Below are 72,089 nucleotides of genomic sequence, written 5' to 3' on the forward strand. Positions count from 1 at the left end.
TAAAACAAAGTCAAATGACCAGAATACACATTCCCAATTTTAAGTTTGAAGTCAACCAAAAAATATTCCCTAAATAATTTACAGCTGAAAATTTAAAGAACATTTCCAGTGGTGGAGAGTTAAATATTTTTGCGATAATTCCTCTAGATAGGAAGTTTATATTCCTTCTAAAATCAAACAGGACCCTGTGGAGCTCCTGGCCATGGAGGACTTTCAGTCCCATGTTTCATGACTCCAGCCTCCATCACGTTCCCTTAGCCCCAAAGGGCAGATTTGAAACAATCTGGGAAGGGAAGAGGGCTTGCTCGATAGCTCAGTTGGTAAAGAATCCGCCCGCAATGCCGGAGACCTGGGTTCGATCGCTGGGTTGGGAAGATCTCCTGGAGAAGGGAAAGGCGACCCACGCAGGGATGCCAAGAATAGGGCGGAGCAGACGGGAAGCAGTTGCGCAGGCTCGGGCGGGGCCTGGTCCAGCCCGAGGGATACACATGGACCTTAGCGTTCTTCATACCAGTGAGAGGCCGCTTGAGGCTACGGTAAAGGAAGCAGAGCGGGTCTTCAGGAAGACCACCAGAGGCCACCTTGGGAGCGGAGGCCCTGCTCACGCCCTGAGCTGATCGGCAGCCGCACCCTTGAGCCACTGCTACCGAGTGTCAGTCCCACCCTCCCTGACCCCCTAGACTGCACCCCCAGCCTCCTCTGTCCATGGGATTCTCCAGGCAAGAATCCCGGAGTGGGTTGCCATGCCCTCCTCCAGGGGATCCTCCCGATCAGGATGGAACCCAGGTCTCCCACACTGCAGGCAGACTCTTACTGTTTGCGCTTCCCGGGAAGCTCCCCAGGAACATAACCCCCATCGGATCCTCTCGGTGGCAACACAGAGCTTTGAGGACAGGAGCCAGCTATGCCTCCCTTTGTCTGGCAATGGAGTAAAGCTCCTCTTTTCTACTTCACCTGAAACTCTGTCTTAGAAATTCGATTCAGTGCTGGTGCAAATGGCACCCCACTCCAGAACTCTCGCCGGGGAACCCCAGGGACGGAAGGCGGGGAACCCCAGGGACAGAAGGGCCTGGTGGGCTGCAGCCCATGGGTCGCAAACAGTCGGATACGACTGAGCGACGTCACTTTCACTTTGGCTTTACTGGTGCACACGGGCTGAGCTCTCAGCATCATTCCTGACCAAGATCACAGTTTTCAGTAAGTATGGCTCAACACGTTGACCCTTTTTATCAGCTATAATTTAAAATGTCCATGCATGCTGGGCAGGCTATACAGAGACAAATGCCTCCATGATATTTCTTTTTATTTAGACGCTAGTCCGTAAAAAAGGGCAAACGCCTAGCTCTGGTTTCATCATGATAACCAAAGGCTGGATTCAAGATCTGAGTGCATTTCTACACAGTGAATAAATTAATTTACCATTAAATAAATACATTCTTACTGCTAGCAAAGCTGAATAAAACTTGCAAGTGTACATATGTGTGATTCATGTAAAAAGTAGTGTAAGCAGATAAGTTAGGGGTTTCCCGGAGAAAGAGAACCAGGAATGACTCTCAGTAATTAAAGGTCTTAAGGGAGGGAGTAAAGAAGTAAGGAAGTGGCAGGCAAGAAACTGGAGCGCGGCTTTGGGGCACAGCCCTCAGTCCTTAAGAAAGAGATCTGACAGTGCAGCTTAGAGCTCTGCAGGAGCAAGGGTCCCCGCCCAGGTGGAAGGTGGAATGACGATTCTGACCATCCTGGCTTTGATCAACAAAAATTTGGACTCTGTTGAACTTTTGCCCCAACTCTATAGCAGAGAAGGCCTATATTAGAAAAGAAAAAAAAATTTAATTTGAAAATCTAATCTTCCATTAAAATGAAATTAGATTAGAAATTCTACATTAAATATTACTAAATTAATAATCTACAATTTCTAATTCTAAGAATTAATAAACTAAGTTAGATTATCTAATTAATAATATATAAATAAATTTAGACTAATTTAATTTAGCTTATTTATATTAGATTAATTAATATAAATTGATTATATTATTAGTTAATAATTAGATTATTAATTTTCCCAAGAAAAAGAAAGCTGAGCACTAAAGAACTGATGCTTTTGAACTGTGGTGTTGGAAAAGACTCTTGAGAGTCCCTTGGACTGCAAGGAGATCAAACCAGTCAATCCTAAAGGAAATCAGGCCTGAATATCCATTGGAAGAACTGACGCTAAAGCTGAAATTGCAATAATTTGCCCACCTGATGGGAAGAACTGCTGCTGCTGCTAAGTCGCTTCAGTCGTGTCCGACTCTGTGTGACCCCATAGACGGCAGCCCACCAGGCGCCCCCATCCCTGGGATTCTCTAGGCAAGAACACTGGAGTGGGGTGCCATTTCCTTCTCCAATGCATGAAAGTGCAAAATCAAAGTGAAGTCGCTCAGTCGTGTCCGACTCTTCGTGACCCCATGGACTGCAGCCCACCAGGATCCTCCGTCTATGGGATTTTCCAGGCAAGAGTACTGGAGTGGGGTGCCATTGCCTTCTCCAGCGAAGAACTGATTCAAGGGAAAAGACCCTGATGCTGAGAAAGACTGAAGGTAGAGGATGAGACGGCTGGATGGCATCATCAACTCGATGGACGTGAGTCTGAGTGAGCTCTGGGAGTTGGTGATGGACAGGGAAGCCTGCTGTGCTGCGTCCATGGGGCTGCAAAGAGCCAGACACAACTGAGCGACTGAATCTTCCGCTTTAGAAAACTAGAAAGCAAGGCAATGCAACCCAAAAGCAAACAGAAAAAAGAAATAATAAAAGTTAGAAATTATTGGCATTGAAAACAGGACATCAAGAGAATAAAATCAACAAACCTGAAACTTGGTTCTTTGAAAACATCATCAAAATTGGTTAATCTCTAGCCAGGCTAGCCAGGAAAAAATGGAAGACACAAATTACTATTAGCAGAAATATTATCTCCTACAGGGGTAAAAATGAAAATAAAAGGAATATGATGAACAATTCTATGCCCACAAATTTGATAATTTAGATGAAATGTACCACTTTACTGAAACACATACATGACCAAAACTCTAACAAAGAAAAATGCAGAGCTAACCAAGCCTATAATGATTAAAGAAATTGAATAAATCATTAACCTTCTAAAAGAAAGCACCATGCTTGATGGGTTCACTGGTGAAGTATACCAAACATTTATGAAAAAAATTATTCCACTTCTCTATAATTTCTTCTGGAGAACAGAAACAAGAAAACCTGTAACTCATTGCTTGTGATATACATCTCCCTAATGCTAAAACTGGACAAAGACATTATAAGAAAGAAAAACTATAGATGAATATCTTATAAAGTTAGCTGCAAAAATTCTCAAAAACTTATCAAATTTTATCCAACAGCATATAAAAAAGAATTATACATCATGAGCAAACGAGATTTGGTTCAGGTATACAAGGTTGAATGAAGTCGCTCAGTCGTGTCTGACTCTTTGTGATCCCATGGGCCATAGCCTACCAGATTCCTCCATCCATGGGATTTTCCAGGCAAGAATACTGGAGTGGGTTGTCATTTCCTTCTGCAGGAGATCTTCCTGACCCAGGGATTGAACCTAGGTCTCCCGCATTGTAGGCAGACGCTTTACCGTTTGAGCCAACAGGGAAGTTCTATACAAGGTTAGACATTCAAAATCAATGTATATAATCTATTGCACCAACAGGCCATAGAAGAAAAAAAATCCATCGATCATATCAAAAAATGCAGAAAAGCATTTGAAAATATACAACATCCATCAACAAAAACTGTAAGAAAACCAAAAATAGAGAACAACTTCCTCAAATTGATAAAATCTACAAAAACAAACAAACAAACAAACAACCTGATAGTTAACATCAGACTTAATGGTGAGAAAAGATAGTGAGCTTAAGGGGTGGCCTTTCCACTAGGGTCAGGAGCAAGACAAGTTCTTTTTTTCCCAGTTCTATTCAGTTAGTAAATACTGGGAGGCCTGCCTAATGCAATGAGACAAGAAAAGGAAATAAAACGTATACAGATTGGGAGGGAAGAGACAAAGCTGTCACTGTGTTAGGATGCTGTGACTGTATATGCAGAAAGTCCCAAGGAATTCACTGGCATGAAACAAAATATAGAAGATATAAGCTCTTAGGAGTAAATTAACTACTACAATAAGACTACAAAGTACGAGGGCAATATACAAAAGTTATACACCAGTCAGAAGCAGTTGGAATTTTAAATTAAAACACAGCACCTTCTATGTCAATAGCAAGGATGACAGAAATGTGCCTAAGGGCAAAGCTAACACCGTGCGCAGGATCTGCCTGCGGAGACCACCCTCTCTGATGAAGGAAAAGGGGACTAACTGCGTGAAAGGAGCAAAATGGACAGGAGACTCAATATTGCATTTCTTTCCAACCTGAGCTAGAATTATGACACAGTCGCAATTAAAATCCCAGCAACTTGTTTGTTCGACACTGTCAAACTGATTGGAAAATGTATATGGAGAGAAAAAGACCCACAGGGGTCAGTAGGACACTGAAGAAGAAAGTTGAAGGGCTGACATGCTTCAAGATACACCAATTCATGTATGTATATGTGCACACACATCATGTATGATATGTGTACTAAATTCAAGATACATAATATGCAATCAAGTAATCAAAGTCTATATAGTCAAGGCAGCATGGGATGGGTGAAGAAATAGACACATAGGTAAACGGCATATAATAAACAGACCCCAGAAATACACTCACACACACGCAATTAACCTCTGATGGGGGCGAAGGCACTTCAGCTGAGAACAGACCGCCCCGTGACAAAGGCGGCTGACACAACGGGGAAGCAGCATGCAAAACAGGAAGTCCAGATGCCAACCGCACAGCTCCCACGCAAGCTGTTTCAGAACGGATCACAGACGTAAAGGCCAAATGCAAAGCTGTAGAACCAGAAGACCACCTAAGAGATAATGTGGGTGACTGTCGGTCTGAAGGTTGGACTTTAGGCAGCAAAAGTGTGCCATGAAAGAAAGAATAAGTTGGATTTAGTTAAGATTTAAAATGTCTGCTGTTTCAAATACACTGTTCAAAGAATTGAAAGACAAGCCACAAACTGGAGAAGATATTTGCAGAACACCCAGCTGTTAAAGGATTTGTATCCAAATACACAAAAAATTCTAAAATTCAACAATAAGAAAACAAACAACCTCATTACAAACGGACAAAGGAGCTGAACAGACATCTCAATAGAGAAGGGATCTGGATGTTTAATAAGTGTATGCAAAGCACTGAGTATCAAGTCATTAGGAAACTGCACAGTAAAGCCACAGTGAGCTACAACTACACACCTATGACCACGGCTAAAATCCCCGAATCTGACAACACCGACCGCTGGTGAGAACGTAGAGCAGCAAGAGTTCACCGCTGGCGGGACTGTGAAATGGACCAGTCACATTTTCATAAAGTGTGGCAGGTTCTTACAAAGTTAAATGTGATGTTGTTCTTCAGTCACTAAGTCGTGTCCAACTCATTGTGACCCCACGGACTGCAGCACGTCAGGCCCCTCAGTCCTTCACTAACTTCCAGAGTTTGCTCAAATTCATGTCCATTGAGTCAGTGGTGTTACCTAACCATCTCATCCTCTGCCACCCCCTGCTCCTTTGCCTTCAATCCCTCCCAGCATCAGGGTCTTATTGGAATGAGTCATCTCTTCGCATCAGGTGGCCAACTTATTAGAGCTTCAGCTTCAGCATCAGTCCTTCCAACGAATATTCAGGGTTGATTTCCTTTGGAATTTACTGGTTTGATTTCCTTGCTGTCCAAGGGACTCTCAAGAGTTAAGTATAGCCTTTATCATACAATCCAGTGATCACATTCCTATATGTTACTCAGTTCACTGAAAACTTATGTCCATACAAAATCCTGCACAGAGCTTTATTAATAACAAGAAAAATCTGTAAGTAACCAAGATGCCCTTCTAGAACTGAATTAATAAACAAACTGTGGCATATCCATACAATGGAATATTACTCAGTGAATAAGAGAGATGAGCTACTAAGGCATCAGAAACAGAGGGGAAACTCACATGCATGTCGCTAAGTGGAAGAAGCCAAACAGCATGCAACGTTTTGTGTGACACTAACTTTACGGCAGTCTTTAAAATAAAGGCACAAACAATAGAGAAAGTAAAAAGAAAAATGGTTACTGGGAGTTCTCAGGAAAGTGAAAACAGGTGAATAAGTGAGGCACAGGGAATTTTTAACGCGATAAAACCTTATGTATGTTACTGTAATGATGAATACATGTCATGCATTGCTCAACACTCTGTGGGTCACAGAGTGAAACTTAGCGTACAGTGTGGACTTTAGCAATGTATCATCTTTGGTTCACTAACTGCAACAAAGTATTAGGTTGATGCAGCAGGTTGATAATAGGGAAAATCTGGGAATTTGCTACACTATCTGCTTAATGGACTTCCCTGTAGCTCAGTGGTAGAGAACCTGCCTTCCAATTCAGGAGACACGGGTTTGATCCCTGGGTCAGGAAGCTCTCCTGGAGAAGGAAATGGCAACCCACCCCAGTATGCTTGCCTGGAGAATTCCACGGACAGAAGAGCCTGGTGACTGCAGTCCACGGGGTCGCAAAAGAGTTGGACATGATTTAGTGACTAAACAGTAACAACAACAAATCTGCTCAATGGCTCTTCAAACCTGAAACTTCTGGACAGTGAAGTTTAGTAATTAAAAAAATATATATTTACTACTGTCAACTTAAAATTAAAAATGGCTATCAATGATCCAAATGAAAAATCTTTTAGCTTTACACATACACACACATGTACTGTTATACAATTGACCTTCGACAGCACAGGAATTTAATTTACCCTCCAAACTGTCCAAAATCCCCATTATAACTGGACAGTTGGCCCTCCATATCTGTGGTCCCACATCCACGGGGTCAGCCAACTATGGAACATGTAGTAGCGTGCGTGCAGGCAGTCATGTCTGCCTCTGTGTGCCCCCACGGACTGCAGCCCACCAGGCTCCTCTGTCCCAGGGATTCTCCAGGCAAGAACACTGGAGTGGGCTGCCATGCCCCCTTCCAGGGGATCTTCTCTCCCCAGAGAGCGAATCCCCTTCTCTTACATCTCCTGCGTTGGCAGGCAGGTTCTTTACCTGCCTGGGGTGCCCAGCGCCACCTGGAGAGCCCTGTAGTAGCATAGTACGTATTCATTGAAAAAAATCCCATGTAAGTGGACTCTTGCAAGTCAAACCTGTGTTCTTCAAGGGTCGTTTGTATATACACACACAGCTGCATACGCATGACTATACATGTATACGATTCTGTATGATTGCACCTACGTATCACGAGCGTATATGCCGGCTTTTCCTCCGTGAGGTGCATGTTAGCATCTGCTGGCGCACTTTCTTAGAGTAACCCTCAGGTCTCCTCTCTCTTTCCTATCCGTGATGGCGATGACATTGCTGCATTTACTCACATAATTTTAAACAATGTAGTAGGCACTCAATCAATACTTGGTAAACCGAGCAGTGTGTGAAGACATGAATAGGCATCATGATTGCCAGTCTGGTAAATGGTTAGATCTTCTATTAGAACTATGCATCTTTGTGGGAGATTTAAGTAAAGTAGCAATTGCAGCCACGAGTTTCTTTTAACTAAACTGAGAAACAGATTTTTAAATTATGCTGTTATTTTGATTAATGGTTATTTTTTATAAAATATTTTTCTTATACAATGTAAATAAAGTGCACATATTACAGTGTTTTTAAGACATCCTATTGGAGAAGGAAATGGCAACCCACTCCAGTGTTCTTGCCTGGAGAATCCCAGAGATGGGGGAGCCTGGTGGGCTGCCGTCTATGAGGTCGCACAGAGTCGGACATGACTGAAGTGACTTATCAGCAGCAGCAGCATTCCATGTATGCATTTGAAGATATTTATATACATTGTTATCAGAGTAAATTATTCATGGTATAAATGCATAAATATGTATAACATGATAAAAACAATATAGAAATTTACTGGTATTGATGCATGATTAAATATATTTGGAGATAGCTGCTTTTCGCAATACAGATGTAATAAGGTTTATTTTTATTTAAGGGTGCTTGACACTGCATTTTCCCATAGTGCTTTCTATACTAGACTGTAAACTCTTTGAGGGCAAGAATTATCTTTCATTATATGCATATTCCTAGCGCACTGCACCACTAGAACTTATATGTGTATATATATAACCAGACTCTGAGGTTATGAAGAAGCGGTTGCTTTCGCTGGGTAGTAAAGTGGCCCGAGAGAAAGTCTGCAGAGTGCGCAAACCTAGCGAAGGAGGGGCAGGAGCGTCACAAAGATGCCAGCGGGTCTTCAGCAAGTTCCGCAGCCATGAGCCTCCTGCCCTGATAACATGGTTCCTCTCAAGATGCACCTGGACCCGCGTAACTCAGAGTATTGAGCGTACACTTTGATAACGTCAGTATTACTAACAGGATGCCCACAGAACAGTTGTAACTTTTATTTACAGTCAAGTGACTGTCCTGCAGCCAACACAGGACGCCAAAACTGTGACCCTATTTCCTACCAGCGGATCTGTGTGAACAGAAAGCAGAGGTCCAGGTCAAACCAAGGTCACTGCACCACACAACTTAGTCTCACTCCATCTTTTAAAGTCGACCTGTCTTCATATCTAATGGATCTTGATAACTTTAGATACATTTTGAAATGGAAAGTGCATACATTTCTGTAGACAGCTAGCTGACGGAAAGAGAATGCTGGGGTTTATGAACGCAGGCGTGTGCGTAAGCACTTCGCCTATGTTAGGCATGTTGCATATGTCGTCACTTTCAGAGCCACGGTGAGCCCAGGAGCTACATGTGTGTGTGTTATTATTATTTCCTTGTGGCCATGCTTGGCCTCTGCTGCTGTGCAGGGCTCTCTCTAGCTGCTGCGAGCGAGGGCTGCCCTCCAGGTGCGGGGCTTGGCTTCTCCTGGGGGTGCCTCCTCTTCCTGCGGAGGGCGGGCCTCAGCAGCTGCTGTGCAGGGGCCTGGGCTTGCGGAATCTCCCCAGGGGTCAAGCCCGTGTCCCCTGCACTGGCAGCAGATTCTTAATCTGGACCACCGGAGGAGCCCAAGGTATATTTGTTAAAGGAATTTTATGGATGAACTAATCTCCTAAAGTTGAAGATCCAAAGCCACACAGCTAGAAAGAGGCAGAGACAGGACATACTACTCTCAACTCTTTGCTTTTTCGCACATATATTGATACTATCCTGTTCTGTGTATTTCTTTGTTGTTGTTCAGTTGCTCAGTCACATCCAATTCTTTGTGACCTCATGGACTGCAGCACGCCAGGCCTCCGTGTCCTTCACCATCTCCCAGAGTTCACTCAAACTCATGTCCGTTGAGTCGGTGATGCCATCCAAACATCTCATCTTCTGTCATCCCATTCTCTTCCTGCCTTCAATCTTTCCCAGCATCGGAGTCTTTTCCAATGAGTTGGCTCTTTGAATCAGGTGGCCAAGGCATTAGAGCTTCAGCATCAGTCTTTCCAATGAATCTTCATTCAGAGTTGATTTCCTTTAGGATGGACTGGTTGGATCTCCTTGTAGTCCAAGGGACTCTCAAGAGTCTTCTCCAACACCATAGCTCAAAAGCATCAATTCTTTTGTGCTCAGCCTTCTTTATGGTCTAACTCTCACATTCATACATGACTACTGGAAAAACCATAGCTTTGACTACATGGACCTTTCTTGACAAAGGGATGTCTCTGCTTTTTAATATGCTGTGTAGGTTGGTCATAGGTTTTCTTCTAAGGAGCAAGCGTCCTTTAATTCCATGGCTGCAGTCACCATCCTCAGTGATGTTGAGGTCTGTCACTATTTGCATTGTTTCCCCATCTACTTCCCATGAAGGGTGGGACCCGATGCCGTGATCTTTGTTTTTTGAATGTTGGCTTTTAAGCCAGTTTTTTCACGCTCCTCTTTCACCTTCATCAAGAGGGTCTTTAATTCCTCTTCACTCTCTGCCATTAGGGCATTGTCATCTGCATATCTGAGGTTATTGATATTGGGTTGTTGATATTTCTCCCAGGAACCTTGATTCCAGCTTATGATTTATCCAGCCTAGCATTTCACACAATGTATTTGGCATATATCTTAAATAAGAAAGGTAACAATATACAGCTTTGATGAACTCCTCTCCAAATTTTGAACCAGCCTGTTGTTCCATGTCCAGTTCTAACTTGTTGCTTCTTGACAGGTCTCTCAGAAACAGGTAAAGTGCTTTGATATCCGCATCTCATGAAGAAATTTCCACAGTTTGTTACAACCCACACAGAGTTCTGTACATTTCTGCTTATGAAATACACCATGGTAATCACTTCCTTCTACGTGTGAACTAAGCCGCGTTTCCGTGGTCGCAGGCCCTCCGCTCATTTGCTGTCCTCATCCTCCCACCAGACCACGGCTTTCTTCGGCGCACCCTTCACTGCGTTTCTCACACCCGCTCACTCCTTTCGGGTCCCACCCTGGTCACTCTGGTTTAGACCCTTTTCGCTTCACGGGTTGAACATTAAACTGAACTCCACCTTGAGCATGTCGCTTCCGGAGTCGCCAAGTGTGGCGTCTCTCAATACCACCCCATCTACTGCTCACCCGTGAGGTCAACGCGCCTTTCAGGGTCTCACTCTGCGGTCTTGGTTTCTGCAGGCGCTGACGGGCTCCACTGTGAGCTGCCTTCACGGTGCCTGCGGGTCTCAGCTCAGCTGCGCTCAGACTTCCTCACGCAGCAAAGCCTCCTCCCTTCGCCCTCAACCAGCGCAAACCCGTCCAGCCTTTGATCACCAACTGCGGGTCCGCTCTGAGGCAAAGCGGCAGCGTGGTTCTCTCTGCTGTATCGTCTCGTCATCACCGCCATCCCCGTTCCACTCCTACAGACGATCACAGCACCGCTGCTCAGAGCAGCTGCCCTGGCGGCTCAGCGGTAAAGCATCCCCCTGCCAAGGCAGGAGGCACAGGTTCAATGCCTGGGCCAGAAAGGTCCCCTGGAGGAAGAAACGGCAACCCACTCCAGTGTTCTTGCCTGGGAAATCTCATGGGCGGAGGAGCCTGGCGGGCTGCAGTCCACGGGGCTGCGAAAGAGACAGACAGGACTTAGCGACTCAACAGAACAACAACTGCAAGAGTAAACTGTGGGAGACCCTGGATGGTTAGTTAACCATTTCCTACTGCTCTGCATTAAGATAAGGTAGAAACTGAAAGAAAGTATTTAAACCTTTGACATCAACTTAACATTAGTGTTACATGAACATGCAGAGATTTAAAAGTATCCATTTTCAATGGATTGGAAGGTAAAAACCAAGAAATATAAAGCAGATCCTTCATCGTACATGGTTTGAGAAGTCTTGCTTTATAGTAGTTCAAAAAATATTCACACATAAAGTATTCAATTTATGCTGAGATATCATGAATACGTATTGTTTTCATTTTATAAACATAAAAATAAAAGCAAAAAAAATGAGGGACAGAAAATGTATATGATTTACCAAAACATGTATTTTGATAGTGGTAAAAGTTTCTGTTTCGAATCTGGGGACCCCTCCTCTCTGTTCTGTTACTTGTTTCTAGGGGAGCTGCCCAGTGATTGCCTCCTGCCTGGATGGAATGGGATAGACAGAGTAGTTCACCGTGGACCACTGAACAGCTCCTGGCCACTTCAATGTCTCACTCAGCTATTAATACAAATTAATGAAGCATTTGTCTTCAAGACAATGAATGAATACAATATATATTCTCTCTAGTGAGAGTTACTCTTTCCATCCATTTATCCTTTCAAGTAACTAACACTTATTCCATTTATTGAACACCTACTGTATCCCAGGCATTGCACCCAGCTGGGTATACACGAAGAAGGAAACAGTTACGATGAGTCACAGGTGGAAAGTAACCCAGGAGTTTTGAAAAGTTTTCTCATGTTTCATGTGATTTTAGGTGTCATTTGAAATCATTGGAAACTCAATTTTCCTATTTCATAGTTTAAAAAAAAAAAAAGCTTTGAAAGGATTCCATCTAATGTGGAAATAAAATTCTGCACAGCTACAGCATGCTGCAAGCTACTAAGCATTAGCTTCTGCCTAAATGGTCTTTCTTCCTCTAATTGCTTTCTTCAGGATTGCTAATCTTCCAAAGAATCATTGTTTACATTATGCCTTTGCCCATTAACCAGAGGAGCATTTTTTTCCCACCCTTTCCCCACTCTAAGGAAAATTCAGAGGAACTGTTAACACAATTAAAGCTCAGTTTAATTTCTACGTTCCATTTGCATTTGCAATAAAACGCCACGACTGTGGGTCCTGGAGGGTTTTACGTGTCACGGGATCCGGTTTGTTCTGTCCTGTGTGACCTATGCAGAAAGAAGGTGAGGCTTCCCCTGGAGGACATCAAAGCACTCAGATCCTATAAACAAGGTCATTTTGGATGTTCTGTTTGCATAGGAATACACCTTATAATAGCCATCCTGTTTCCTCTCTCTGTGAAGCTGAGAATCAACCCAGCAACCTTATGCCCAGATACCTATTACAGCCTGCAGTCAGGTCTCAAAAGCACAGTGGCTCAGAGTTTTGATCCACTGAGGAAATCAATTCAAGAGCAGACGCCCTCAGTCTACGACCCATTCCCTGAGCCAGTGATTCTAGGGAGCACGCACGTTCCCAGAAACGTGTTAGATTAGAAGGACGGTGGTGGCGTCGTACAGACTTTGGTAGTTATTGAAAGTTAATTAATTTAACTTGACCTTTCCCTGGAACTGTAAGGCACAATAGACTACTGGTGATAATTGATTCTGGAGAGCCTCCGAAATGGTTCAAGGAAAACACAGCTGGGCTGTGTAACAGTTCTTGTTTGCTCTGGATTATAAACTATTTTTAGTACTTAGTTAATAAACCTGGTTTCCTTAAGGGTCCTGCAGTAGAATGCATGACCTGGTGCAGATGCTGTTAGAATTGGGATTTGCAATGGATGAACCTAAGAAAATTAACTCCGCTAATGCTGCTTGATGTTTAGAGCTGAGGCATTGGTTTTGCCTGCTTGTGGAGATAATTCACGGAGGTGGTTGTAACCCGTTTTATGGCTTCCCAAAATAAACCTACTTTTGTAGCCATAGATGGATTATTACAGTCTATCTCAGTTTATGCATAATATTTCATCAATTGAAATTATAACAGCAATAAATGACAATTTCAAAACACAATGATAAGCAACATGTATAAATTACTCCTTACAGATGCTTTACATATATTTTTCCATTTTAAGGCGATCATCTTTCCCCGTTTTGGCATCTTTGAAGTTTATGATGCATCCCGATCACATATCTTAGAACTGATGACCTCTTGTGTGCGTGCGTGCTAAGGCACTTCAGTCATGTCTGACTCTTTGCAGCCTTGTGGGCCATAGCCAGGGTCCTCTGTCCATGGGATTTTCCAGGCAAGAATACTGGAGGGGGCTGCCATGGTCTCCTCCAGGGAGTCTTCTCAGTTCAAGGACTGAAGCCACAGCTCTTCTGCCTCCTGCAATGGCAGCGAGGTTCTTTACCACTAGCGCCACCAGGGAAACCCAGTGACCTCTTAGGTTCAATAAAACAGGACAACTGATGTCCTCTTCTAAGAAACTCTCTAAAGGAAGTACTTTTAGCCCCATCTCATATTTGAGGAAACTGAAGTGCAAGGATCTCTTAAGTAACTTTTCAATGTGATATATTTAGTAAATAGCAGAGCTCTGATTTAAATGTAAGCAATCTGGCTCCTGGAGAAGGCAATGGCAACCCACTCCAGTACTTTTGCCTGGAAAATCCCATGGAAGGAGGAACCTGGTGGGCTACAGTCTATGGGGTCGTGAAGAGTTGGACACAACTGAGTGACTTCACTTTCACTTTTCACTTTCATGCATTGGAGAAGGAAATGGCAACCCACTCCAGTGTTCTTGCCTGGACAATCCCAGAGACGGGGGAGCCTGGTGGGCTGCCGTCTATGGGGTTGCACAGAGTTGGACACGACTGAAGCCACTTAGCAGCAGCAGCAGCGGCAATCTGGCTCCAGATTGAACTTCTTCATTCCCATGAGGTGTCGTCCCGGGGACTCATGTAGATATGATTTAAGTGCCACTTTCACAAGACCGTGTCATAAGAAACCACCGCTGTCAGTTTGCTTTGACCCCATCAGTATGAGGATGGCATTTATGTGTGTAAAATAGAAAATACAGGGGATTCTGTGTGCTTTTGCAGAAGAATGTCATCACGCTGTGCAATGTTTCTGTTTTCCTTTCATCATTCAACAATAATTTTTGCATGGGATTCTTTTAACTTGGTAACTTCTTTCTTAACTGCTGAATAGGATTTCATTACATGAATGGACATATGAGCGATCTCCATGTTTACACTTTTATAAAGAGCCGTGTAATGAAACATTTCAATGTTGTCATTTAAACAAATTACTGTTTAGATATATACCAAGAATTGTAATTACTGGGTCATGGATACCCTTCTATTTGCTTTTAAGAGGATTTAAATACTTTAGCTGTGATGTACCAAATCTGTTATATAGCATTTTGTTCCTAAGATTAACTCTTTATTAATCTCATTATTTCTTAAACCCCTTTGAACTGCTTCTCTGCGCAGAGAGTCCTTTACAGCAGTCCCTAACCCTTTTGTCATGAAAGGTCAGTTTTTTGGAAAACAGCTTCCCGCAGGTGGGGGTGATGGTGGTTTTGGTATGATCCAAGTGCATTGTTTTATTGTGTATTTTATGTATATTATTATTGCATTAGCTGTACGCCAGATAGTCAGGCATTAGATTCTGGAGGCTGGGGAATCCCTGCTTCAGACTACCATATTTATTTAGGTTCATACGTACCCTAAAGATATTTTGTAATAAGAACTGTTGACTTGGAGAGCAGAGGGCTGGAACAAGACTTACTGCCAAGAGCAGTTCTCTTGTGACATACCACCAGAATCAAAGCAGGTACCCCTGTTATTTTTCGTCATTCAAAGTCCTCTCAAATTTGTAAAACCTGGCAAGACAGCAACACTTTTCTTGTTACAAATGACGCTAACAAGAAATCAAATGACATGATCATTTATCTCTTATGGAATCAACAAGATCATAAATGGGGAGAAATCTTGGTTTTCATATTCTTTCAGCACAGAGAGGTTAGTCCTTCTGACTCCAAAGTGTTTGTTTTCAGGAATGATCCCTGCCAAACTGCAGTGTGATCTGAAGGACAGAACGTCTGCTCGGGAAAGGGCGCGCAGTATCCCGTTTATTGCCATTGCTAGGTTCAGAACGCTCGCTCTGCTTTGTAGCTGCTTCCAGTCTCTGTTTTTAATACAGTTGTTTAGCTCCTCATATGAGGAGCAGGGCTGTAATCCTGAAATGGTGTAGGCTTGTGTGTATTAGGTGACCGGCTCCAAACCAAACTTTCTTCAAAGGCAGGAAGCTATTAAGATGAATTTATTAACTGAAGTATCAAGTCCTTCACACGCTGTCTAACTCCAACACTCGGCTCACAGCTGCTGTGACACACAGAAGCACTTCGATGAAACAACAGTCACGTGATTCAGGAAGCACTAAACTTAACACAAATAGTTGTCTCTGAGCCACTGGGTGCCACACTCAAAAGGGCCCCAGAGGGCCCGCATTTGGGAAGCTGCTTACAAACGTCAGCATCAGAGAACGCAGGAGCACACGGGCTGTTAGCTGGCGTCACATTTTCCCCGGGCTATCACCCTGGTAGAGGGGGTGCGAGCTGACCATCTTTCTTCCCCGTTAATGTCTGCACCCTTCAGGGGAAACAAAGCAGCAGTAAGCAAGCAAGTCCTTTCCCTGTGCTCCGCTGAACCCTTAAGTCAGTCCACTTTGGTTTGGCCAAACCGGTGGGAACAGAAGTAATAAACGGAATTCCCTGCTTGTCCTCCGGTCGGGACTCCCCGCACTCACTGCCAGGGCCCGCGTTTAATACCTAGTCGGGGGACTAAGATCCTGCAAGGCGAGTACACAGTCAAAAATGATAACTAAATTAATGCATGAAAATATAACAATATGAAGGGCATGTGAATGACATGTAAATAAGGCCTTGGAAAGTGTTTCCAATGTGCGTGTGGCTCTCCACCCCAGCCCTCACTCAAGGCTCCAGAAATATAAAAATGACTCGCACGGCAGGAGTTTGCTCCTGAATCTGATCTGAATCAGCACAGCCTCACCTGTGAGCTTGTTAGAACACCAGAAGCTCGGGCCCCGTTCCAGAATTCATAAATCAGGATTTGCACTTTAACAAGATCCCTGATTCTCATATATTATTTGAGAAGCAGTGCTCTGTATCATAGAGTCAGTACTAATTTTGTTTTTAATTTTTATTAGACCAAGTACATGAGCAGTTGCCACACGGTGTTTTGTTTAGCTAATTATGTGGACTTTTTGGTACAAAGCGCAGCCTTTTTGGAAACTTCTCCAGTTTCTCTACTTTGTCCTCAAAAAAGTGTGCAGGAACTTTGAGATAAAAGTAAACAGTGATTAAGGGAAATTGTGCTTATAGTGCTTACATTTAGAATATTTACTCCGGAGCATGGAGTACAACTGAACAGTTCTTGCCATTTAATAAAATCCTCATTTAAAGATTCTTCTGAAAAAAAATGTTATTTATGGTTATTTGAAGGTGACAGATTTATGCTTTGTCTCCTACCACATTAACAAAAAAGTGTCACGAGAAAACACCATTCATCATTGGTGGGTTAGTGTGTATGTATAAAAGATCATTATCTCACCCTTTTGTCCAGATTTATGACAAAGTCTTGGCAGTCTATCTCCCCATCAAGAACTCTATTTTTTATTTTACAACTATTTGTTTTACAAGAATTAATCCATGAGGGAAAAGTCAAACTTAAAGTTAGAAACATGTATTACTATCATTTAAAATAACCTTTTTATGCTTAAAAATATACTAGCAAACTCCTTTTTCCTTCATAAAAAGGAAAAGCATCTTTCTAATGAGACAGTATCTAGCCAAACTGATCATGCCACTTACACATTCTAAGTCTTTGTTTTTACATCTATAAAATGAGAAGGTTTTACCTGAGGTGGGGTTTTATAATATTCATTCATATGAAAAACTACGATGACACAATTGTACCATTTGTCTTCACTCATGCTATTTCATGGCATGAAGGAACACCTACAGTTAGCAGACTTGGCCAAGATTCCTAAAATCTGAAATGATGCAGGCTGTAAATAAATTTACTGGAAATGATGAGAAATGTCTTTCAGTGAAACAAGATGCTTTCAGCAGAGCAAAATAAAGCGTATTGACTACAAACTGAAGGTCATTTCATCCCTATGGTGTTGCATCCAATTGTTGCCCCTGTAAGAGTGGGGTTTGTGCATGTGGGAAACGTGGCTGTTTGTTGAAGCATGGCGTTTCTAGCACCACTGCTGAGGTGTTCTCAGCAGCTAACGTAGGCTGAACCCAGGTAAGAACAGCTGGTCTCAGACAGAGACATGTTATCCCATCGCATCCATTTTCCTGTCCTCAGCAGGAAATCATAGCTACAAAGTCACATTTCTTGTCTTTCAAAGGGAATCAATTCATGCAGCGCTTCATGGCATCCCAAGGGCAGGTTAATGAAGGAACACTCAGACTCGAGCGCGGGTCTGTAGCACGAGATTCGGTCAGGATGCAGTGAGTCCACACCAGGCTAGGAAGACCGAGGTTGCTTACCTGATTGCTCGTTACCATTTTGCAAGAAAAAAAAAATTACTCAGACTGCTAAACTAAACACGCAGCACAACTATTACTATGAATTCTATTTGCTACTATTTGAGCAGAGTACACTTTACCCATGCAGAGCTGACCCTGCCGTTTGTAAGCTCGCAGGCAGTCTATAAGTGATGAACACAGTGTTCTAAAACCGTCCTTTTCAAGCTGGTTGTTTGGATCCTGAGATATATTTTCCCATAGAAATAGTGTTTTACATGATAATTATATTCTCTGGTCAAATCTGAAAATCCTTTTCAACTCAGCATGTTGCTAAACTGAAATTATCAAGCATTTGGTACAGAGTGTGCCTCGAAAATCAGAAGACAACTCTGAAAGTAGCTTTGCCAAAGCAAAAAAAAAGCATGAAAGTGTTAGTCACTCAGTTATGTCTGACTCTCTGCAACCCCATGGACTATAGCCCACCAGGCTCCTCTGTCCATGGGATTCTCCAGGAGAGAATACTGGAGTGGGTCCCTTCCTGACCCAGGGATCAAATCTGAGTCTCCTGCATTGCAGGCAGATTCTTTACCATCTGAGCCACCAGACAAGCCCTATTGCCAAAGTAAAGTATTCCTTTATTGCTCTTACTGAGTTTCCCTTCTAAAGTCTACATTTTTCATCTTTGCTTCTAACCCTTAGCTATCCTTTGGAATAGTTTCATGGCCTTGATCCAGATATTAAGCTGGCTCCTGACCCTGGTTTGTGATGCATTGGAGCCAGTTTGTACCAGTTCATAAGAGCAAATTTTTAAATATTCAGGAATTTTTGCATTCCAGTTGCTTTACATAGCCAACATTAAATATTAATTATCTACGCTTAGAGTTCAGTTCAGTTCAGTCACTCAGCCGTGTCCGACTCTTTTCGACCCCATGGACTGCAGCATATCAGGCCTCCCTGTCCATCACCAACTCCCAGAGTTCACCCAAACTAATGTCCATTGAGTCGGTGATGCCATCCAACCATCTCATCCTTTGCCGTCTCCTTCTCCTCCTGCCTTCAATGTTTCCCAGCCTCAGGGTCTTCTCAAATGAGTCAAAGTATTGGCGTTTCAGCTCCAGCATCAGTCCTTCCAATTAAGTGATATTAAATAAAAAGTGCTTATGATTAAGTGATATTAAAAATAAAGGTAATAAATGTTTGGAACTCACTAGCTCTTCATTCTTTTGCTATTATACTAGTACCTCTTCTCTCGAGGTTGTTGATGTCCTGTTGACCGCACGGTGGAAACACTATACAGCAGTGTGGTCCTCCACAAATCTCTGCAACTCTAGGGACAGTCACACGTGTTCAGAGCTTGAAATCAGCGCTGATGGGGAAATGTACACCAGGATCATCAGCAAACACTACAAATCAAGGGTTGGTTTCTTTGACTGTTGATTGGCAGGTGAGTGAGAGAGACTTTGAGAGAAAGGTTGATTTTGTCTTGCATATTTTTTTTTTTTTACATATTACTTTATTTCCGGCTATGCTGGACCTTCGTTGCTGAGCTTGCTCTTTCCTTACTTGCGGCGAGCAGAGCTACTCTACAGTCAGGGAACACGCGCTTCTCACTGTGGCGGCTTCTCTTGTTGGGGAGCGCGGCAGGTTCCATGGCGCACTGGCTTCAGTAGTGACGATGCTTGGGCTCGGTTGCTCTGCAGCGTGTGGGACCTTCCAGCCCTCAGATCGGACCCCTATCACCTGCACTGGCAGAGGGGACTGTGTACCACTGAGCCACCCCAGGAGCCTGAGACAGGTTGATTCTAAAGACTCAGTTGACACACTTGTAGAGGCTTGGTAAGACCAAAATCTACACAGTAGGTGGGCAGTCTGGAGACCCGAGGACAGGTCCAAAAGACACAGCCTGGCTGAATTCCTCCTTGCTCGAGAAGGTCCATCTTTGTTTCTATTAAGGACTTTAACTAATAAGATGAGACCCAGGCACAGTAAAGAGGGTAATCTTCTTACTCACAGTCCACTGACTTAAATGATAATCTCATCCCCAAAAATATCTTCATACTAATATCCAGAATAAAGACTTCCCCGGTGGTACAGTGGACAAGAACTCACCAGCTGATGCTGAGGACATGGGTTCAATCCATGGTCTGGGAAGTTTTCAAAGGCTGTGGGGTAAGGAAACCCACGTGCCACAACTACTGAGCCCGCGTGCCACAAGGACTGAAGCTCGGGCATCGAGAGCCAGGCTCTGGCGAGAGAGGCCACCACAGGGAGGGGATGCGCACAGCAGGCAGGGCGCATGCATGGCGGGGGAAGGAGGGCAGCTCCTCTTGCCACAACCAGAGAAAGCCTGGGTACAGTGACCGAGACCCAGCCAACCAAAAACGAAGAAAGAAACACTTAGATAAGTGAGTAATGAAAAAGAAATATCCAGAATAAAGTTGATCAACTATCTGACTGTCATGGCCCACACAAGTTGACGTATAAAGTTATCTACATGTATCACACATGCACACGTCAACATCACCAGAGCACATGACTGGGGCCCATACCCCCAGCTGAGTGTCTGTTTCATCAAGCTGCTCAGCTTCCTGCTGCTACTTCAGAGGTGCAGCTGGAGGGTGGGTGAAGTGCCCCCCTGCTAGGAGGCATGGTATGTGTCTTGCGTGTGTGCTAAGACATTCAGTCTTGTCTGACTCCACAGCCCCATGGACTGCAGCCCACCTGGCTCCTCTGTCCATGGGATTCTCCAGACAAGAATACCAGAGTGGGTTGCCATGCCCTCCTCCAGGGGATCTTCCCCACCCAACCCACCTCTCTTAGGCCTCCTGCACTGGCTGGCGAGTTCTTTCCTACCAGCTCTGCTTGTCCCAGGGCACTTAATTCACAGCACTGTGACTGTGGGTGCAGTAGCTGGGCCTGGGAGGAACTGATACACGGGCCAAAGAGAGAGGGGAGGAGCTGTACACAGAACTGAGTGACCTTCCAAGGTGAGCTGCCTGCCTCTGACCTCCCTCCAACCTCCTCCCTGACCATCGCCCTCTCTCACAACCTCCCTGGGGCTAGCTCTATCCTGTATCCCTTCTGAAGAGATAGGGCCTCGGCTAGAAGTATGATCCAAGGCTCAGAACCCCCAGCAATGTGTACACTTTTGAGCTTAGTGTTGTTAAGCTGTAGAACGCTTCCTTGTCTGTGCTGAACTGGAGTGACTCTACACAAAGAAGTGGGAGCATGGGCAGGTGACACATACCTATTGACGGAACTCCCTCTGGTTTACCTTTGGCGAGAACCATCAGCCGATGAGGCCTGAGTTCAAATGCATGATTAGCATTGGCTCTGAATAAGCAAACCTAACAATGGGTTGTGTCTGTGTTTCTAACAGTTCTTCCTACATAATGGCATTAACTTAATCTTGAGCAGTGGTCATGGTTGGATCCAGTGTCCCTACAGGCCTCTTCCAGCATATTCTTTCATTTGTATGTGTGGGCCACCTGGCTAGAACGTCTGTCACCCCATTTGATGCCAGACTTTTTCAAAAGACTTGGCAAGGCCTCTTTCCTCTCCTCACCTCTCCATGGATGTCCCTCTGGAAGCAGCATTTATTGATTTATTTCCATGGATGTTTCAAGTTGCTCCACAGCACTCCCCACTGGAGGAAAGAAATGGGCCCCACCCTCTGCACAGGGGGTGGGGGTGGGGCTCACATAAAAATTGCATTTGGGGGAAACTTTTATGAGGACAAGATTTTAACTTGGGTTGTTGTAGTTTGTAAATTCTCAGTTGTAGCATGACAATCTATTTCATGTATTGAACTGTGATGAACTATGTTTAATTTCAGTGGATTTAATTTTAAATACCAAGCTTGTTTCTGAGTGTGCCCTTCAGCTATCTACTACCAATAATTGATTCTAACATTTTGGAAATCATTCAAGGAACCATAACTGCACTGTTTAATGACACAATTTATAAAAGTGATTTTGTGGAATGAAGAGACAATACTTGTGGCTGGAGAATTTAAGAGAGCAGAAAACAACAACAACAGCTAAAACCTTAAAGTCTTAGAAGTTGAGCAGATTGACAAATGTTTTAGAAATAAACATAAAAAAGATATTCTAGTTTTTAAGAAACATTTTTATAACAGTTATATATCAGCTGCTGTGTGGGAGGGAGACAAAAATTGACAACACAGATGGCATTTGCTCTCCTGCAAGTTGTTTAGGGGCAAAACAGTGTGATAAAAGCAAAAATAAAATAAGCAATATGAATAACAATCATTCAGCAAGGGGAGCAGGTCGATTTTAAAACATTTGGCAAAATGGTTAAAGTTTGGTGTAGGCTCTGATGATCTCCAGATAGACAATGTATAGAAAAGATACTTCTAAAATGGCTACTATCTTTTTCTTTATCATCCAGAACAATATAAGAAATTGAAGAGACAGAAAAAAGTATAATGAATAAATTGCTAAAATGACTTAAAATGTTGCTTTTAAAAATTATAACAGAAGGTTTCCAGATGGATGGCATATTTCAAGTGAAAGCATATTAATATATTATAAAATAACAAGCATTTAGTGAAGAAAATTACTTCACAGTGAATAAAATTACTTTTAACATAAAGTGATGAAATGATTAAAAATTTACTCCCCTTCCTTTTTCTTCCCTCTTATTCAAACTCAGTAAATATTCCTTCTGTTTTGGGGGCGATCATCTCCTCAACATCTTTCATCCCAGGTAATTCTTCCTCCAGGTAATTCTTCTTCCTTACAATGGAAGAAGGTGTAAAAAAATTTGCATCAAGAATAACAGTTAAAAATTGTCTAACTTGAAAAATGTTCATTAGGTAGTAAAATAAAGATCTGGAATTGAGGAAAGTGAGCTAGTCTGGACCTTTAGATTTGCAAGTGATCAGAGAAGAAAATTTTATCTTGGGCTATATGGCCAAGAGCAAGAGGTAAAAAAAGTTGTCAAGGAAGAAAGATGTGAACCACAAACATTTAATGAAGGACAGGGGAAGAGGAGTCTTTGGAAGGAGATGGGGAAGGCAAGAGAAAAAAGAAGAGATGAAGATAGAGAACGGTGGGGGCGTGGGGCGGGGTGCATTTTAAGAAGGAGGGGGTGTTCCCAGTGGTCCAGTGAGATCCAAGGAGTGCTCGGTTCTGAGCTCTGAACTTTGGGTGATGCAGTCACGAACTTAGCAGCAATTTCTTCAAAGACACCTTTCATTGCGACTGTAGCAAAAGAAGGTGGAACCGAGGAGTGAGGAGTGAGTGGAGCGCAATGAACGTAAGTGTCCAGCTGCTCTTTTCAGGAAGGCTGGCTGACATGGCAAACGAATTGACAGGCAAGGGTGGGCTGGGGGACAGACTCAGTGAGGACAGGGTATTAAGGCTGGACTTGTATTTCAGATCCTCCAAGACCTCAAACTGATGGCAAAATAGCAGAGGGTGAGTCTTCCCACGGGGAGAAGCCGGTTCCCCTGAGTCAGGCCCCAAGGCAGCAGCGGGCAGGTCTGGGCTCTTCCCCGACCGCCTGCCTCCAGCCAACCCCTGATCAAGGAGAAACACCCGCAGGACGGGGCCGGAAAAGCTGCTGCAGCTTCCCTCCCGGGCGGGTGGCAGAGGCCGCGGGCCTGCCGCGAGAGGCGGGTGAGGACACTTCTCGGTGCGAGAGACCGGGAGGCCCCGAGGACAGGCCTCTGGCTCCGAAGGCGCCAGCAGAGGAGAACCCGAAGGGGCCGAGCAGGAGGCCTGAACGACCCGCAGCCCCGCCGATGTCCAGCGGGAGGCGTGTGTCTGTGGGTCGGCCTCACACAGGACAGACGGCAGGTGCGGAGCGCCGCAGGGCTCGCCTTAGAGCCTGTCCGCGATGGGCACCGAGCCCTCGGCGACGAGACTGGGAGTGAGGCCCGGCCGCCTGGCCTGCATCGGAACTGCCGCCCTCAGCTCTTGGGAGATTGTCGGGGCAAACCCTTCCCTCCTGCCCCCACAGAAGCACTTTCCCTGTCTGCCAGGCCATACAAAATGCACTTTACAATGCAGGTGATCAGAGAGACCCTGGTGGCTTCTTAACTTTCCTGGGAGAGCGCTGGAGAGACTCCAGGCAGAAATAGGCAAAACCCAAGGAGCAGGGGGAGCAGGAGGGGCCTTTCTTTTTCTCATGTCACCCGCGTTTATTCTCAGGCCGTCCGTGCCCTCCCCGAGGGCTGGGGGACGCCGGACCACAGGCTGAGGGCTGAAAGAACGGAAGCTGATGGTCTCAGTTCTGGAGGCCAGACGTCTGCGATCAGGGCGTCCTCAGGGGCGCCAGGGGAGGCCCTGACCCACTCTCCTCCTCTCCGGCGTCCTCTGGTGCGTGGCACTCTCCGTCTTCACGGGTAACTCTGTGTGTGTGTCTGAGGCCCTGCCCCCTTTTTTTACTTTTTGTTTTATTGCCAGAAATTTTTGTTGAAATCCAGTCGACTTACAATGTGTTAGTTTCGAGTCTACAATGAAGAGCTTCGTCTGTACGTAGATAGGCGCATATACAGACACACGCGCACGCACTCAAGGAGCGTCCCAGGCGGCGCTAGCGGCAAGGAACCCGCCTGCCAAGGCAGACTGGGAGCCTCAAGCTCGGTCGCTAGGCTGGGACGAGCCCCTGAAGCAGGGCATGGCGACCCTTTCCAGTTTTCTTGCCTGGAGAATCCCGTGGGCAGAGGAGCCTGGGGGGCTGCAGCCCATGGCTGAGCACAGAGGTGAGGACGCCAAGAGGCAGGGCTAGCTGGAGGCTGCGTTAGGGTTCATCTGCCGCAGCCGCACCAGGGAGTCCTCAGTGAGCTGGCAGTCCACACCCTGCTCGACTCCACTGGCGAGTCCCTCATTCGTCTATAGTGAATGTGAATAAATACCGCCACTGACTGCTCAGCAGTCCTGTCAGCTGTACTTCTCAAGGTGGGAAGGAGAAACACGGTATGAATGGCACTTGTTGCAAACGTCCCTTAAAAACAAAGCCAGGGCTTCTCAGGTGGTGAAGAATCCGCCTGCCAATGCAGGAGACGCGGGTCCGACCCCTGGTCTGGGACGATCCCACACGCCGTGGAGCAACTAAGCTCGTGCGCAACAACTACCGAAGCCCGTGGATCCTAGGGGCTGGGCTCTGCCCCAGGAGCAGCCGCCGCAGGGAGGCCCGAGCCCCACCACGAGAGAGCAGCCGACGCACGTGGCAGCGAAGACGCAGCACAGCGAAACACCGAGTAAGACCGTGCAAACGCTTATTAAGGAGAAAACCCCCAAACCAAGGAACCAACCAGAATGGTCAATCTAGGTAAACTTGTAAGTCATAAAACCCACGTTAAAACAAAAACTTAATTGCATTCAGAGGATAAAAATTAGGTATCAATGAGGCCAATATGCATATAAAATGGAAAGCCCACCAAATATTAGCGTTCCCTGATTTAATCCTATCACCTTAGGCAGTTTCTAGAGGAAGCTCCTCTGCACTGTTCATAGGTGATGATGAACACTATACGGAAATCCGCAAGTAGGGATGTGTAAGGGGAAGGCCTGGGTGCATACCGTCCCAACTCTGCTGCCCGAAAAGCACAGGGCAGTGACGTGGAGACAGAGGTGGGCAAGGAAAAGAAGAGTCCATCCGTACATCTTGAAGCACAAATACAAGAAAAGGGGGGTGAACTGTTCAAACATCCTTTCCTCAGAGGAGTCTCCCCCACCAACCTGATTAAAATACTTCCCCCCTACTTCCACGTTTCAACCCCATCACGCTGTCTGTTTTTTCCCGAAAGCCCTTATCCCAGCTGGACAGTCTTATGTGGCTGTTTATCATCTTTCTTTTCAACAAGAAGGTAAACGAGGCAAGCACGGGTTTTCTCTGTTTCGTTGTATATATCTAGAGCTTAGAACAGAATCCAGCGCACAGGAAACATAAATGCTCACTGAGGAAGTGAATGCTATGACTTCAGAGCAAAAGCGAATATCCAGCTAATGTTCTGCCTAAGTGGCTCAATCAAGTTTGAAATCAAGATGAGAGGCCTTGAAATTTCCTAATTATCTGAGTTACATATTGCAACGAGGTGATATTCTATTATCAGGATTAAGAAGTGGTACACGTGTAAAATTCTAAAGACAGAGTAAGTTTCTGTTAACTTTAAATCTATACTAATTTCCCGAATTCAGTAATCCCCATAGAAGGATTATCTGCCATTGATGTGATTTAGCAAAGGTCCAGTCTGTGGGCTTAACAGTGGTTGGAAATAGAGATCTAAGCTGATCTTAACATATTGAATCAAAACAATACTATCAACGGCAACATTTTGGTTTCCATATGGGCAGGTAAAATACCTATTTTAATTCAACTGCAATATATACAGTATCACTCATTTCAAGAGTGACTGCAATTTACTTCAAAAAATAAGTACTGACACTCCTGGTGTTCCAGTGGTTAAGAATCTGCCTGCTAATGCAGGGGACATGGGTTCGAACCCTGATCCGTGAAGATTCCACATGCCACGGGGCCACCAAGCCGTGGGCCTCAACCACTAAACGCTGTGCGCCCAGAGCCTGCGCTCTGCAGCAGGAGGAGGCACCCTGTGGAGAAACTTGCACCCCACGAGAGAGGAGCCCCCGCTCACCACACCCGAGAGGACGCACGTGCAGCAGAAAGACCCAGAGAAGTCAAAACTAAACACAAACTTTAAAGACTGAAGTACCAATGCCTGTTTCATGGGGTAGGAGTCAGTCTGAATGAAAGCATGGCTAAAAACAGTGGAAAACACCTAGGATGGCCCTTTATCTTAACACTTTGAAAATGGAAGAAGCTAAGTTTTTAGAGAGGGAGAGAGATGGTCGCCCAAATTTCTCAGACCCTGCAGTCTGCAGCCTTGAAAACCTACGGTGTCAGGGATATGCTGGTTCGGCATGGAAACCTCACAGGAAAAACAACAGTGATTGACTGCCTCAGGGTTGCCCAGACAAATTCCTCACGGACTCTCTGAGGATGTAGCAACTCAGAAACACCATTATCAGCATGCACTCTTACCCTTCACTCAGTGCTGACTCGTTTGTGCTTTGCTCTCATTAGATTTAAAACTACTGTTATACTTACTGATTTACTCTGGTAAAACTGTTGGGACTATAAGCATTGACTTCTTTCAAAAATACACTTGAGTAAGCATCAAGATTAAGCTGTGGTGGTTTTCTTCCATGACAAGTGCTATTTATATTCAAAGGAGCTAAACACAGGGTTTTAATGGAATTTAAATATAATTGAAAAGACACTGACTCTCTCCACCAACTTTCAGTCCTTTTACCTCATTGCGTCCATGACCCTCTGAGGTTAATTTCCAAAAACTAGCTATTTGCACAGCCAGAAAAGTCCAGATATGAAAATCAGTGTTTTTCTAGCCACTGGTTGAGACCAATTTGTGGATCGGTAAATCAGTTTGGTGTTTCATGTCTTACAAAGCGAACTAGCTTAGAATAAAATGCAGAAGATCGGAGTCGGTCCTATGTTGTAAAGACAAGGACTTTGGGAAACGTGTTGATCCTGTGTATCTGCATCTGGTCTGCAGCAAACTGTGCTTTTTAGAAGAGCTTCCAAAGACGAAGCTCTGGGAAACACTGGGGTGGAGCCGAGCACGGAACCGAGAGGCACACCAGCTGCAGCTGGCTCAAACATCCCGTTTGACACTGACTCAGTAACCTCTGGAGCCTCAAATTCCTCATCTGAAATGACAGTGATAATTCCAAGTGGTGAAATGGAAAAATATCGGCAGATTCAGCACCACCTTGAGCATGAGACAGAGCAAATTCAATTGACCTCACATCTCATTCATATCTGCTTTATCATCAAGATTCCAAATGTGAACTGCAGATTTTAGGAGGCAAGGGATATATGGCACAAAATTTGAAGCATTGGTGAAAATACCAACCAACAACAACAAGAAAAGGTGTCTTGCACGTGGCAGCAAGACAACCTCCTCTTAAATGGTACCCAAGTCATCAACCCGTTTTATTGCACTGGACCACGTCGGGAGCTGGCGCTTGCGATACACACCAGTGAGTCATGATCTCCGTGAATAACAGTTTAAAAGGCTAGATGAAAAATAACTTAGCATTTATGTGAAATATAAAACCCTGTAAATGTTTTAATGGGTCTTCAGATAATTTAGCTCCTTGAAAGTTTTTCCACTGAGCTCATTCAAATTAGTTATCTTGGGAAGTCCATCTGAAATTATAATGCGCCTTGAGAGAAAGCCTTGCTAGCATCCCAAAGGTTGAAAGTTGCTTTATAAAAAGAATTGACACTGAGAGCTAACAATAATTGGAAGTCTGGTTCTTAGGTCTAAAACTTACAGAATCAGTGAAGAGACACTCTACATTTTATCAAAGCCACGGCTATAAATTTTAGGACCTGCATTAAGGCAAACATCAGTGTCTCCTCTATGTGGATTTTCAATAAGAACATCATTTGAGACTGAATTTCTTTTTTGATTTTATCACCCAGAAGGAAAATTATTTTGATTGTACAGGCTGTAGATCAATCTTAAGATAATCACTGCCTTAGATAATTTACAAAAGCAATTTTTAAATATATTTGAAGCTTTCTGCTAGACTTAGTTCTGGTGGACTTAGCTCTGAAAGACCCAGTGATAGAACATTTGTATGTATGCTTCTAAACAATAAGACATGTGTTTCGCATTTCTTAAAAATCTCTAAAATTTTTGAACTTGTATATTCTTATATATCAAATCACATTTTAAAAATGCCTTACTCAAGAAAATCTCTGACATATTTCCCTTTGAACAATTTAAAAGGAAAGACAATAGCTTGATACACATAATAATCAATTAATACACATAATACACATAATAATCAATTAAAATGAAAACATTCAGGCCACTAAGTTTATTAATGAAACATTCCTAATATCACAGATATTGTCTTAAGAACTAATATGTCATAATTAATTGCTCTATTTGTCTAATATCATGGCTTGGAAAACATGCTTCTAAAATAAATAAGTTGGAAGATTATACTATCATGAATGCGAAACAAAATAGCTGAACCAATGTTCTGAGCCCCCAAACACCCGTGATTTTTGGATATCCTCTTTCTCATCCATTCTCCCTTTTCTATAATATAACTTGTTGTGATAAAAACAAACTCAGAAGCTTATATGATTTCCCTTGGGATTACAGAATAGTTATTACTTTAGAACTGACAAAATCACTTTATTTTAAATGTAAATGTCTATTTTATAATTATTTTTAAATAATGTAGCTCGTAAATGGTAATAATTCTCTAAATCCATGGTATATGGGCTCCCTCCAGTGGCTAATTTAGCATCCACGAATCTCTTGAAACGGTCATTTTAAATCACTATACCAATACAAGCGACGATCAGCCATGGTTTCAAAATCTCTGACTTTAAATCTTGGAACGGTAAGTATCAGGTGAGCATGTAGCCATAAATTATTCATCTGTTTACTCGTTTAAAAAAAATGGCAGAGCTTAAAACATGTGCTAGGCTCCACACGAAGCTCTGGAGATTCTGTATCTAAGGCAACCTCTCTCTCAGAACTCCATTTATTTACTTAATTATTTTAGTTAATTGTGTTGGAGTGTAGTCACTTTGCAATGTTGTGCTGTTAGCTTCTACTGTGCAGCACAGTGAGTCAGCCACATGTACACACGCACACACACGCGCGCACACACACACACACACACACACACACACACACATTTTCCCTCTTTTGGATTTCTTTCCCGTCTGGTCACCACAGAGTGCTGGCTAGGTTCCTTGTGCTATGCAGTGAGTGAGTGAATTTGCTCAGTTGTGTCTGACTCTTTGCGTGTCCGACTGTGCTATACAGCGGGTTCTCATTAATTATCCGGTTTATACATGGTACCAATAGGGTGTATGCGTCAATCCCAATTTCCCAATTTCATGCTTAGCGGCTCAGTTGTGTCCGATTCTTTGTGACCCCAAGGACTGTAGTCTTCCAGGCTCCTCAGTCCATGGGATTCTCCAGGGAAGAACTCTGGAGAGGGTTGCCATGCCCTCCTCCAGGGGAGCTTCCTGACCCAGGGATCGAACCTGTGTCTCTTGCATCCCCTGTACCAGCAGGTGGGTTCTTTACCCACCAAGCCACCAGGGAAGCTCCTCTCAGCCTAGAAGCTCAGTTTAAAGCAGTGACACAGATGTGTGTAAACACTGCTGAGTGCCACCTAGCGAAACCCAGGGTGGAGAGGAGACGTCAGAGAGTGGGTGTGGGACCCTGGGCAGGAAGACCGGGGACGACTTCTCAACAGTTGCACTGTTTGTAAGGCAGGACGTTCCAGGGAAAAGGAAAAGTATAGTCAAAGGCCCAGATTCATACATTAGTTGAGAATATAGGGGAATTTAAGTATTTCCATTTGACTGCTTATAGATGCCCTTGCTAATTTGTAACAGAATTTACAGGGATATGGGGGGTCAGAATGTGAAGGACACCAGGTTTCCACGATGTAGCTGGAGTGTTCCTGGTATGGGTGAACACCAAAGGGATTTTAGAAAGGGCCTGAGATGCGCATACTTCCATGTGAAAAAGGAGAAGTGTGGTGGTGGTGTGAGAAGCGAACGGGAACAGGGACGGAAACCAGGTTCAGGGAGTTCAGCCCGGTCATTTTTAGACAAAAACAAACAAACAAAGGATAAGAGGGACGTGAATGCCAGAGGCTGCAGAATGGAAATGGGCAGACGGAGTCAAGGAATGTTAGGGTCTGAGCTTATGCCAGAGAGAGGAGAATGTGTCTGTGACATCTCCTAGAAGCCTGGTTTCCATTATATTCAAACTAATATCCAACTTGCAGAATGTCTAAAATTAAGTCACTGGAAATGTATGTAATATCATCAATGGCAATTGCATTAACAAGCAAAATAGCTTATCTGGACCATAGTAAGATTAAGTTGGGGGCCGATTGAGGGACTCCTCTCTTTAACATGGGGAATAAGTATCGTCCCCTTGTCAATAAAATAAATTTTGTGACACTGTGCATCTACTAGAAAGGCTGTTGGTGTAAACCAGGAAGGGAGAAGATCGGGAAGCCTGCACTCTAGCACCTGGTGAAGTGGGAGAGGACGGTGGCTGGCCTTTGGGAAGTGCTGAGGTTTTGATCCATCCCACTCATGGCTGCCCCCAAATTCCATAATTTATATTCCCCACAGCGTACATGACATCTTCCCAAATTAGAGTGAAGAAACGTTTACTTTTCACAGCTTCCCCTAACACTAAGACACATACATGTGAGTCGGGTTCTACAACCAGACGTCATTAACGGAAGACTCTGTTTTTAAACTGAGATGTGGAGAGACAGCATGTCTTTGGAACCAAGAGTTGCGGGAGCAGCTACCCTTTGGGAGCTCCCTGATTGGAGCAGAGATTGAGTGGTTTTGGAGCCAGAGAGTGAGCAGTGGCTTTCTGAGGCTATCAATAAGGCAAGGCTGCAACGGGGACCGAAGTTCCCGCCTGAGCGTGGTGAGGGTTCGGTGGGTGAGTGACCTGAAACAGGAAAATGTTCTTGACACTCATCTTGGAGTCTGTTTCTTTTATTTCTCCAATGAATTCTTAAAAATGTTGTGTTTAACCTAGACAAGAGGTGAGTCTGTGGTCTGCAACCAAGAGTGTTGACCATCACACAGAGTGTTACACGTCATCGAAAGCAGCAGAATCTTAAGGAAACAAGAAGCTGGGATTAGTGTCCTGGTGGCTGGGTTGACAGGCAGGGAGGAAACAGTTGCTGTCAGAGAATGGAGAAACGGTAATTCATGAACAGTAGTCATGAAACAGCTACTGCGATGGCCGTCCAAGGACACACGCAGAGCCCACGGAAGGCAAGGCTTTGATTATGCAGAGGCTCCAGTAGGCCTGCCGCTTCGGGCGTTGCTGGTTTAGAGGTTTTTAAATACTGGAATAAGAGTGCTTAGCCCAGTGAGTATAACAGTGGTTCTCTTCGGCCATATGGCCATTTCAGAGTACTCATGTTATTGAAAAACACAGGCAAAGGGGGATTAATACATTGCCTGGGTGACTGACCTTCATTATCAAGTGAAAGTAGAGTGCTTTAGCACATTTAGGAAAGAAAATTGTATGTTGAACTCAGGAGATCCAGAGTAACTCTTCTGAGTATTTGCGGCCTCATTTTCAGAAATCAGGGCTGTGGCAACTCTCCTAATATTCCCCCTCCTTACTGCATCACGTATTCATTCAGATATGCTAATTGTTTCCTACCTCGCTTCCCCTCACAACTCTATATAGGTTGTGCTGCTGCTGCTGCTGCTGCTAAGTTGCTTCAGTCGTGTCCGACTCTGTGTGACCCCAGAGACAGCAGCCCACCAGGCTCCCCCGTCCCTGGGATTCTCCAGGCAAGAACACTGGAGTGGGTTGCCATTGCCTTCTCCCTTAGATACGCTAGTTAATTACCATTTCCTACCTCGCTTCCCCTTACAACTGTATACAGGGTGCGCTGGTTATGGCTAAATCTGTAACTTATTTCCTAGATTTCAGTATACTGAGATAGGATAGTGACTGAGCAGGAGAAATGAATATCCAGCGGAGATTCTTGATCTGGAATTACACGTGTACAACTTCAACTATGGGCTTCCTCGGTGGCTCAGACGGTAAAGAATCCACCCGCAGTGGATTCCAACCCAGGTCTCCGGGTTGGATCTCTTAGCCAGGGAGACCCCCAGGAGAAGGAAATGGCAACCCACTCTAGCATTCTTGCCTGGGAAACACCGTGGACAGAGGAGCCTGGCAGGCCACAATCCATGGGGTCACAGAAGAGTCAGACACGACTTAGTGACTGAACAACAACACCTGCATCTATGGACATCATGGTAGTTTAACTAGATCTGGCCACTGGGTGTGTAGGAAAGCAGGGAGCTAAAGTCTGATTCAAATCCAAAATGGATTTATTAGTTTTCATTGCTAATGTTTGTTAGCCTTAAATAAGCTATACCATCTAGCTTCTATCTTTGTATCAGTCAAAATTCTTTCCTCATTTTTACCCACCTAAAGTTTCATTTTACAATATAGATAACTAAATCATAAGCACAAGTAATTGTATTTAAGTTCATTGAAATGTTAGACTATGAAATATATGCCTCAAAATGTACAACTTTCCATTCCTCTAGTATTTAAGTATTACTTTTGAGGGCGATTATTTTAAAACTAAAAAAAGGAACAATGATCAATAAAGAGATAAAACTACATTTCAAAGATGTTCAATCCCATAGAAAATTTTCATCATCACTGAACAGCAAAGACACCTGGGCACGCATCCACTAATAACTCCGCCCCCGCCTCCCCCCCATCCCCCCACCCCACCCCACCCCCCACCCCCCACCCCACCCCCCACCCCACCCCCCACCCCACCCCGAGATCTAGCCTGACGGCACTACTCTACTCACATAGCTCACTGTAATGGAATTCTCCTAATGTAGATATTTGAATGTAATTTCTGGAGAGTTTCATTTTCATTGCTATTGGAAGACAAACTTCATCCATAAACACAGAAGAAAATGTTGTTCATGCATAAACTACTTCCAGACTCTCTTTTCCATGTAGTTCAAAATTTGTAATGGCAATATCTCCAATTGTCAAGCATACATCAGTTTCAATGTTTTAGCACCAAGTAACACGAACTAACGATTGCAAAAAGGATAGGGGATTTTATTAAATAACAGCAGTCCTAACGGTGGCTGTGTTCCAGGCTGACTGATGTAAGAGCTCAGTTAGGACAGGTTTCCTCTGATCTTTCAGTCATTTCCCTTACAGTTGGGGGCGGCCACAACTCCAAGCATCTCTGATGCAAAAGCTGAGGTCCAAAGAGAGGGCACAAAGGAAACCCAACTGTGAATCTCCAGTTTTAAGCCTCACTGAGGGCCTCTCAAAAGACATTGCCTCAGGTCTCATTGACCAGAGGAAGTCCTGTGGCTCCAATGCCAACACAGACAATCAAGAGAGGATGAGGATGCTCTGATTAGAACAGATATGACTCTTCCTCTAGTGAGTCCCCCCAGTGATCCCACCAGGACAAGGGGGCGGGCCCCCAGCTGATAACAGCCACTCCCTGGGGACATTTCTGGCCATCACAGCTTGGAGGGGCGGGGCTAGGAGGAGGTGTTACTAGAGTCTAGGAGCAGAGGGCAGGTGTGAGCCCTACAACGCACAGGGCAGTCAGTCGCAACCCAGAACTACCTGGCCCAGAGCATCAGTAGTGATGAAGCTGAGAAACCCTGCCCAGGATTTCAGTCACCTTCCCTGGTTGGTTTGCCTTTTGTTACGTGAACAAAATGAAGGTTCTGTTAGCAATAAATCAATAGTCTCTCCCACAAGGAAAAAGAATCTATAAGACAGTGGTTCTCAAGTGGTTCTCAAACTTGAGAAAATGTCAGTTATCTGGAGGGCTTGTTAAACCCAGATTGCTGGTTCGCATTTCCAGAGATGGTGATTCAGGAGTTCTGGGGTCGAGGCTCAGACCTTCGCCTTTCTATCAAGTTTCCCGGGGATGTTTAGCTTCTGGCCCGTTCACCACACGTTGAGAACCACTGTGTCAGATTATGCTCCAGGAGACGAGTGACCATTCGTGAGACTGCGACACTGGGCAACTAGCTTAACCTCGCCGGGTTCCTGCTGCCTTCTCATTGGCAAAACAGGCAATTAACTAAAGGCATATTGCTTTAACCAAGTTTCCCATTGAAATGACTCATCCTTCCCCCCACCACCACGCCCGTGTTACTGGTACTGTGTAATAGAAAATCAAAACAGTGGAAGGTTGTGTTCAAAATATAGTAAAATTTGAACCATATTAAAGAAAAAAACAGAACACTTGAAGTTCTTCTAAGTGAATGTCACAGCCTTAACACCAGGTGAAACGGTGGAATTTCACGTGTTGGACAGCTGGTAAGGTCCTTATCACGGCCCTCTAGTCAGATACAGCATGTGAAAACTGGACAAAGGGTCTAAATGGGCTGTTTCCACACCAGGAAATGCACGTTGCTAGTGGGAGCATGTTCAACCTAACTAACAGAGGAATGCCAGTTGAAAGGACCAAGAGGTATACTCTCTCTGTTTTGACAAAAAGGAAACCCCTGATGTTGGTGATCAGGGGATGATGCTGGACACACAACTGACACTATTTGACAGATTTCACTGTAGAAGGAAGACAGGATCAGAAGACAGATCAAATGACGGGAAAAAAACAAACAGGAAATAAAATGAGATGGCCATTAGATTCATGGAAGAATATTTAGCTATTTCATTATGATGATAATCTACCTTGGTTCATTAACACACTGAAAGGAAAAGGAAGAGATATTAGAAAAACATTCATTTAAATATGTCAGGAAAGGAGGTAATAAGCATACTTCAGAAGTGCTCATTCAGGTGAAAAGAAAAAATCACAAAACAATAGATAGAAAACTGAGAACCAAAGTCACTCGAGATGAACTATACTATGGAACTAAAAGCCAAAGGTAAATTGAAAAAATGAAAACAGTGGTATTAGGCTCAGGTCATTGTGCTTGCTATATTTCCATACATACATGGTGTGAAAAAAAATTCACATTTTATCGCAAGACCAGAAAAAATTTGAACAGAAGATTGTGTCTCTGCCCTTTGATCCCCTCTTTTTTCCCTGCTGTGTGTGGCCCATCTGCACTGTACATGGATCAAACCTCCCCCACGGGCAGAAAAACTTGCTTAACCATAAAAAGCAACATTTTCCTAGCATCAACAAGATGACTCCTTAAAAATAATATTCTTTCTTGATCTTTTAAGGGGCCACAATGACACTTAGATCTGGATTGTGTAAGCTGTCAATAATACGTCATTTAAGGTACAGCCCTCTGTCTCAGAAAGCTTACGGAACCGTGCCCTGGCTTCTGAGGGTGAGCAGCTCTCAAAGCTCTCAGAGATGCTTGCTCTTTTGGGGTTATATTCTTCAGTTTGGCTCGAATGACATTTTCTATTCCTTTTTTAGATCAGCTGATTAATTTTTTGGCTGACAATACAGACATGTAAAAAGAAAAGAAACCCATTTGTTCACTAGGTAGGCCTGGTAAAATGTCTGTAATAATTGTTTTGAACAGCGATAAGGGCTGGTGATTACTAAATTTCTGTGACTATGGATATCATCGAATTCAGGGCACACCACAACCATCTCAGGAAAGCATCATATCTCCATTTTACAGAAGAAGACACTAATGTCCAGGGAGATGAGCTGACCAGCGCACCCTTGTCTGGCATCAAAGCCTTCTTCCTACCCCAGGCTCCTCTGTCCATGGAATTCTCCAGGCAAGAACACTGGAGTGGACTGCCGTGTCCTTCTCCACTACTGTCTTTCTCTCTCCTTTATCTCTTTCCACTACGATTTTGGCATTGCCCTTGGATGGTGACAATAAACTTCATGCCATTAATGACTAACATTTATTGAGTAGCAAGTGCTGTGCTAAGCAAATTGCCTGCATTATCCCATTCAGTTCTTGGTATAATCCTGTTATCTATTCCATTTGTAGATGATAAAGGCAGGAGGATATGTTCAGGGTCACAGAACTCCCACAACCACGTGGGCATGATTTCAAAGCCTGCACAGAAACCACTTTCTCCTATTTTGTTTTTTAAAATAACTTTTAATTTTATTTTTTTAATAGGAGAAAAGAAATAGGGGAAAAAAGTCCAGAGGGAGAAAAAAATTCTCTACTGATGACCATCTTTGAAAGGTGGATTTGGCACTTTGTTAGAAATTAAGGCCCCTGTGTGAAGACACTATCCACCTTGATTTGGCTCTTAATTTCCACCCTCATCGCCAAACCCTAAACTCTGGTTTAAATTACAATCTTCATTATTCAATTCATCAATGGTTTACTCTCTAAAGTTTGGAAGAGAGTGAAAGGTGGGAATTTAAATGGTTTGTTGTTTTTTTTTTTACTAAAATATTTCTTTCTTTGAATAAGGTTAGTGTTATTTCTTGAATTCCAGCAAGCATCCAATAGCCATCAGAAAAACACACTCTGAAGTTAACAGTGAATAAGAAAACCCTTTTTAACCGTAAAAGAAATAGATGAAACAGTCAATACTACAGATCTAAAAAGCTGCCAGTGAAGACTTTGCATTAGATCTTGTAAATGAAAAAATCCCCAATGTAATTTCACTGTCTCACTGCAGTAAGCACACGGACAGGAAATGATAATCACATCTAAATACTCACAACCGTCCTTAATATTCGCTCAAACAGAGAATACTAAGTACTTCCCTGGCGGTCTAGTGGTTAAACCTAGAACCCACCTGCCAACGCCGGGGACACAGGTTCGATCCCTGGCCCAGGGAGATCACCCATGCCATGGGGCAACTAAGCCTGCGTGTGGCAGCTACGGAAGCTCTGCGCCCAGCGCCTGCGCTCCACAGTAAGAGAGACCACCGCGATGGGAAGCCTGTGCTCTGCGACAGAGAGCACCCCCATCCTCTGCAGCCAGAGGAAGCGCAGGCAGCGACGAGGACCCAGGCGGCCACGATTTTCAAAATCAGTTAATTTAAAAAAAAATTAAAATAACTTTAACTTTTAAAAAGTACACTAAATAGATGGCGATATATACACTACGTGGTGATGCGCTAACCGCGCACGTAAGGTAATTACAGACTGACACCGACGGCTGGCTTGCCTTTTGTGCGCCCTGGACACTAGGCCGTTTAGTTCAAGGCACGCCATTGTCTCCATCTCGCAGATGAGGGAAGTGATGGGTAAGGCAGTCTAAGGGATGCTTGCGTGATGGGATGGTCTAGAATGGGTAGGTACCCTGCTGACTAGTCAGTCAGCCAGTCAGTTCAGTCCTGTCGGACTCCTTGTGACCCCATGAACCGCAGCACGCTAGGTTTCCCTGTCCATCACCAACTCCCGGAGTTCACTCAGACTCACCTCCGTCCAGTCAGTGATGCCATCCAGCCATCTCATCCTCGGTGGTCCCCTTCTCCTCCTGCCCCCAATCCCTCCCAGCATCAGGGTCTTTTCCAGTGACTGGTAGAGTTACGATTTTGTTCCCTAACTATTTAGTGGCAAAGCCTGTGTGCGCACCCAGTGTATTAAACTATGTAACAGCTTTGTAGGACGTGGTGAGAGTGAAAACCGTTAGGACACAGGTTAGTAGAGAAAGGCCCAGAGCAGCAGGCTATTTTTAGGGTAGAGACGAAGATAGGAAGACTTTGATCACAGATGAAAGGCCTTTGCAAAAGGATGGAAGGCCCTGATGAGCCTACAGCCTGGTGTTACAAGTTCCAGGTGTAGCTCATCACACCGTGGTCAGCTTCCAAGAGTGGCAGGGTGTCCAGAGGTATCTGTCCTAGGCGATGTGTGTCCCATTCCACTGGCTAACAGGCTTTATTCTAAACTTCAAGTCTCACCTTTCAATAGAAGGATGTCCAAGTTAAATCCAATGCCGGACCTGTACAGGTAGACTCAAAGGTACTTTTCCCCATGCCAGAATATCTGTAGAAGGACATGCTATCCACTTGCCTTTAAAACTTAATTCATCACACATTCATTTTAAATTTCGTGCAAAACCTTTAAGGCTACACAATTTTGTGCACAGGTCACAACAATCATAAAGTCTTCAAACTTTTGATCACTCAACAAGAAGTAACTTTTAATCTGATGGGAATAGATCCCATTATCTGACTTTATGTTCTGTTCTTTCCTCATTTTAGAGGATAAAATCATTTATAATGAAAACAAAATGAAAGGAAGTAGAATTAAATGGAGTTTTCAAGGAGGAATTAGTGGAGCTTATTCAATAATCAACCAAAGGATACCACCGAAATTTATTTTTTCCTTGGGTTGCTATATGTATTTATTTTTAACATTTTAGTTTTATTTTCTAGAAAGCAAGGCAATAGTATCTGAATGAAAATGACATTAAAAAAAGATTTGTGATATAGTTATTTAATAGGAATAATTAGCTGCTTTACTTTATTTTTTATAGAATTATAATGGTCTTTGTCCTTTAATTTAGCTTCATCGATACAAGTTGTTCCTTTAGTTTTTAAGACCATGATTCAAAGTTCATCACTGGCCTAGTGGAACAGTAACTGAGTTTCTAGCATGGTGATTTTTACGTTCAAAAACCACCTCACTGAGCTGGCTTTGCAAGCCCACACCTAAAAAAATGATGGCAGCTGTCACACCGTGACATGAGGTCTTGAGACCATCTGATAAGCCAGACCATCGTCATCTTCTAAAAAGGGATGACCCATTTTCATAACTAGCGATGTGCACAGGCTCTTCAGCCTTTGGGCAGACATTGACTGTTAGACGGATTTGGAAAGGCATTTCTTCCTCTTTCAAAAACAGCATCACAGAATTAGATATGTGTGTGTGAGGAGGCTCACTTCAAATAAGAACCACTGCCAGGGGCCAAATACAATATCTGATGCAGTGATTTAGTCATTTAAAATAGGACCCACTGTCTATTGTATCACATTCACAACTGTGCTCTATTTTAAAAAGATCCTCGGAGTCTGCAAGGCTGGCTTACCAGCACCATCTCAGGCAGGCAGTAGGCCAAGTGTCTAAGTAGGCATTCTGTGAAAATCAAAACTGATGGCTGTCCCAGAACTTCATGGGTTGATGGAATCTTTCTGTATTTTGATTGTGGTAGTGGTTATTTGGTTGTAAATATTCTCAAAATTCATTGAACCATACATTTTAAATGAGTATGTTTCATTGTATGGAAATCATACCTCAATAAAGTTGATTTTAAAAAATGACAGCTGTCCATGCTGCCCATGAACATGCCTCTCTGGCAAAAGGAATGAAGGCCACGGAGTCAGCTCTGGGTGCACACAAATACAGATTACAGGTAGCATTCAAGACCTGTGCCGTCACGAGCAGAAGGACCTCCTGGTCAGAAATTGGGGCTGGCAGTTGAAGCTCTATTGGGAATGTCTTCTTACTCTCAACATGAGCCTTTGGAATTTGCTTTTTCCTTTATCAGCCCAATCAGAGTGTTAGCACACTCGATGGTTTCTAAAATTTATATCCCTGTACGTGCATCTTCACTAGGAATAGAACGTCTTCTTGTTATTCCAAGAAAACAAAATGCGGCACGTTTCTCTGGGATTTTTGAAAATCTAGAGCTTCCTAGGTGGCTAGGTGGTAATGAATCCACCTGCCAATCAGGAGACGCAAGAGACGTGAGTTGGATCTCTGGGGTGGAAAGACCCCCTGGAAGAGGAATGGCAACCCACTCCAGTATTCTGGCCTGGAAAATTCCACGGGCAGAGGAGCCTGGTGGGCTAGAGTCCATGGGGTTGCAAAGGGTTGGGTACAACTAAGCGCGCGCGCGCACACACACACACACACACACACACATACACACACACATTGAAAACACATCTAAGAAGTATTCTTTATGAAGGTTAATTTCCTAAGTATGTAGCGTGTAATACTGTATGTACCAAGAGGCAACGTATAGTCCTAGGCACCACCTTGATTGTGTGACCTTGGCAAAGTACTATCGTTTCTCTGGAGCTATCTCTAATTTTGCTTCTGTAATGAAGGGGTTAGCCCAGATAATGCCCCATGACATAAAACCACATAACTCAGCTCGAGGATTTGAAGCTCTAGCCTTTTAAACTGAAAATTTTCTCTCTTCATTACTGCCTTTGTTCCTGTTGTTCAGTCACCAGGTCGCGTCCAACTCTCTGTGACCCCACGGACTGCAGCACGCCAGGCTTCCCTGTCCTTCACTGTCTCCCGGAATTTGCTCACTCATGCTCACGGGGTCAGTGATGCCACCCAACCATCTCATCTTCTGTCGCCCCCTTCAGTACCTTCTTTTCTTTGGCTGTTCTAGATTTGGAGAAAGTTATGGTGCTAATGGGACAACGAGAAAAAATTTTGGCTATCTCAGTAAGACACAAAGCAGACACTGAAAGGATACTAGCTTCTTTCTAGTAGACTGGATTTGATAGAAGGAATGTTCTAGAAGTTGGAATTTTTAGAAAAACATTAGGAAGGAAAAGAACTATTAAGGAGGGGAAAATATAAAGGAAATGGAGTTATGATTCATCTCATTAATATTTCAACAAAAGATCTATACTAGATTAAAATATCTTTCATTGGAACAAGTTGAACCCATCTTTGTCTTTTGTGGAAATAACCATACATATCATAAATTATGACATTAGGAAATTTTGGATTTACAAAGGACCTTGATCATCAGTGATAGTGTCCTCCCTCGGAGTCCCAGAATGGTCCAGTATCTTAATGAAAAACACAAAAATAACTAAATCTGTCTTGATTATATTACTTTTGTAAAGGCAAAGGCAAAAAAGCAGAGAAACAAAATAACAGCCTCACATAGCTGCTACTCTGCATGTTTAGGCCAGGCTGTGATCACTGTTGTAGAGGCGAATATTCGCAGACAGCAGCAGGGCTTTTGCTCATCACGTAGGGGCTAAATTTTATCCAAGGCTGCATTTATTCACACACTCTAACTTGTCAGCATCAGGCAATCTTTCTCAATTTCAAACCAGAGCACACTTCGCACCCTAAGACGGGCTGATAGAATAACAGATTTGCCCGGGGAATCTAAACCCCATGGAAGCTGGAGGATAAGACGTAAAGTAAGGGAAACAAATGATAGGAGCACACAGCATCGGGAAAACCATCAAAAACACGGACACACGGTACGAAGGCGGTGGTCTGTCGTTCCAATGCCATTCAGGGGCAAAGACCACTCAAGAATCATCTCAAGGAATAAACTCAGTTCAGTGCCTTATTTACTATTGATTAAAAGTATCAAATTTGGTACAGTTACGTGTTGACTTGTTGCACTCATTATTATTTAAATTATTCTAATTGGAATATAATTGCTTTACAATGTTGTGTGACTTTCTGCTGTACAACAACATGAGTCAGCCGTGTGTGTGTGTGTGTGTGTGTGTGTGTGTGTGGGTGTGGGTGTACACCCCATCCCTCCAGGCCAGCGCAGAGCACCAAGCTGAGCTCCCTGAGTTACACGTCAATTTCTCACCAGCTGTCTGTTCACACGTGGTGGTACAGATACAGAAACGCTCCGCTCTCAGTCCATCCCGCCCTCTCCTCCTCCACCTCTGCGTCCTCCGTAAGTCTCTCCTCTACGTTTGCGTCTCTATTCCTGCCCTTCAAATTGTACATTCATTATTTTTCTTTGATAGCAGTGCAACTATTTTTCCCTCTGAAACAGATAACTCCAAAATGTATGGCCTTATGGACCCTTACCTATAACTTTAAACAAACAACTTAATTATCTTAAGCTAAAATTTGTTAAATGGTTATATACTGACTTGGCAAGGGCTCTCCAAATTAGTCATAACATCTTACTTTTTGTGTCACTAACAAATGAATTAAATGAAATAAAAGAATCCACATGTTTATTCTATATCTACCTGACAACCATGATCTTACTTTTTGAAGATTAAATTTTAACAGGAGCATCAAGATGTTAAATGGAAATCAAAAATTTTTTTTTAAAGAAAGTCTGAGACATATAACTGGAGGTTATATGAATCACAGCTGCCAAAGAAATGTCATGAAATCAGTGTCAACCCCATGGAAGGGTGCATTTCAGTCATATCTGTTCTAATCAGAGCATCCTCATCCTCTCTTGATTGTCTGTGTTGGCATTGGAGCCACAGGACTTCCTCTGGTCAATGAGACCTGAGGCAATGTCTTTTGAGAGGCCCTCAGTGAGGCTTAAAACTGGAGATTCACAGTTGGGTTTCCTTTGTGCCCTCTCTTTGGACCTCAGCTTTTGCATCAGAGATGCTTGGAGTTGTGGCCGCCCCCAACTGTAAGGGAAATGACTGAAAGATCAGAGGAAACCTGTCCTAACTGAGCTCAGCCCTCACAATCCAGAAAATGACCATTGCCTTTGCAAGAGTGTCAGCGTCCCCCCAAGGACAGGGATTTCCTTCAGAGCACCTGGCTCCTCATTCTCCACAGCACGTGCCCTTCTGTATCCTCATGAACCTGCTCACAGGGCACCGCGACTCTGTCTCAGCTCATGGGCACTCTGAGCTCCTGTACGCCCTCAGCTAACTGGCCCAGCCCGGACAAAGGTGAACACTGAAAGATGAGCAGTCTTGCTCCTTGACTTGCAGATTCTAAGCTGGTCACATCCCAGTGGAGCTTCATCGTGGCTAGCGTCAACCCTGCCCTCTCAAGGGAGGTTCAGTTCAGTCACTCAGTCGTATCCCACTCTTTGCAACCCCATGGACTGCAGCACACCAGGCCTCCCTGTTCATCACCAACTCCTGGAGCTTGCTCAAACTCATGTCCTTTGAGTCGGTGATGCCATCCAACCATCTCATCCTCTGTCGTCCCTGTCTCCTCCTGCCTTCAATCTTACCCAGCATCAGGGGCTTTTCCAATGAGTCAGCTCTTCGCATCAGGCGGCCAGAGTATTGGAGTTTCAACTTCAGCATCAGTCCTTCTAAAGAGCACCCAGGACTGATTTCCTTTAGGATGGACTGGTTGGATCTCTTTGCAGTCCAAGGGACTCTCAAGAGTCTTCTCCAACACCACAATTCAAAAGCATCAATTCTTTGGTGCTCAGCTTTCTTCATAGCCCAACTCTCACATCCATACATACTGGAAAAACCATAGTCTTGACTAGATGGACCTTTGTTGGCAAAGGACAAAACCCTAAAAATATGATGACGTCAGGACACCCCGGGTGCTCTGCCATCGCTGACCTGGAGAACATTGACAGGACTCTCAGGCTGCTGGCGGATCTTGCCTCTGCTTTCTTCTTTCGCTTCTAATTTCTGAACTGACCTAGCCCTCACTCGCTCTCTTTGGCGTCCGTGGGCTTTTACCCCACAGGCCTGGACAGCGCCACTCTATTCCTGTGCCCAGCTGGGCCCCCAGACCACAGGTTTGCCCAGAGACTCAGGGTGATGAACAGCTAACTGAGGGGTTTGGCTTCGGGATACTGTCCTTGTTCTCACCCTGGGCCCCGTGTATCTGCCACAGTACTTTGTCCCCTGCTCAGCTGACACCAGTCTGAACACCTGAAAGGACTTCTGACCCAGGATCAAGAGGTGGCTCCCCGTATCACCTTGCCCTGGTCAAATGGCATCATAAAAAAAAAAAAAAAAAAAACTACAAACAATAAATGCTGGAGAGGGTGTGGAGAAAAGGGGACCCTCTTGCACAGTTGGTGGGAAAGTAAATTGCCACAGCCACTCTGGAGAGCAGAGTGGAGATGCCTTAGAAGACTAAGACCAGAACTCCTGTATGACCAAGCAACCCAAGGACCACGCCTACCCCCCCCCCCCGCCCCGAGAAATGCGTCGCTGAGAAAGGCACGTGTGCCCCAACGTTCCTGGCAGCGCTGTCTACAGGAGCCAGGACCCGGGGGCAGCCGAGACGTCCATCAACAGCTGAGCAGATGAAGGAGATGTGAGATATATATACATACACATACACACAGACACAACGGAGTATTACTCAGCCACAGAAGAAAGGAATCTGAGTCAGTTCTAGTGAGGTGGATGAACCAGAGCCTGTTACACAGAGCGACGTAAGTCAGAAAGAGGAAAGCAAACACTGCATATCAATGCATATACATGGAGTCTAGAAGAACGGTACTGATGGAGGGCCTGCAGGGAGGGATGGAGATGCAGATGCAGGGGCCGCGCTTGCGGGCGCAGTGCGGGCGGAGAGGGCGGGGCGCGCCGAGTAGGCCGGAGACGCGCGCGGCGCCGTGTGCGAGACAGACCGCGAGTGCAGGGCCGCTGAAGCGCGCGGAGCTCAGCCCGGCTCGGCGACTGCCCAGGGGGCGGGGGCGAGGCGGCTGATCCACGTCGGCGGAAGGCACACACCACCACGACACTGCAGAGTGATGATTCCGCAGATAAAAATAGATGCATGAACGATGAACGCAAGTCCCTGCGTTTACGGTTTTCCGTCTTCAGCCTCCCAACACCCTCGGACAGCCATTGCCAGTGAAATGGAGCAGGATCCCACGGGGTCTTCCTAGAATAGAAATGGCCGCCCATCTGCCCCCAACACAGGTGTCTCCTGTCTGCCTTCTGTCTGCAGAAAAACTTTAGCCAAAGTATACATTTAATCAGAGAAGTTCAAAAATGCAGAAGCAAAGAAGAGCAGTCCCATAGAACAAAATAATAATACTTTAGTCAATAAACAAGAGCAAGGACCTCCGTTCCTCCTCAGGGCTGTACATAATATTCTTAGCCGTGTTGTCTGAGTTGTTTTGCAGATGCTGAGGCCCCCAGTAGGTGGAAGAAGTTAAGAACATGACGAGCACACTGTAGCCATGACTTAAGCTGTTCTGTCTTACACAGTTCTGAGATCTGGGCTCAGGGAAATGGAAACAACCAACCCTGGAAATGAAGATTAACTGCACTTAAAACAATCAAGCTTTTTCACTTTTCTCTTTCACCTTCATTAAGAGGCTTTTTAGTTTCTCTTGGCTTTCTGCCATTAAGGCGGTGTCATCTGCATATCTGAGGTTATTGATATTTCTCCCAGCGATCTTGATCTAGCTTGTGCTTCATCCAGCCCAGCATTTAGCATGATGTACCCTCCGTAGAAGTGAAATAAGCAGGGTGACAATATACAACATCAATGTACTCCTTTTCCAATTTGGAACCGGTCCATTGTTTCACGTCTGGTTCCAACTGTTGCTTCCTGACCTGCATACAGATTTCTCAGGAGGTCAGGAGGTCTGGTATTCCCATCTCTTTCAGAATTTCCCACAGTTTGTTGTGATCCACACAGTCAAGGGCTTTGGCATAGTCAAAAAAGCAGAGTAGATGTTTTTCTGGAATTCTCTAGCTTTTTCTATGATCCAGTGAATGTTTGAAACTTGATCTCTGGTTCTTCTGCTTTTTCCAAATCCAGCTTGAACATCTGGAAGTTCACTGTTCACATATTGTTGAAGCCAGATTTGGGGAATTTTGAGCATTACTTTGCTAGCGTGTGAGATGAGTACAATTGTGTGGTAGTTTGAGCATTCTTTGGCATTGCCTTTCTTTGAGATTGGAATGAAAACTGACCTTTTCCAGTCCTACAGCCATTGCTGAGTTTTCCAAATTTGCTGGCATGTTGAGTGCAGCACTTTCACAGCATCATCTTTTAGGATTTGAAATAGCTCAGCTGGAATGCCATCACCTCCACTAGCTTTGTTCGTAGTGGTGCTTCCTAAGGTCCACTTGACTCCACATTCCAGGATGTCTGGCTCTAGGTGAGTGATCACACCACTGTGATGATCTGGGTTGTGAAGGTCTTTTTTGTACAGTTCTTCTGTGTATTCTTGCCACCTCTTCTTAATATCTTCTGCTTCTATTAGGTCCATACCATTAAGCGGCCTGCCACTCCCTTCCCCAATGACCGCGTTTCCTCAGAAGTCTCAGCAAACTTTTCTTTCTACCAACACCTGCTTTTTGAGTGCTGGCTTTCCAGTGGGCAGCTGGACCTTAGTTCAGTAACAGGAGGTCAGTTTCAGCTCTGTGTTAATTCTAGAGTTTGACCCACTCTGCTTCCCACTGCTAGAGAGCCAGCGATGTGGCCATTCTCGCTAGAGTGCTGTCAGATCAGTGCTGTCCATTCAACATCGCCCTGTAACCCATCAGATGACGGGAAAACGCGCCTTGCATTTGCCTTCACGAATGCTTATTGGAACTCACGTCTCTTCCTTAGGCAACACTGTGGTCTCTTAATCTTAACTTTCCTTTTACTTTTCATTTTTTATGCAATAAATTTCACTTTAGTGAAGTGTGTGTGTATGTGTGTGTGTGTGTGTGCTAAGTCACTCCAGTCATTTCTGACTCTTTACGACTCTAGGGACCGTAGCCCACAAGGCTCCTCTGTCCATGGGATTCTCTAGGGAAGAATACTGGAGCAGGTTGTCGTCTCCTCCTCCCGGGGATCTTGTGGCCCAGGGATCGAACCTGTGCCCCTTGTGTGTGTGTGTGTGTATGTACACACCCACACATGTGTACACACACACACTTATGTGTACACACACATGTATATATACTCAGTAAGATTAAAAAAGTAGTGTAGCCATAATTGTGCCATCCAGAGTCAAACAATACTAACAGCATGGCATATACTTCACACTTTTTCATCTACAGTACATAAACACAAATCATGACTGTGAAAAATGGCATTGTACTACCCTTTGAAATCTTTTTTTCATATCAGAAAATCCATTTCCATGTCAATATATATACTTTTAAATAACTAAACTGCATTTCACCTGTATAGATGACCAATATTTATGTGAGAAATTCCTTAAGGTTGGAACTTAGGTAATTTTCATCTTTTCACAATTATAAAGAGCACTGCAATGAAAATTTTGATCATAAATGTGCATTAGTCAGGTTGGAAAAAGTTTACGGAAGCATCAGAAAAGACTGTTACCCCAGGAACAGAAAATGCTGCTACAGGGTACGCTCATCACTGCGCCCTCCGACTCAGGCTCTGAGCCGAGAATCCTAGCAGGACACAGCAGTCCATGAACATGCCTGTCAGAACAACATGCCCAGAAAGACCTCTTCTGATGGAAGGATTAAAAAAAAAGGGACTGTGAAAGGATGAAACATTTAAAGAACAGACACATTATATTCATCATGAAGAGGAAAAAATGTTTAAAACATTACTGATAAAAACTGGGGGAAATAGTTCATTTACTTTTTAATTCATTTTATGAAAACAAGGACTTTCAGAAACAGGGAAAAAAGATGACAATGAGATGCAAGTAAATGTGTTGAAATTTAGAAGGGTGGATAATGAAAAACTATAAGGAAAATTAAAATATCACAGGATGCAAAGCTGCCTTGGAAAAGGAAAGAGTCCTCTCTATTGATGCTGCCTGGGAAGCAGGCAGTTTTTTTTTTCTTTTTTTAAACTTTTATTTGCAGTACCTTTTCTATGGTAAATGGTGTTATGTTGTGAATTCATTTAGTCTAGCAAACAACTCTGCATACCTACTATGAATATGAACATTTGAAGATAAATGTTGGGAATTGCAGTTTATAAAGGAATTGTCTGCAGAAGGGGAGGATAACTGGAAACATTGCCACAGGCTGTTTGTAACCTGAGGCTGGTACAGAGCTGCTGGAACACAAGAACAGAAGGATTAACTCTCCAGAGAGTGAGGGGTCTCCCTGCAGGGTGTGACCTGCAGGGAGGTGAATGAGAACCTATGAATGAGGCAGATTTGGCCAGACTGCGGAGGGATGGGGAACACCAGGGGAAGACGAGAGCCTGGGCAAAGCTCTCGAGTTCGTCTCCACCTGGACTTGCAGATTCTCAGTGTACCAGGTATTAACATCAGGAGGGATCATCTTAGGTCCTTAAAATAACCTTTGCTGGAGAAACTTGCATACCCATGAGTCAAAGTTATGACAGTCACAGCTGCTAAGAAAGAATTCTATTACTACAAAATACGAGGCTTGTTTTTTCCATGGGCTAGCTCTAGATCACATAGTAAATAATCTCAAGTTTTTAGCCGATTAAAAAGTTACTGAAAACTCAAATTAGTAATCTTTTAAAAATATTTTAAGACAAAGCAGAAGTACAGTTTGCAATATTTAAATTGCTTTTTCTCTAAAGGTCTCAGGGTCTGAACAAAGAGTTAATTGCTCATTGATAGTTCAAGTGTAGAAAACACAGATGTTCCATTTCTTTAAATAACTTCACTTCCTACAGAATGGCCTCATCCTCTGAGATATAAGTTCATCCAGATAGAATATGCATTGCATATGGAAGCAATCACATCCTATTTTTGGAAGGATTTGACAGAACACTGCACAAAATACAACCTTCCCCCTGCCTCCAATTTTTTTTTTTTTTTGTATTCAGCTTAACAATGCAAAATAACTCTGATGTTCTGAGAATTTGGCACCATTTCATTTTCCATTATGTCAGAATGAAAAGGGACCAAATATTACTGATAACAACATTAGAAACATTTGTCCTCTGGCTTATATGCAGGTGGGAATCATTACTGGTAATAGAATTTTTGTAACAATCATTTTATCTCTAACTATAGCTGAACACTGGGCTCCACAGTCAATTTTAAAGAGAGACAAGGTTAATAGGTGGGCATTCCAATTCTATTTCATCCTTGGGACCTCCTGGTCAAGACTTTGAAGGAAGTGCCCTGGAATCTCGGCCCCATTTCCATACGGGGCTAGCGTAAGTTTGGTGGCCACTGTCAGCTGGAGAGAGCACTGTATGTTGAGTAGGAAGACGTGCTCCAGGCCCGTAATTCTGACAACGTTTTTTTTTTCTTTTTAAGTACTAAAAGTGAATGGGTTTCCATGTCTTTGAATGCAGAATGGGAGCACAAATGAGACTATATTATGCACAAAAGGGGAAATGAGACTAGATATAGGACTGCTGCTGCTAAGTCGCCTCTGTCGTGTCTGACTCTGTGCAACCCCATAGACGGCAGCCCACCAGGCTCCCCTGTTCCTGGGATTCTCCAGGCAAGAACACTGGAGTGGGCTGCCATTGCCTTCTCTGAGATATAGGACTGCTGCTGCTGCTGCTGCTAAGTCGCTGCACTCGTGTCCGACTCTGTGCGACCCCAGAGATGGCAGCCCACCAGGCTCCTCTGTCCCTGGGATTCTCTAGGCAAGAACACTGGAGTGGGTTGCCATTTCCTTCTCCAATGCATGAAAGTGAAAAGTGAAAGTGAAGTCGCTCAGTCGTGTCCGACTCCTAGCGACCCCATGGACTGCAGCCCACCAGGCTCCTCTGCCCTGGGGTTTGCCAGGCAAGAGTACTGGAGTGGGGTGCCATGATATAGGACCAGTCTTTCATCAATCATCAAGTATTAGAAACCCACCTTTATAAATGATGTATGAATAATACAGCATTATTTTCATATGGGATAAGAATTTACAACAAATTTCTTTTTAGCTTTTGACAACAAACAAAACGAAACATGGCTGGAGAAAGTATTATACTGCAACTAACTGCTGCATTTGAAAATGTGTATAGACCCTACTAGATATGGGTCCAACATATATTTAACACACACACATGGACACATTGCCAATTATTTCAAAATGCGTATAGACCCTACTAGTTATGGGTTAAAAATACGTTTAACACACACACACACACGCACACGCACACATTGCCAATTGTCTTTCTCCTTCCTAAGCCATCATCATCCTATTTCCCTCCCTAGCAGGACCACTCTGCCAGTAACAGCAATGTGTTAATGTGGCTGTAGTTTCATTCAGCCGTTTAGTTCACCATTGGGAATGATAAGATTTGCCAGACATTATATCTACCCTATGTTATTTCCAGATCTCTGAAATCGGTAAGATACTGTTAAAAACTGTTAAAATAAGCATTTTTAAATTTCTCAGCTCAATAATCTTTTAAAATGTCAAAATACACAGAACTTTCACTTCCTTTAAATTCCTTTGCTTGCTGCTAAAAATATAAATACTAAAAAAAATGGAATTTACTACTTTCAGGAAATTATTAAAATTTTTATTTAAAAAATAGTATCTTGCTACTTCAGTGCAGTGAGTTAAAATCCTTTTCAACTCCAACCAGCACTTCCATCACACTGAGCCCAAAATCACAGCATCTCCAAGATAATAGTATTCATGTACAGATACGATCGACAGGTCAAAATGTGAATATGGAAATGTGGGAAGTGACACAGCTGGGGCAGGGGAACAAGGAAGGGTTTTCTGGGGAGCGCCAGAGAGACCGCGCCGGCACCACGTGCACGCCCTGAGTGTAGATGGTGGCACGCGAGGGGCAAGGCAAATATGACTCATAATTGCAGAGTGTAGAGCAAACAGACTTCAAATCCAATTTTGTTGTAGAATTTGATCATATTTGATGACTGAATGTCTATATACATTCGTTTGAAATAAAAAATAAACATGGTCGTCTTTAATTAGTGTTTGGAGAACTGCATCCTATTTTCTGAAATCCCTAAGAAAGAAAGGCCTGCATGCATTGTGCTATGTGAGGAGGAGAAAGTGGTTATCTCCATGTTTTTATTTTAGATTTTATTATTTTAAAGTTTGATTCCCTTTTTAACACTTGTTTTTATTATTTTTTTAAATTGGAGGATAGTTGCTTTACAATATTATGTTGGTTTCTGCTGTACAACAATGAGAATAATTATTTATGTAAATATATATAGATAGATAGGTATACTCCATGTTATTTTTTATTTTTTTAAAATTTATTTATTTCAATTGGAGGCTGACCACCCCACAATACTGTAGTGGCTTTTGCCATACCTTGACATGAATCAGCCATGAGTCCACACTGTGTACGCCGTGTTTTTAAAACAATAGAGTTTATCAATCTCCTGTGCATCATATTGGAAATATTCTGAAACTCCAAGTGAATTTGTAGACACTTATGCCTCCTCAGTGGTTCAGCTGGTGAATAACCTGTCTGCAAGGTGGGAGATCTGGGTTCGATCCCTGGGTCGGGAAGATCCCCAGGAGGAGGGCATGGCAACCCACTCCAGTATTCTTGCCTGGAGAATCCCCTGGACAGAGGAGCCTGGAGGTCTACAGTCCAGGGGTTGCAAACCATCCGACATGACTTAGCAACTAAACCACCACCACCATGCCTCCTCAAACTGGAAATATTTAGGTAATGATCAACTTTAACAGAATTGCTATTTTTAAATAAACTGAAAAAATATAAGATTTTATGTGCACTTGTTAGCTCTCATTCTTATTTGTAATACATGCTATAAGAAATATTAGTAAAGCTTATTGTTAAGATGCTAAGTGAAATCAAAGAAAATGTAAAGTGTTTTGGAAGTCCGTGGTTTCATGGTGACAATCCGGTCACTGTGACAAGGTCACCGTGTGAGGGGCTGGAAGCACGCTCACACTCACACTCTGCCACACGCCAGCGATGTGAGGCTAGGAAAGGCACATCGGTCCCTAGCGCCTTGCAGTGGCAATACGACATATCCCTAATGTTGACCTCCTAATGTTGTTTTGAGAATCAAAGGATCTGAAATGCCACTGTGAATCATTCAACAGGACGAGCTGGAAACACCCAAAGTAGTCCAGCACTCTTGCTGAAAAGTGAGAGCCATGCAGCTGAAGTTTCTTGTTGCTGCTTTTTAATACTTTGAATTTTCTTTATTTTTCAGATCTATGGAGATACCATGACATCTAACGTTGTGTAAGTGATGATCTGATACAGGCATCCTTTGTGAAACGATAACCGCAAAAAGGTTAGCGAACACTTCCATGAATAACTGTGTGTATGTTAAGAACATTGAAGACTTTTTTAGCCTTGTCCAATTTTTATTTCCACTAAAAAAATCATTAAATGTTCCCCTATTTAACTAACAGTCAACTAGTTAGTCTATTAAGATTGGAGACATAGGACGGATTCACTGTGTTTCTATAAGTAGGCATTTATGATACTTGGAAATCATGCTAAGGTTTGGAGAAAATTGTATTTTACAAGGGGTTTCTAAGAAAAATTATAGTATGATCAGTTTTGTTAAGTCTCTCCAAAATCATAGAAGACAGCAAAATGGATGTTTATCAATATACCAAACTAAAAATAAACTTGAGAGATGGGACTTTGAAAACATAATTAGTGAGAACTGAAACCAAAATAAGGTCTTGTCACTTCAGTCGTGTCTGACTCTGTGCGACCCCATAGACGGCAGCCCACGAGGCTCCCCCGTCCCTGGGATTCTCCAGGCAAGAACACTGGAGTGGGTTGCCATTTCCTTCTCCAATGCATGAAAGGGAAAAGTGAAAGTGAAGTCGCTCAGTCATGTCCAACCCTCAGCGACCCCATGGACTGCAACCTACCAAGCTCCTCTGTCCATAGGATTTTCCAGGCAAGTATACTGGAGTGGGGTGCCATTGCCTTCTCCGAAATGAGATCTTATTTCTGTATTAATACATGACATGGACTAAAGAAAATTAAGCTAGTTTCTTGCTCCGAGGAATACTTGCACTTGGCACCTAAAGCTATAAGTCAGCTGAAGAGCATATTCATCAGGACTCAGCCTGCCTGTGGACACGCATCTCAGGACCCCAGTACTGCTGTCCACACAAAAGCATTTACCCCCTCTGTGGGACCTGCCAAAATTACACATCCTGTCCCTACCACAGCTTAAATATCTGGCCTCTCCTGTTCTGAGAAGGTATTAACTCTCGGTGAGGTCCTCCCTGGCTGCAGGAAGTCTAAGAAACTTAGCTTTGCCTCACTGACAGATTTCTCTAGTGGACTTTCAGAGTGTCGACACCAAGTTTGAAGACAACACTCATGGTAGCTGGGGGCTTCCCCAGTGGTTCAGCAGGTAAAGAGTCCGCCTGCAATGCAGCAGACAGGGTTCAATCCCTGGGGCGGAAAGATCCGCTGGGGGAGGAAACGCCAGCCTGGTCCAGTGTTCCTGCCTGGAGAATCCCAGGGGCTGAGGAGCCCTGGGGACTACAGTCCATGGGGTCACAGAGTCGGGCATGACTGAGCGTGAGCACATTGCTCACACTCTCAGCAAGTCATGGTGTCTAGAGAGACAAGACAAGGATATCTTATGTCCTCTTGATGTTAAAAGGTGAAGTGTGCTCCCCACTGGTGGACAGGTAAGTCTGAATATGTGCAGAGGAAATGAAACAGTCAGGCTTTGATCTAGGAGCCGTGTCCGATTCAAGGTGATCCAGGGGATCACTGCCTAGTGCATGAAACCCAGAGGCAGCTGTCTGACTGTGCATTGGTAGGAAACACAAACCAGCGGAACTTCCCCACTCTTCTGGAACTTACACAGGAGAAAATCCAGCTTATTATATTACACAGCATCGACCAGAGTTATGCCAAGGGAAGCTCTAGGGGAGGAGAAATACCACACAGCGCTGCAGTATGTGCTGACCTTGACCTACACGCTGAGATTCTTGCACCTCTATCTTCCACACATACAACTGTCTCCTCAGTTTACATGTCCACTCTCGTATGGCACACGCTGGAAAAAGTCAGCATACTCCATTTACCCAGCCTCATGTTAGAAGCAGCCAACTACATGGATTTCTGCATTTCATGACGCGAATTCATTCAAAAGCATTTACTAAATGGCAGCCACGTTCCAGGTATTATTGCCATCCTTAAAGTGATGGCTCCTCACATTCCTATCGAAAAGGGGGATTTCTCCAGTTACTCATATCAGTTGTTTATTTTGTTTATCTTTGGGAAGCTTCTACATCAAAAATCTTGTCTGCATTAAACGTAAACCCAAAGTTGTTTGCTGTTCTTTTTACTCATATGAAGTTTATCATGTTTCTATCAATTTGGGATGAAAGGACCAAATGTTTGGCTTTCTAGAGAGAGATGAGAACTCTTCCTTGGTGGGGATTAGTAATTCCATCTCCTCTCAGCCTTTGATCACAACGCTAATTCATCATAAGCCCACATGTCATAATGATCCATCTGTTTCGATTTCCTCATCAGTAGTTGCTGAAATTCGGCAAGGATTTGTTGGTTGGTTACTCTTATTCACAGTCACAGTAACACAAGCCCTGAAGTGATCAGCCTGTATTGTGTGGCCTTCATGCAGGGCGCACAGATTTGCAGCCTGTTTACTTTATCTAGGCTCAGCCTTGCAAGGCAGCTGTTAGGCATTTAGTTAATGAAATCCTCTTCCTCCAGGGATCTATGCTTTGTCCAGGCACAGGGAGACACGTGCAGCTTACAGTTTAACACTGCAAGTGATGCACCTCCTGGTTTGGTTTTGTTTATTTTAATGCAGCCAGCTCCAGATTTTGGTGGACAGCCTCCCTAAAACTAGCTAATTCAAGCAAGACCAAGCTTGGCCACTGTGTTTCTTATTTTAATTTTCTGAAAGAGGGTAGGTGAACACTTTATACTGTATTTTCAAGATGAACTCTGTTGACTTCAAGTGTTAGGAAGTAAATGATCTTTGAATGTACTTAAGCCCGTCTTCTGCTCATTGCTTCTATGTGATGTTTCCTGGGGGGCAGGGAGGGGGAGAAGGGTCTTATCTGTCTTTTTCAAATATTGAAGAAATGAAAATATATGAGATTAAACCTTTTCTCATTTGATTGTGTCCCGGCCAAAAGATCATATCAATGAAAACTCATTCAAAGACCTCATTAAAATTCAGTCCCTAGATGAGCAAACTTAATTGGCATGAAGTCAAGATACATAATTATTTAAATTAGGAACATTTCTAGAAACCAAAGATTATGATGAGAGGCATCTATTTACATTACATCATTCCATTGTGTTGGAAGTTACAATAAAAGCTGTGTATTTTTGCTAAAAATAAAAGGAGATGTAAAATTATAACTCTATAGCATCTTTAAAACAACAGAGGTTTATTTAAAATATATTAGATGCCTTTGGTTTGTTTGTGTTCAAAGGAAGATAAAGTCCTTCTTTTATGAAGAGTTTCTATCAAATCTAACAATGTTGTAATAAAGTATCCTGAGACTTAGCATGAATAGTTTTGAACATTAAAAAAATGAATGGTAAAAATGGCAATAAAAAGTATTTTCAAATTAGTATGTGAGCATATATCACAAACATGGTGAGAAGTTTGAGACCCAGTTCATGGGAATCAACACAACCATACTCAATAGAAAACCATACTGAAAATTATCTTAAGAATTGGTGAAAACACAGATGATTGTAAGCTTCTAAACACCCTATGCATATCTCTGTCATTCTGTTTATATAGCATATTTTTCTTAGCACCCAGGGACCTGAGGTGGTTGCCTTGACAGTACTCTAGTTATCTGGGTATAAGATAAATACTTTCAGAATCTCAGAGAAAGGGTGTACAGGTCATTAAAATTCTACCCACTCTAGAACTGTTGACACTCTGCTTCTCATCTCCCAAAAGGCACCTCGGGTTGAGGCTACATTTCTTTTTTTAAGATTGGCATCAGTGCTATTGCAGGTATTTGCCAGGGGTAAACAATGCAAAGATATTCTAAGCATAAATTTGGAGCAGCTTTTTGTGGCTTGAGCCACTTGTCACACCTTCTTCAGTGTCAGCCGACTGTCCTTGTTTTTGTTCTTTCCATGTTCTTGTTTCAAACATTCTTTTGCCCATTAACAGATAAAATGAATAAGGCAGAGTTTCTCCCTACACACTGTCTGTATCGGTGGTTTACACGAGTGGTCACAGTAAAGCAGGTGGTTCTTTCAAGGGAACTGAAATCAACACCCCCCCAAGAAACGAGTGGGCTTCCACAGTGGCTCAGCCATAAGGAGTCTGCCTGCAATGCAGGAGACCTGGGAGAAGTCACTTCCATCCCTGGGTCGGGAAGAGCCCCTGGAGGAAGGCATGGCAAGCCTCTCCAGTGCTGCTGCCTGGAGAATCCCGTGGACAGAGAAGCCTGGCGGGCTACAGTCCATGGGGTCACAAAGAGTCGGACGTGACCGAGTGACTGAACACACACACACACACACACACACACACACACACACGCAATAAAAGGAGAAAACAACAAGACAAACAGCAAACGTGGGGCACAGACCTGTCCACAGAACCAGAGGCCCAGCTGAGCAGAGCTTTAGGAAGGTGGAGCAGCAGGGGTCAGGTTGAGGCAGCACAGAGGAAGATACTGTTCACACTTCGCGACTTTCATGGGACTCGGTGAACCGAGGGCTATTTGGAAAGTGTCCCTCCTGTATGAGTTTCAATATGCACATCAAGGGATGATTTTAAGATGAGATTTTCCGGCTGGGTCCACTGGCTATGTTTCCTATTATACCAGCCAGCGGCAGCTTAAAAGCTAAACTGGTTCCATAAGATTCTAACCTAAAACCAAAAGAGATAACCAAGCACAGACTGGGCTTTTTTTCAGACTTCTTACTTTACTATCAGAAATGGTTCTTTCTCAATGTCCATGAATCTTGAAGTTATTCTAGGCCACACCAAAGCTTAATATACATCAAAATGTTAAACCTCTGTAGTCGGGTAGTGTTTCACTACTTGAAGGAAACAAAGATTTAAATCTGTAATAAAACACAAAAAAAGTGTGGCAAAAGCAATACAAAATTGTAAAGTAAAATAATAAAATGTTATTGAGAAAAAAAAATTTTAAAGTAGAATATTTGGAAAATGATAAAGGCTTTCCTGATTAGAGGTCATTAGCTTAAGTAATGAATATTGTGTACACATTTTGGTACTATTTGAATTTAACCTCACTTAATTTTTAGTCAGCTCTTCAAACTCATCTTCCACATCATTTATTTAATTTTCTTTTGGATTTTCATTCTGCCCTTGGCTGCTTCTGATCATAGTTTTAATTGTATGCTTATATTTAAAATATTATATTTAATCAAATAATACCTATTTCACAATTTAGAGATTAGAATTAGCAAAAGAATAACAAAAAGATACATATATGCCTAAACCCCAAAGTAACTTTTAACCACCAATAATATGCTTGTATATACTCAGTCATATATATTTAGGCATACATTTTTCCAATATAGCATGTATAGTGCTTTCTAAGATTATCTTTAACTTGAACGCTCAATTGCTAGTCTTTTCAAGTAAACATTTTCCGCAAAAGCAACTTCAATTAATTCACAATAATTATTGGAAAGTTCTACAAAAATTTATCCACTCAGTCTTTCATTGTGTGATATTTGCGTACTGGAAGAAGTTGTTACTAATGTTACAATTATATTGGTGCTTTTATTTAAGAATGTAGCAATTAGAATCAGCGACTTTTTCAGTAGAGTTTGTAATTCTAAACTTTTTTCCTTGATATTTCAGGAAATTGTAGATGGTTTGTCTGAATGATAGAAATAACTTTATTTCTCAGATTGGAGAATACGTATGAAACACTCGTGATTGTCATTTTGACACTTCTGTCAATAACTTTAGTAATCAGCATATCTGACACAATAGATAAAAACCTGCTCATTTCTTTTGACATTTTCCCTCTCTTCCTCTTTATCCCAATATCATTGTATAATTCTACAATATTTTTTCTTTGTATTGGCTGAAGAGTGTGATGGTTAAATCATTTTATCTTCCTTTAATTTTTAATCATTTAAGCTAAATTGCCAGCTTGCAATGACTCTTGACCAAGAGATCTTGTGATATTAATCAATGTCATTATCGTCAGGCCCAGCCTTTGCTATTTATTAGCTCCAAGGTTATTTCAAATGCTTACCCTAGATCCTGATATCTAAGAGGAAATATTCAAATCCTTCCTACTTCTATCAAATAAAGACAGCCTTGGTTTAAAAATCTCTTCTCTGCTATCAAATGGTTTCATAATGTATTAAATGGTATCAGGAATGTGGTCTTTTATAATAACATCTGTTCGAATAGTTGTCCCTGATATCTTGTCTTTGTTTCATTGTAAAATTGTCGAGGGATTTAGAGAACATTGAGGAATAATGTCAGGAGTCAGTCCTCATTCATTCGTTATTCAGCAAGCGTGGATGACTGTCAACCACTATCAGGAACCAGGCTTGGCACTAGGAGTCCAAAGATGTACTATCCATGTTGCCTGGCACTCAGGAGGTGGGTATCCTAGCTGCAGACACAGGCAATTTCAATTGTAATGCGTTTTGAAAAGTGCAACCCTGGGAACTCCCCCTCTATTTCCTAGCTGTGTAATGTGGGGCAAATTAATTTGCCTAAGCCTGTGGTCAAATACAGAAAATGATAATGGCAGCTGGACATAACCTATGGAGTTGTCAAGAGGGTTAAACAACATAGATGTAAAGGGTTTAGCATAAACTTGGGCACACAGTAAACACTCAATAGATATAAATTATTATCATACTAACATTGCCACCATTAATAAGAGAATGAAATATATAGCCTTTGGGATATTGGATTTTGAAGGGTTTACATTGTCTCTTAATATGGGGAAGGCTGTTACTTTAGGGATAAAGAGTTCACCTTGAAGGAGACAAGGTGGGAGGGGCTTTAGACAGAGGGAAAAGCTAGAACTGAAGCATGGAGGGGTGAGACAGCACGGCGGGATGGTCCAAAAAATAGGAACCCTGGTGACCTGTCCTGGGGTCAGGGGAGGAGTTGATTGGGAACCTGTCCTCAGGGAGAGGGGCTGGGGTTGATCGGGAGTTTGAGATTAGCAGGTACGCGCTATTATGGAATGGATAAACATCAAGCCCTTCTGCATAGCACAGGGAACAGTAGTCAATATCCTGAGATAAACCAGAAGGAAAGGAATATAAAGAGGATACATATATGTGTGTGCATGGCTGAGCCATGGTGCTGTACAGCAATAATTAACACAACGTTATAAGCCAATGATACTTCAACAAAATAAAATTTAAAAAATAGGAACCAAGTCACTGCTAAACAAAATGGGGCAGGTTTACAGAAAGCACTGTGAGCCTGTATCTGGGGTTGGCAAATTCTGCTGTGAAGGATGATTGATACATGCTTCAGTCTCTGGGAGTCAAGCGAGTTTCCATCGCTCCTCAGCTCCGTCCTGGTGGTGGGAAGGCAGCTGCAGACAGGACGCAGAATACCAGGCACAGCTGTGCTCCAAGAAAAGGCTACTCACAGGATCAAAGTTGAATTTTAGAAATGTTATGTGTTACAACATATCATGTTATTACTGGTATGCTGATTTTTGCACATATTTAAAAACATCTGAGTTCCAGTTTTTGCCGATGGACTGGGCAAAACCAGTCTGTGGGCCCTTCCGGCTGCAGACAGCTGTCAGTCTCTGTACAGTGAGTCCCCTACAAACAAGTGCTGTGCTGAGAGCGCATTGGTGAGTCCAGCTGGTTCCTAAGTCCAAAGTTAGTCTAGGTACCCAACTAACACGATTGGCTACATAGTAATAATGGATTTTTAATACTTTTCATACAAATAAAAAGTGAAAGTGAAAGTTGTTCAGTCATGTCTGACTCCTTGTGACCCCATGGAATTCTCCAGGCCAGAATACTGGAGAGGGTAGCCTTTCTCTTCTTCAGTGGATCTTCCCAACCCAGGGATTGAACCCAGGTCTCCAGCATTGCAGGTGGGTTTTTTACCAGTTGAGCCATAAGACATAATAACAAATATAAAAAATAAAGAAAACTTTCTTAATCTTAAGGTACAAAAAGTACAGTAGTACAGGGCACCAGCTGACATCCAGGGGCAGGCATCTAGTGAGCAGGCACGAAGCCTTACTGCCTGGAGGAGGGAAGGGACGCGGGAGGCGGTAGAGCTGAAGGACCCTCAGCAACGTGCTTGACATCGGTGGAACAGACGTTGGCATCTTTGAAAGTCTGCTACTTGAAGGTTTGTTTGTAGGGGACTTGCTGTATAGTCAAGTGTTGTGCATCAATTAAAATGTTGCATTGATTTAGAAACATGCTTAAAGGTATACCAAACTGTACCTGCTGAATAATCCTAAGAATAAAGAAAAGACAGAAAAATCACCAAGAACTTGAGAGGAGTTGATTCTCAGTGTTACAGGTTTTATTACATTATAGTGGCTACACTTTTTATTCCTTCCAGTTTTTTTTAGACTGAGCATAAGTTAACTAAAATTATAAAATATAGCTGTTATATATGTCTATGTACTCAAACTTCCCTGGTGGCTCAATGGTAAAAATCCACCTGCCAATACAGGAGAGACAGGAAATGTGCTTTCTACCCCTGGGTCGGGAAGGTCCCTTGGAAAAGGAAATGGCAACCCTCTCCAGTGTTCTTGCCTATAGAACCCCATGGACAGAGGAGCCTGGTGGGCTACAGTCCATGGGGTCACAAAGAGTCGGACATGACTTAGCAACTGAGCGTGCGTGCACACACACGTTCTCAAAGTTACTTGATAAGCGGTCCAAAGTGTTTTCAGGACATGTTCATGCCGAAATAAAATCTATACCCCAACCATTTTCATTTCTTTTACAAACCCTTCTACAATTTTAAGCTGTGTAGAGTGAAAAATGACTAATCAAAAGTAAGCCTGAGAACCTGTACATAAAATCTGCGTTAATGTTTCAAACTCCTTTTCCTTTTGAGTCACTCTTGTGCTCACATGCACAAGTATTATAGGAAAGGGGTGTTAGGGAGTAACAGTCAGCCTAGGACATTATTTCCATTTGTGCATGGATGTAGGAATAAATGCTGATCAATGGGACACCAAAGGAAATACAAAGGGGGCAACAGGTTTTTATAGAAGCATAAAATTTAAGAGGAAAAATTTAGTTATCACAAGTTAAAGTAACAAAAATAGGCAAACAAACTCATTAGAAATAGAATAATTCAAAATGAAATATGATACTCCCTAAGAAACATAACCAATTTCAAGCTCACTCCTTTACAAATATTAAATCTCAACAATGGGCTAGGCATTGATATAGTCACTGAAGATAACATTGAGGCATCATCATATTTAGTGCGGAAACCTTTCCAGCAATGACTTCAGTATGTGCACCACGTGTAGTTAACACGAACATTGCATTTGGGTCAATAACACTGGCAAAAACAGTAACTTCAGAAGCTCAAGGGTTTGCAAAAGAAAAAATAAATAAATAAAGCTCACTGCTTGCAAATGTACTTTAGAAAACCACAAGAATCTCTACATTATTGAAAATACTAGGAACATTCAGCGGTGTAGCTAGACTCACAATCAGCACGAAAACCAATCTGTTCCCCTATGGCAGCAGTAAAGAGCTGAAAATAAAATGAGGAAAGAAAGACGGCATTACAAGAGCAACTTCAATATGAATAACTTATCAATAAAGCCATGATGGAAACTCTGCAGTACCTTGTTCAGGGAAAAGATTATTAAAAGACATTAAACAAGGCTTAAATAACGAAAGGCACCCTATGTCATAAATCGTGAATTCCCTTACAATGAAACTATAAATTTACTTCAAATTTAATCTAAATCTCAGAAAGTACTGTGTGGTATTTGAGATGATGATAAAATCGTGTGAAAGAGAAAAGGGCAAAGAATAATGGAGACAGTTTTGCAGATGGACAGAATGAATAGACGTGCCCTATCTGATAGCAAGTGTTATTACAAGGGTGCGGCAGTTTAGAGTGGATAGAACTGATACAGTATGAAGCAGATTAATAGCGCTGGATCAGGGACTTCCGTGGGGGTCTAGTGGGTAAGAATCCACGTGCCAGTGCAGGGTGCGAGGGCTGGATCCCTGGTTTGGGAGCTAAGATCCCACGTGCTGCAGGGCCCCTCAGACCACGAGCCACAGTACTGAGCCCACGACTCTGACAACAAGGCAGTCACAGCAATAGGCGCCTGTGCACCGCTCCCGGAGAAGAACCCCGCTCGCTGAAGCTAGAGACAAGCCTGCCAGCAGCGAAGACCCAGCCCGGCCACGAAGACATTAAAACCAGCACAAAACGGTCAAGCATAGTCGTAGAACGGCACAGGGAGCCCAGAAATAAAGCCGCACTCATCAGTGCTTAAAAAAGGGATCTGAAAATTCACCTTGGAAAATCCTCTCAGCTACATAACACAATGAGTTGAGTGCATGCTAAGTCACTTCAGTCTTGTCCGATTCTTTGCGACCCCATGGACTGTAGCCTTCCAGGCTCCTCTGTCCATGGGATTCTCCAGGCAAGAATGCTGAAGCAGGTCGCATCCCCTTCTCCCAGGGATCTTCCCGACCCAGGGATGGAACCTTCATCTCTTACGTCTCCTGCATTGGCAGGCGTGTTCTTTACCACGATAATATACATATAAAATCTCTACTTTTCTATAGATATTTTCCTGGTACAGAAGCAAAAGGAAGTAGTTGGGCTCTGACAAACAGTCCTTAATCTGCAATTGTGGCCCGAGAAAGAATGAACTGTTTTCAAGGGTCAGTCTGCGTGCACTGTTTATTATCCAGTCCCGAGGTTATGGGTGTTCTGATTCAGGGCCGTAAGCCTTTGCTGCCACGCTGCCCTTTTAGCAGTGAGCACTTGATGTTCCCAGCTAAGCTGTGGAAGAGCACGCAAGTGGGGTTCCCTGAAGATGGTATAAGGACCCCTCATCTCTTCTTCACCCAAAAGTCCTGGAATCAGCTCAAAGTCCTCAGGGCCAGTGGTTTTTCTTTCCTGAAAAATACTGATTTTCAGACAAACCTCACCCTTACCCACAGAGCTGTCAGTGATTAATTATATGGCTGCTGTTGAGAAACATTGTTATTTTCTTGACTATAGGAAAATCTGCAGAACCAGATTGGGGGCCAGAATATGGCGCTAGTGGTAAAGAGCCTTCCTGCCAATGCAGGGGAAGGAAGAGGCATGGGTGACCCCTGGGTCAGGAAGGCCCCCTGGCGGAGGGCATGGCAGCGCACTGCAGTGTTCTTGGTGGAGAATCCCACGGACAGAGGAGCCCGGTCCAGAGTGTTGCACAGAGTCAGACACCACTACAGCAGCTTAGCACCTTACCTGCTCTGGAGGCTCTGGGCTCCCAGGGTGGCGATAAAATGGCCCTAAGAATCTCCCTGCCACGAACTAGAGACTGTCACAGTGAGCAAGGTAATTCAGACAGAGAAGAGAAATATCGTTTATCACAGATAGGTGGACTCTAAAAAGAAATGATACAAATAGAAACAAACTTATGGGAGGAAGGGCAGGGGGAGGGATATTTAGGGACTTCGGGGTCCCTGTGCACACCCCGCTTATTTAAAATGGATAACCAACAAGGACCGACTGCATGTCACAGAGAACTCTGCTCAACATTCTGTAACAGCCTGAATGAGAACAGAATTTGAAAAAGGATAGATACAAGCATGTGGGTAACTGTGTCGCTTTGCTATACGCTTGAAACTAACACAACGTTGTTAATTAACTATATTCTGATAAAAAATAAAAAGTTGAAGAGAAAAAAGAGCCTGACTTACTTTCTAGAAATAATGTTCGGTCTTGCTAGTACCGCGGGCTATATGAATAAAGGCATTTTTCAATATTTATTGAACTGTATATTTAACATGCCAATGTATGGCAAAACCAATACAGTATTGTAAAGTAGAAAAATAATAATAAAATAAAATAAAGAGCAAAAAATTTAAAAAAAGACCCACTTAATTTCTTATGTAATTATATCTCCATAGTAAAAGGTTTTCAAGAGAAAAAATATGTTTGTGTGGGAGGGGTGCCCTTGGTTACAGAACTGGGGGAACTGTTTCTTTCCATTACCCATTTTTGCTCTTGGAAATTGCATAGTAGACATGAATATTAAGGTCTTATAAATACTACAGAAAGCCTTGACATCAGCCTTGTTAATACATAGTGTGATGGTGCCATAAGGAGAGGCGGCAGACAGAATTTAGATCAGAAATTAATCCTTGTATTTATAGCCAATTGATTTTTGACAGTGATGCCAGGGCAATTCAGTGTGACCAGGATAATCTTTCAAAAATGTGTACTAGGAAAATTGGAAATCCAGTTGCAAAGGATAAATTTCAACCCTTGTATTACACCACACACACACACACACACACACACACACAACCCTGTCTCCCAAACTTACTAGTGGCCTAAAGGTAAAATGTAGACTATAAAGCTTGCAGGAGAAGATGTAGGGAAAATCTTCAGGACTTGTGACTGGGCAAATATTTCCTCAATATGACATGGGAAACATGATCTATTAAAGATTATAATTTTTACTTCATCAAAGTATAAAACGTTTGTGCTTTAAATAACCACATTAAGACAATGAAAAGCCAGCCAGAGGAGGGGAGAAAACATACACAAATCATGATGGGTAAGGACTTGTATCCAGAATATATAAAGAGCTTTACAACTCAGATATTAAAAGGCAACTCAATTGTAAATATGGGATACTGATCTGAATATCAAGAGAAGATATGCAAACTGCTGATAACCATAGGAAGGATGCCTGACATCATTAGTAATTAGGGGAACGCAAAATTTAAAATCCAATGAGATGATTTTTCACCCAATAGAACAGCTATAATCAAAAAGACAGACAGCAACAAGTGCTGGATAGATGCAGAGACACTAGAACCTTCATGAATGGCTGGTGTGAGTGTAAATGACACAGTCACATTAGAAAACCACTTGACAGGTCAAAAAGTTAAACTTATCAGATGACCAAGCAATCGCATTTCTAGGTATCTAGATTAGAAAAATGCAAAGAACATGTTCACACGAAGACGCGTAAACAGGTACACACTCTAGTATTGTCTATGATAACTCAACTTTGAAACTATCCAACATTTCCATCAACTGGTGAATGGATAAACAAAATATTTTTATTCTCCTCATTCAGTGGAATATGATCCAGCAATAAATAGAAACGTGCTCCAAATTGGATGAACCTCCAAAACACTGTGCTGCTGAAAGATGATGGGTGGAAGGAGAAACACACGCATGGTATGACTTCATTTACACGAGAATTTATAGAGACAGCTAACATATCAGTTGTTACCTTGGGCTGGGATCGCGAGCAGTAATTGACTGCAACAGACAAGAGGGATAGTTGGGGGATGATGGAGATGTTCAAACTGTACTATGTTGGGATTGTCACAGTTCTGTAAAGGGACTAAAATGTCATGGGATTATAGCCTTAAACCGGTGAATGTTATGGTATGTAAATGATACCTCCATAAACGTGGAAACATTTTGAATGTGAGTTGATCAAAGTAAAAGAGGGAAAAGTCCTTTAGGATACAGGAAACAATAGTCTGAGTGACGTCCTTCCCATACCAGACTTAGCTGACATTTTAAATGGCCTAGATGTGGGCTATGGCAGCAACGCAAGATGGAGCTGGCGGAGGCACGTTTCCATGTGAGGGTGCAGCTCGCTGGCTGCGGCTTGCTCAGGGATAGATTTTTTATGCTGAAGCTTCAGGCAGCACCTCCTTCGGGCTATCTGCCGCAGGTATTACCTCTCTCTACCTAGCTTTTGATTAAATGTTGAATAGCAGAGAGTTGCCGCTATAATCCTTGACAAGTATCTGGAGTGCAGTTATTCTGTGAGGCTTGTTAGGTAGGGAAGTCATCAGCTTTAACGGTCAATTGAGCTGGCGGCAGGATTACTCTTTTCTTGAGAAAGTTAAGTAGCTTGGGGGCGAAAAATACATACTGAAACTGAAAACCACCCCAAACCTTATTTCTTGCCTTCCTGGTTTCTCAGAAAGAGCAGGTGAAAAACATCTCAGGATCAGCCACATCCAGTCATATCTGCACTAGAAAATGCCACAGAATAACAGCATCTGAAGCCAAGTCTACAAGCAGGCCAGCTCCTTCTTGCAGCCATGGCTAGGGTTGTGGTCTGCAGTGATTATGCAACCGTAGCTGCTCACGCATGGTTACCTGGACCTACGGCGCAGTATTTACTGAAAGGGGCTGTAGACACAGGCTGTCAGGACTGGAGCAGACACTTGGCTTTCTCCAAACCAGGCTGGGAGAACACTTCCACAGGTGACCAGGTTCTGAACCCAAGGGAAATAAAGAGAAATGTGCTGAACGTGCAGCTCTGGACTCATCCCTGTGCACCACTCACCCCAGGAGCTATGAAGATTCTTTGGGCTTTATAATATCAGCCTGTGCCTTAACTTGGGGACTTGAGATAAAGATCACAAACGTTTTGTTACTTTCCTCCTTTCCCTCCACACTATGATCTTCTCCAGATCTTTGACCTAAAGGATTAAAAACGTTCATCACAGCTCTTTTTTTCGTTTGTTTGTTTCTCTGCCCCCAAAAGGTACTTCTCTAACTTGGTCTAGATTTTGCTATTTAACACCCATGCTTGAATTCATATGCGGATCAGGTAAGAGTGAGCTGCTTTGTAGATACCTAAGGGGGCTAATGACAGTGAGACAGGCCCGGGACCTGGGACATTTTGCGGCTGCGCCTGGACAAACATCTTCTCCAGCAACAAAGAAGAAAGAAACTATATAAAGGACTAAAAATCACTGCCAGCTCGCACAGTCCTGGCAAGGTATGGACAACAAGATACAAAGAGGCTGAGAAACACCACGGTCACTTCTGAAGAGCCGGAGCAAGAACAGGTGTCGGAGGGGAAGCAGGGTACTGCGCACCCCCGCGTGCTCTCAGCGCCGCCTTAGGGGTGGGCACGGCAGACCGCCAGCAGCCCCGCCACGCCACTCCCGGACCCACCACTGTGGGTGCGTGCCAAGTCGCTCAGTCGTGTCTGACCGTTTGTGCCCCGGGGAGTGTAGCCCCAACAGGCTCCTCTGTCCGTGGGCTTCTCCAGGCAAGAACACTGGAGTGGGCTGCCACGCCCTCCGCCGGGGGACCTTCCTGACCCAAGAATCGAACCTGCGTCTCTACCGTCTCCTGCATCTGTAGGCGCGTCCTTTACCTCTAGCCCCACCTATACCCCTACCTATACCCCCACCTATACCCCTCACCCCCTGTGAGGAACCCGGTCCCCCTCCTTCAGGAAGTGAGGGAGAGGGGGGCCTGTCACTTGTTCGTGCTCCCTCCTATGCAGCAGGGGCACCAATAAAGCCTTTCCTGGATTTCTTGTCTGTCATCTGATCAATTTCTATTGATCAAGGAGACCAAGAATCATAGTTGGTAATAACAGTAACCAAGCAAGGTATTAATATACAGAATTTCACCCATTTACTGAAAGACCAATGGATCATAATTTCCTTAGTATGTCAGGCCTAAAACCACTAGATCTGTTTTCTGTCTGCTGGGGATAACCAGGTTCTTAGCATTGACAGGGAAAACAAAAATATAATATTTTACTTTTTATTTGAAGAAGGTGGAGAAATTTTATTTATTACTGTTTATGTAGCAAATATAGATAAACAGTTCCAATAAATGGGTCTCATTCCACCAGTGAGTCTTCGAATGAATAAAATCTTATTGAGAAAGTCAAGATATTTCCAAGTCAATTCAAAGATGCCTAAAACAGTAAAATATGTACAATTTTCACATCTCTTGGCTTCCTAAATACAGCACTGATGTTCACTTAACCTCTGTTTTAAGTTCAAAAATAAAGTAATTTTAATTCCACTTAGATTGTATGACTGCAAAGAACTTTTTAATGAGATAACGTGCATAAGTTACTCTGCAAAGTTGGGTCTAAATTAGTAACTATTATAATAGTTATAATAGTAACTATTACCTGAAAATAACACATTTTAAAACAACTACACTTCAATTAAAACATAAAAACAAAGCAAACAAAAAAAATTAAAAGCTTATGAAAAATTCTTACTTCCACCAGTGATGTATTATTAGAGTGTTCATGTTCGTTATTATAGCTGATTTTTATGTTTGTAAGGAATAACTAAGGACTTCATAATTTTTTAACAATGCAAGTTTATCCATATGTACTAATTGCATTGGGGATTCTACTTTTCCTGAGATATATGCAAGGCATGTTTAAGTGTTTAAAGGAATAAACCTCATCTCCATCACTAAAAACATTTTAATTATTTCCATAGTAATTCATTGATAATACAACTAATTTTGACAGGAAAAGTACTGGAAGTGAAAATTTTAGAGAGAATGTTGCTTTTCGGTATTAAAAACAGACACAAAAATGAACTGATATTCAAGATACTCCATAATTGTTTTTCTTGCCTCTGAGAGGCAAATATTACTAGTTTTGTTGGTTCTTATGGGAGGGGGGTTCAGGATGGGGAACACATGTACACCCATGGCAGATTCATGTTGATGTATGGCAAAACCAATACAATACTGTAAAGTAATTAGCCTCCAAATAAAATAAATAAATTTATATTTTTTTAAAAAAGAAAATTATCTGAAAATCACTATTGTCCTGTTATAGTTCTCTTTTTGGATAGGAGTATATCTAGAGCTGGGCTTCCAAGGTGGTGTTGGTGGTAAAGAACTCACCTGCCAATGCAGGAGACACAAGAGACATGGGTTCGATCCCTGGGTCAGAAAGATTCCCTGGAGGAGGAAATGGCAACCCACCTCAATATTCTTGCCTGGAGAATCCCATGGACAGAGGAGCCTGGCGGGCTACAGCCCGTGGGGTAACAAGAGTTAGACATGACTTATCGACTAAACCACCACCACCAAAGTTACAGACCTAGAATATCAGGGGCTGCATCTGGCTGACATGCTCGCCATGCTTTGTGTAATTCCTCCAAACAAGGAGCTGGTTGGAGATGACCTGAGGATGATGTTAGGCAGGAAGTTAGACTTGAGCAACAAGGGGGAGCCTGGTGTAAAGGGATGCCAGCTGACTCTCAACTCCATCCCACACACACCCAGGAGAGCTCACTGATATGCTTCTAGACAACAACACACACCCTTGGCACGCGGTGGACACAAAACAACCTCAAGGGCTTCTCCAAGTAGCCTCAGGCATTTAGGAGCCCCTAAGGGCTCATGACTAATCTACGTCTAACACCAACAGACTGAATTATGGGGAGACATAAACACACAGCCTGCTGTTATATAATTTACAATCGTCACTTGGCCTCGAGCATATGCCGATTTGCATTCCTTTCCATTGATTTGCGGTGGGTACAAGCGCTACTTTGTACACATAATAACCAAAAGGAGGAGACTGGAGTATGAAAGGGGGACGCGAAGACCGATGGATGAGGATGAGGAGGACTTTTGGGCTCCGGCTGCTCCAGTGTCTTGGGAGTGTCTGTCTAATGAAGGGTCTGCCTGCTTGAGCTGAACTGAGCTGTGACTTGTCTGCTATTTTACACCCTTCAGTCCGTCACTCCAAATTTTTCTTGTGACAAGACAAGAACCAAGAAAGATAAATAAACCAACCTGACAATGAGTTCCAAAAAATCCATGTTGCCACTTTTTAAATGACTAGCATCCATCATCAATTATTTATACTGAGATTTATAACACATTCTTAAATATTCAGCATCAAGTAAAGAACTGGAAAAAGCTTTTTACCAGATACCCCTTTTTGTAATCACATATTCAGAGAATAGACGTAGCTTTTACTTCTAAGACCTAAACTATTTACTGACTCCATCATTAACGACATTAAAATATTTTGATCAAAAGTTGGCTCCAGGTTGATAACACAGCATGAGGGACTCCTAGCGATATAGTCACAGTTCAGATTTGGGGACCAAACGGCCTCAGTTAAGAGATAATTAAGCAGTTTCAGCCCGGAGGAAGGCTGCTTTGGCTGGCAGCTTGACTGTACTAACAGATGAACTTGGTTTGCAAGCAAATGAGTAAACAAATCTGTTAAATATAATTAATTTCGTTATACACATTGTTTCTCCATTTTTTTTAATTTAGCAAATAATTCTCATCTCCACTTAAATGCAGAAGATTGATTGTGTGAATATTACTATGGCATAAATGATGTGATGAAGACGTTGACTAGAAGCCGCTTTACTTCACCGTCCATGGTGTTCGGTACAGTTTTGTTCTTAGCTGTATTATCATCATTCAGGATGGTCCTTAAACCTACACTACAATTAATTTACCTGATTTGTCTAATAAGTCCTCCTTAGAGATGATTTATGTAGTTAAATGTGCAATTATCTAGTAATAAATTGTTCAGAAGGAAAAGGTGTGGGAGGAGTCTCTGCCCTCCGATCGTGGAAAGCAGACATTGTCAGTGTTAGTGATTAATAAGTTGATTTTCAGCCCTACACACGCCTTAAAGTCATCTTCATGAGAACACTGCTTTCATAAAACACAGATTCATTTATTTTATACAGTGAACACTCACATAGCACTTACTAAGCAACACGCATTGTTTGAAATATTAACTCATTTCTTCCTCAACATAACCCTGGGATTAGGGAATAACCCATATGATGAAGGATCCAAGACTTGGGTATGAAGCAGGTCACTGAGGCCCAAAGCTAGAAAGTGGGTTTGAACTTGGGCCGTCATCACAGGGGGCTTCCCTGGCGGCTCAGAAGGTAAAGAATCCGCCTGCAATGCGGGAGGTCTGGGTTCCACGCCTGGGTTGGGAGGTTTCCCTGGCGGAGGCACGGCACGCGCTCCAGTGTTCTTGCCTGGAGAATCCCGCGGACAGAGGAGCCTGGCGGGCTACAGTCCACGGGGTGAGAAAGTCAGAAACGACTGAGGGACCAACACTTTCTCAGCATTAGACTGAAGGCCGCGTGGGCTGACTCAGGCTCCTGGCGAGCATCGGCCCGGGTGGACGAGACGCCGGACTTGAGTGTCAGCTCGGCTTTGCCACCTCCTCTTGAGCTGGACACGCCTCGCGGCTGCTCTTCCTGGTCCTCGACATGGAAGAGTGCTTGGCCTCACACCCTGTGATGTTTCGGAAAGTGTCACAGCGCAGCGTCATCAGAAGCTGGTTGCCTGAGTTGAATTCGGTGTGAAAGGACCTCGAGCGCTCAGCTTGAGAGGGTGGGTCTAAACGCAGACGAACGGGGGCCGATGCGGGGTCCTGGAGAGACCGACGGCAGCTGCAGGCCACCCAGGAGGACTAGTCTGCGGGCAGGTGCAGAGGGAATCGGAGGACGCAGGAAGGGCTGGAGAGACCAGGGAGTCAGGTGACCTGAGCCAGGCGGCCCAGAGGGAAGACAAGATGCAGAGAGAGGGCGGGGGCCACCCCCGAGCTTCAGGTATGGGTGCCCAGAGCAGGCTCGGTCAGGAAGAGCCGGCCAGAGAAGGCGGCATGACCCTGGGAGAGAAGATGAACGCGACTCCTGAACAACGCACGTCAAGGCTCATTCCAGTCACCGCTCCGCACGACGAGGCGAAAAATTCCAAACCTTCGTAAAAATAGGACTTAGCTGAGATGCATGATGTTCTGGGCTACCAGCACCGGTCTGTGCGGAGGAACTTGTGACCGATACCGTAACTCCCTCCCTGTGACTGACCCTGTCTGGGAAGTGAGCACTCTAAAGTAGTATCTCCTATTACTTTCCTGGGGAACTGGTATGCTTTCCTTCATAGCACTGATCACCACGGGCATGTTTGATCATTTACATGTGTGCCTGTTGAAGGCCTGCTTCCTCCGCTAGACTGGAATGGTGAAGTCACCCACTTTAGCTGTTTTACAGCAGAGTATGCTCAGTTATCAGCACAGCTTTGCACAGAAGGTAAATAAATATTAATACATGATCCAGGTTTCTTCTTCTCGCTAAAAGCCACGTTCTTACAAACTAAAAAAACTAAGGTAATACCTGAAATATGCAATCCATTTTACTATGTTAAAAAATAAAATAAAAATCTATAAACTTTCTGGGTTTTGCTTAAAAATCAAAGATGAGGAATAGTTGAATTGCCAAATTTAAACATTCTCCTTCCAGGTGCTTAAACCCTATTAGCATTTCAACTCTTTAGGTTCTTGGATGTGAAATATTTATGAATGCAAAAGTTTGTAATGAAACCTTGTAATAAGCAGAGAGAAAAGCAC

This window comes from Capra hircus, chromosome 27, assembly GCF_001704415.2.
Source record: "Capra hircus breed San Clemente chromosome 27, ASM170441v1, whole genome shotgun sequence".
Classification (NCBI taxonomy): domain Eukaryota; kingdom Metazoa; phylum Chordata; class Mammalia; order Artiodactyla; family Bovidae; genus Capra; species Capra hircus.